The sequence below is a fragment of the Chlorocebus sabaeus genome, chromosome 4, assembly GCF_047675955.1.
Source record: "Chlorocebus sabaeus isolate Y175 chromosome 4, mChlSab1.0.hap1, whole genome shotgun sequence".
NCBI classification, from domain to species: Eukaryota; Metazoa; Chordata; class Mammalia; order Primates; family Cercopithecidae; genus Chlorocebus; species Chlorocebus sabaeus.
The window spans coordinates 93,942,717-93,994,382 of record NC_132907.1 but is presented as its reverse complement, the minus strand read 5'-3'; the positions used below and the strand labels follow the sequence as shown (position 1 = coordinate 93,994,382).

Sequence of the window (51,666 nt, the reverse complement as noted above, 5' to 3'; positions counted from 1 at the left end):
CTGGCTCCTCCCAACATCGCACGGGCTGTCCTCGTGCTGGAACGAGGCACCGCGAGGAGGAAGCAGCTGCCGCTGATGGCTGCACACACTGCCGTCTGGTCTCTGCAATGTCACAGGTGTGGTCTTCAGATTTGCTTTGATGTAGCGAACCTAACACGTGAAAGTAACTAGAAAGTTGTTTTCTCCCTTCCCCTTAAAAAGATGATCTTAGTACACTATGAAGCAATCACTTTTTAAACAATCCAACACAGAAATAGTCCGTTACACATTTTAATCAGACATAACTTCTCTTTTAACGAACACACAGGTTATTTGGTGAAGATTTTCCATTGAAACACCCTGTAATTGGTGCAAGGTTCGCAGAATAATTTTGTCCTTATGAAATCAACATCTGCCAGTTCACACATACACACACACATATGCACACATATGAAATATATATGAGAATTATATATCCTTATCGGTGACTGTTAACAAAGGAGGAAAAAGCACATCTACCAAATGAGCTAACCGGACTACTAGAGAAGTGCCGCCTCTTCAGTTTTGTTTTCGGAATGTCCAGGTCAATTGTGATGCCTTCTAATTTATTCCAAAGTCAAGTCTGAAGCAAGCGAAATTAGAAAGTACAATCTCGATGCCTCCCTGCAAAAGTCCTTCCTTTTTAAGTCACTGCAACTTCATATACAATCTTCACTACAGACAAGGATTACAGTTGCCGCCCCTCCTCTGCCCTGCAGCAAGGCCTCCTCTCCCTGAGGAACCTGGACCTGCTTCCGAAACCGAGGATCTTCCAGCGCTCCACTCCTTACCCCGAAGGGTCGTCTCTGCCTTGCTGGCTCAAAGTTTTATAGTTACTGTGACCCCCAAGAAAGCAGCAGGACAAGTAATGCTTTACTCTGATGTCGCTACAAACTCAGCACACACACCAACCAGCACAATGACCCTTTTTTGCAGCTTTAAACCACTTTGGTTGAGGAATGTTCCACCGTGAGCTCACCTTTCGGTACATCTGTGGAGTTACCAAATGGCACAGCACCATGTAACTACTCCAAACCTAACACAATCCATTTCAAAAGGTGGTGACGTCACAGCGACACTCACACTCGCTGATGGAAGGCAGCCATGCCACACAAACAGGAACTAATATCAACCCTATAGGAAGATCATCTTCCGGCCAGGCGCGGTGGCCCACGCCTGTAACCCCAGCACTTTGGGAGGCTGAGGCAGGTGGATCACCTGAGGTCAGAAGTTTGAGGCCATCCTGGCCAACATGGTAAACCCTGTCTCTACTAAACATGGAAAAATTAGCCAGGCATGGTGGCGGGCGCCTATCGTGCCAGCTACTCGGGAGAATAAGGCAGATGAATCACTCAAACCCAGGAGGCGGAGCTTGCAGTGAGGCGAGATCGCACCACTGCACTGCAGCCTGGACGACAGAACGAGATTGTCTCAAAAAAAAAAAAAGAGGCCAGGCACGGTGGCTCAAGCCTGTAATCCCAGCACTTTGGGAGGCCGAGACGGGCGGATCACGAGGTCAGGAGATCGAGACCATCCTGGCTAACACAGTGAAACCCTGTCTCTACTAAAAAAATACAAAAAACTAGCCGGGCGAGGTGGCGGGCGCCTGTAGTCCCAGCTACTCGGGAGGCTGAGGCAGGAGAATGGTGTGAACCTGGGAGGCGGAGCTTGCAGTGAGTGGAGATCCGGCCACTGCACTCCAGCCTGGGCAAGAGAGCGAGACTCCGCCTCAAAAAAAAAAAAAAAAAAAAAAAAAAAGAGAAAAAAAAGAAAGCTTGTCTTCCTAACTCTGCAGGACTGGGTCAGCGGGTCAGTGTCCACACCGGCTTGAAGGCTCTGAACATATCTATCTCACTATAGAAGTAAGCTAGGCGGCCGGGCGCGGTGGCTCAAGCCTGTAATCCTAGCACTTTGGGAGGCCGAGACAGGCGGATCACGAGGTCACAAGATCAAGACCATCCCGGCTAACACGGTGAAACTCCGTCTCTACTAAAAAAAATACAAAAAAACTAGCTGGGCGTGGTGGCGGCGCCTGTAGTCCCAGCTACTCGGGAGGCTGAGGCAGGAGAATGGCGTGAACCCGGGAGGTGGAGCTTGCAGTGAGCGGAGATCTGGCCACTGCACTCCAGCCTGGGCAAGAGAGCGAGACTCCGTCTCAAAAAAAAAAAAAAAAAAAGGAAGCTAGGCTGACAGCACCCTGGACATTAGAAACAGGATGAGGATTAACAATTCGCCTCAAAAATCATTCACCTACAAAGTAGCTGACTGTATTTTCTTCATTTGAAGACAAACACGGAGTGGTTCCCACGGGACACCCAGCACACTGGACTGCTGCAGGTGTGGAGCCTGCACCACTCTTTAGGCAGGGGTCTGACGCATCAGGAAGTACAAACAACGAGAGGAAGAGTTTCGTTCAGATTTACCGAAAAAATGACTTTTTAGGGGCCGGGTGCAGTGGCCCATGCCTGTAATCCCAGCACTTCGGGAGGCCGAGGGCGGTGGATCACCTGAGGTCAGGAGTTCGAGACCAGCCTGGCCAATATGGTGAAACCCCATCTCTACTAACACCACAAAAATTAGCTGGGTGTGGTGGCGCGCGCCTGTAATCCCAGCTACTCAGGAGGCTGAGGCAGGAAAATTGCTTGAACCCAGGAGGCGGAGGCTGTAGTGAGCCGAGATCACACCACTGCATACCGCCTGGGTGACAGAGAGAGATTCCCTCTCAAAAAAATAAAAAAAATAAAAATGAGTTTCTCAGATAAAGCGATGGTGGTAGAGCAGAAAGACACGCTAGCAGCCACTGAAGAGTAGCATCTGTGCACCTTTACAGGGCGTGGGTGCTGAGAGCAGAGCCTGCGGAAGGCCCGTGTCTGTTGCAGGCAGCACATGTCAGCTCTGAGCCCGCCTCTGCCGTGCTCACGGGGTTCCAAGGATTTCAAACAATGCACGAGTGCAAAGCGTGTACAGCTCAGGGTGTAGTAACATGCGCTCCAGGAATAGTGGCTCTCACACTGCCATGTGGGTTCTATAAGCTTAGGATTTTTAACAGTTTGTCCTATTCCTGTACAGACAGGCAGGCGGGGAGAACACAGCCCTTGAAAGCAGATGGACAATGCTGCTCCCGCTTCTGCCTGGCCACAAACTATCAAGTAACTGCACACAGGTTACTTTCGGTTCTGGAGAAAAGGTGCCTGGGCTCAGACTGGCTCCAACACTACTACCTGCGTGACCTCAGGCAGGTCAGCTCTTCCACACCTCCGTAAAGTGAGGTGCGTGGGGACGAATTCACACAGCAGGCCCAAGGCTGTGTCCTACCAGGGCCTGTGTGCAAGGCTGGCCCTTGACTGACATCTGGGAACTCGGATTCTGGGAGAGTTCCCAGCACCATTAACTCCTACAAGTGGCTCTGTGCCCGCAGTGCTTGTGAACCTGGCACAGACCACACCAAGCCCACCCTCCTTCTGGACAAGTCGGGACTTTCCACACAGGCCAGGCAGGGGGAACCATGTGACCAGCCCTTAGCAAAAGCCCGCGTGCTGAGTCTCCAGTGAGCTTGTTCTTACAGTCAGGTGTGTCCTATATGACTCCAGGGAGTGGACCCTGGGGCACCCTGCACGTGGCTCCTCTGAGCACCACCCACACACCCTCTCCCTTTGCTGATTCTGCTTTGTGCTGAGTACAGCCCTGTGCTGAGTCCTATGAGATCTCCCAGCAGGTTATGCAACCGGGGGCTGGCCTTGGGGCACCCCTGCAAAGAATAATAGTAATACCTACTTCACAGGATTAGACTGGGGATCCCATGAGTGAAGAGGTTACAGGCTCAGTTCCCAGCAGCTATGTGTGACACGGGGCGGTAATACCTGTCTACCACGTTGGTTGCAGTAAACAATGAGATAATATATATAAAAATATTTTGTAAAGAGCAAAGAATTACACAAATAAAAAGTGGCATTATTACTCATAAATGGCAAGTATTTTTGAGTATATATCATTGCTAATAAATATCTGCTTGCTGAATACAGACACAAGCCAAATTCCAAACACATTAGGTACCAACTGGATACAAGAAACACTTGGTGTTTCCTTCCCCTTTATGGGAGAGAGATCTTTAAAATAAAAAACCTTGATAATATATTACTACTTTCTATTATCATCTGTTATGCAGTTCTACACATTATCTGACAAATTCTTAATGTAATCTGGTGAGAGAAAAATAATTTGAGGAGAAAGTATTTAGGGAGTGATGAAACACAGAAAAGTACTTGTGGTAAGGACCAGTATTGTATTTGACTTTTTAAAAAACCATTTTTACCCTGGAGCTAAAATACGAGGTTACACTGTTCTGCTTGATACAATACGGGCAGCTTACAAATGCTTCAGAGAAGCCACATCCCCAGCAGCTGCAGAGCGTCAGGAGGAAACCCTCTGTCTCTGAGGCTTCGGGCACTTCTGCTCCGAGGGTGGCGGGAGTGGAGGTCGCTGCTGAAGGGTGGCGGTGTGGCCATGGCACAGGCAGCAAGGGACAGACGACGCCAGAGGCCCAGAAGGCTCATGACTGCCTGGCCTCGCGTCACTAAAAGCAGTTTTATTTCATCCTTGTCTTACTTTTCTAGTATGGCTTCCTCTACTCTCTTAAACTTCTTCAGTTCCACAACTAGTTCCCAGTATCTGAGATAGAGCCACATGAGTCTGCCATTCTGGCGTTTGTTGGTGTTCCAGACTTCACCACAGTATGTATCGTGCTGAAATATGTCGGTGAGACCGGCTGCCATCTCTAGGTCAGCGGCAACGGGGTCGACGGACGCTCGCACCAGTAAGCTCTTCTCTAGCTCCAGCCGCTTGCTGCGAGGAAGAAACAGACTGCAGTAGATATTCTGTCTTTCCGTGAGAACAGCTTCAAACTCTTTCAGCAAAAGCCTGGCTCTCCGTTGCCAGTTTTCTTCCTTTTGCAGGCAGCTCAAATACGCATTTCTCAAAGGCTGCACCTGCCTTTTTTCTTGCATCACCTGGGCCCGTTCCTGTTCTAGAAGCTTCTTCTCTTCTACCAACTTGCGCCCCTGAGAGATAAGGGCTTCTCGATAACTAGCTGTTCTGTTCTGTTCCTTTTCGAGTTCCAAGGACAGCTGAGCAACAGCACGCCGATTTTCTGAGATCATGGCATGGTACTTGGCTTCCAGATCCTGTTGAAAAGCAGTAGTTCTCTGACGGCAGGCTTCTCTCTCTTTTTCTATTTCTTTCTGGGATTCCCTAGACCAAATCCAACCTGACGTGAATGGAGAAAAATACACAAAATGAAAAAGTTAGGGCTGAAGTTCTATAATTTTCACTTAAATCATAAGGCAGCTAAGGATAGCATTTCAATAAAAGCTTAAGACCTCAGCCGTACCAAGAAGATCACTTCTGTACAAAAACGTGTAACAGGCCAAGGTCTTATCTTAAAATCAGGTAAGGGCTGGGTGACCAAAAGATCCTAACCCTAACCCTTTCCGTCGTCTAATTGTTTGTTGCTAAGAAGATCTACCACTGCTTTTTTCTCCTCTCAAACCCACCACCATTTGCCTGCTCTGGCTCTAGTACAACTGGCAAAGTTTAAAATATTTGGGGTCGGCTTCAACTACCGTTGGCCGGGTTCTTATAAAAGTTGTATTTAGCCTTGCCTGGTGGCAACGAGTAAACGGCCTGAGTTTGAGACACTGCTTACGTTCTGATAAGGACACATAAAAATAAAGTAGGTTAAAAAGTTTAGCCTCAAGACACAGTGGGCTTCTTTCCTCAAACTGGAGACTGCCGGAATCTCACAAAAACGGGACGGGGGCTGCTGGGAGGCTGGAGTGGGCATTGCCCGGCCCTGCCCCTCACACCAAGGAGCAGCAGGACGGGGACTGCTGGGAGGCTGGAGTGGGCACTGCCCGGCTCTGCCCCTCACACCAAGGAGCAGCAGGACGGGGACTGCTGGGAGGCTGGAGTGGGCATTGCCCGGCCCTGCCCCTCATACCAAGGAGCAGCAGGACGGGGACTGCTGGGAGGCTGGAGTGGGCATTGCCCGGCCCTGCCCCTCACACCAAGGAGCAGCAGGACGGGGACTGCTGGGAGGCTGGAGTGGGCACTGCCCGGCTCTGCCCCTCACACCAAGGAGCAGCAGGGCGGCCTGTGCTGCTGCAGAGAAATCCAGTGCCTCTAAGACCTGATGACCCACAGAGCCTGCCGGCCAGCGGGCACCTGGCTCCAGATGGAGTCACCGACTCTTTGCCTGTCCCACAAGTAAGAGTTGGGTGTGTTTCAACAATAAAAAAATGACCGTGCGATAATAGTTCCATCCACATTCCGAACTGATGCTATTGCTCAATAATTTCATACATGTTAGAGCAACTACTGCTAAGTCTCAGTTGTTCCAAATAGCGATGCGTTCTGCTTAGACGTTCTAAAAGCAGCACGGAATTGCGTCCTCTGGAAAACAGGATTGTATGGCAAATTTTCAAAGCCCAAGGCCCCAAAAGCCACTGAAAGCAGCAGTGTGGGTTCCCTTGTGCGCTTCTATCCTGCAACCCATCCCCCACGAACCACTCTGTGGAACTCCCTCGTCCATAGCCCCTTCTAGAACCACTGGAGTTTCCATCCACTTTCATGGTTCTCTCCTCCTTTCACCGCTTCCCCCAACCCAGGTGGTGTCCTTGACATTCAGTTCTTTTCTCCCAGGTCATTAATGGTCACCTTTTTCTCCTGGGTCATTAATGGCCTTTGTGGGAGCAATTCCATGACAGCAAGATTTCCATTAGCCTGAAAGCCAGTCTCCCTTGGATATGCTGTTGACACCTCACCACGTAAGCACAAAACCAAACTCATCCTTCCTCAACCAAAAATAGCTGCTAGTCCTACTTCAGATGACAACTCAAACTCATGTCATCTTTATCTCCTCCCTTTGACAAGAGCTCACAGGCAGAGGCCTGACCAGGAAAGAAGCTGCTACAATGTCACTTGATGAGCACTGAGGGGTTTGCAAAGGTATGTGAGGAGAGAGAAGGGAAGGCTCGTCTGGTTTTGGTGAAGTCAAGGAAGGCTTCATAAAAAGGTGAATGAACAAAGTCTGGAAGGCTGAGCAGGAGCTGCAAGGAAGTTACCAGAAATGAAATGAGCAGGGCAGGCGAGAGCCTGGGAGAGCGGGAGGTTCCAGGAGCCAGATGTGCCTGGGGGTGGGGCTTATGTCAAGGAGAAGCTGGCGCTGCCTTTGGAAAGTCACAGGTGCCAAATGAGAGGCGCCCCCAGGAGACCCGGACAAGGAGCACGGGATGTGCTCTGCAGCCATGAGGAGTCAAAGGAATTAAAGTGACTTAAGAGCATCCAGGAGGTGTGGAGGGCTGGAGGTGTGGAGGGCTGGAGGTGGGGCTGGGAGGGATGGGGCTGGGAGGGGTGGGGTCGAATCAAGAGGAGACAGGCAGCTGCTCCCTGATACAGTCTGGGGGCGATCTCAGTCAAGTCACATCATTGACAAGTAAAACCACTGGAAAACTAACACAGACAATGATGCATACAGTTAATCATCAGACCGCACCACACAGGCTGTGGTTATTGGGAAGTTTGGGGCTGGACGGGGAGCTAGGCAGGGGAGGCTACAGGCAGCTGAAAATGTGGCACGACAGGCTGGGCGTCAGGAAAACCTGAATTCCGAGTCTGACCCGACAGACGCCTCATGACTCTGGGCACATGCGACTTTTCAAAGCCTCAGTTTCAGGTGGGACTCCTGCTTCTGGGAAGACGGAGTAGATGTCCTCCCTATTCTTCTAAGGAAACTAAGAAGACACAGTAGACGTCCTCCCTATTCTTCTTCTAATTGAACTAAAAATCCTGGACTTCATCGATAAAACAAGATGACTCTGAAAGGTAGAGAGAAGGGAGACTGGCTTGGGTCCCTGGGACCTCAGGAACAACATGGGGGCAAGTCCTCTAGATTTTCATTTTGCTTCATAGATCCTAGACTTGGAGCTGAAGACACAGGTAATTGGAAATCTCAACGGGTGCAGACAAAAAAAACTCCAACAGAACCTGCTATCTCGGCCCAAAGGACCATGATAGGGGCCTGGTAAGAGAGAAAACATTCCGACAGTAATCACTCTACATCAGCCAAGTAATACAGAAAAAACTGCGGCCCCACCTCCACCCACACAGGCAAAGGCAGGATGGGAGCTGGGGCTCCCGCTCCCACCCAGTGGCAAACACAGGGTGGGGTCGGGGGGAGCCACATGGGGAGCAGCGCTGAGGCCTTCCCAGCCAGGGGCACCAGTAGAGGCCAGGGGGCTGGAACTCCCACCCTTTCCTCGGGGGCCCACGGGGGCCAGAGGCTGAGTGGGAGCCTGGACTTCTATCCCAACCCGGCGGTAAGGAGGCTGCGTGGCCCTTCCCCGGCCAAGATGCTGTTCAAGAACGCTAGCTAAAACTGAAGGTTTAAATAAAAACCAGTGTTTCATCACGCAATACCCAAAATGCCCACGTTCCAGCAGAAAATCACTCATAGTACCAAAGGTTAGGACGGGTCCTGCTAAATGAACAAAGATGACCAACAGATGCCAATAGCAGGATGAGAGACGGCAGTAGTATCTGACGAGGACTTCAGAGCAGCCGCCATGACAGAGAGTCTACGAAAACAAACAGAAGACATAAAGAAGAACCAAATGAAAATTCTAGAACTGAAAAACAGAACAACTGGAAGAAAAACTGGAATGATGGACTAGACATGGAGAAGCAAGAGCAGCGCGCCCCGGGCAGAGGCTCAGGACTCCCCCATGAACACAGGAGCAATCCTCTGCAGCCTAGCCACAAACATAATTCCACAATATGTAAAAGGAATTCTACAGCATGGCCACGGGGGGATTGCTCCAGAGACAAAAGGCTGGTTCAATATTCAAAAATCAATGTAATCTAACACATTACTGGCGGGGCGCTGTGCACTTTGGGAGGCCAAGGCAGGTGGATCACGAGGTCAGGAGATCGAGACCATCCTGGTTAACACGGTGAAACCCTGTCTCTATTAAAAATACAAAAAAATTAGCTAGGCGTGGTGGCGGGCGCCTGTAGTCCCAGCTGCTGGGGAGGCTGAGGCAGAAGAATGGCGCGAACCCGGGAGGTGGAGCTTGCAGTGAGCCGAGATTGCGCCACTGCACTCCAGCCTGGGTGACAGAGCGAGCCTCTGTCTCAAAACAAAACAAAACAAAACAAAACAAACAACACGTTAGTAAGCTGATGAAGAAAAATCACATGAGCACATCAATTTAAACCAAAAAAAAGGACTAAATTCAACACCTATTCATGAAAAACAGGAATACAGGGGAGTTTCCTTGACTTGATAAACAGCATCCACAGAAAACCTGCGGCTGACACTGTACTTAGCTGGGAGAGGCTGAGTGTGTCCTCTCTCTGGTCAGGGACCGTCCGACAGAGTCCCAGAAGTTCCAGCTACCGCTGGAAGGCAAGACAAGCAATCAAAGGCAAACAGGCTGGAAAGAAGAAATACAACTAAAGTCTTATCCCTTATAACAAAATTAACTCAAATGGGTAAGTGCTTAAATGTAAAATGTAAAACTAAAACTCTAGGGAGAAAAAAACTTCAGGATCTAGGGCTAGGCAGAATTCTTAGACTTTCCACAAAGAGTAGAGTTCGTAAAAGGAAACGATGAGAAGCTGCCCCTCATCAAAAGTACAACTTTTACACAGCAAACGCCCCATGAAGAGAATGAACAGACAGGCTACAGACTGGAAAAGGATACTTGCAAGCCACGTATGCAACTAAGGACTAGAATCTAAGACATATTAACAACTCTCAAAACTCAACATTAAAAAACAAATAGTCTATTAGAAAATGGCTGAAAGACAAGAATACTCATTCCATCAGGATATGCTGATGGCAATGAGCACGTGAGGAGGTGCTCGACGTTGCACACTTGAGCCACGATGAGAAAAGATGCTCAACACTGCACAGCAGAGCCATGGCGAGACAGCACCACACACCCACAGGATGGGCAGACGGGACAGCAGTGTGGGCACCAAATGCCAACCAGGAGGTGGAGAACCCGATCAGCTCTGCATTGCTGGTGAGAACCTAAAACGGTGCAGCCACCTGTGAAACATTTCAGCCCTTTCTTAAAAAACTAAACGTGCAACTTCCATAACACCCATTAATTTCACTTCTGGCCCTTTATCCCAGAGAAATGAAAACTTACATTGACACAAAAACCTACACAAGAATGTTTATGAGAGCTTTATTCATAACAGCTGAAAACCGGAAAGGACCCAGATGTCTTTCAGTGGTTAAACACACTGTGGTACGCCCATGTCATCAAACACCACTCAGCAATGAAAGTATCTATGAACTACTGATACAGCAACAATCTGCACGGACCTCAGGGGGTTACGCTGAGTGAAAAAAGTCAACCCAAAAGGTTATACACTGTTTGATTTCATTTATATAACATTCTTGAAATGACGAAGTTCTGGAGATGAAGAACAGATCAGTGGTTGCTGGGGGCCGTGGAGGGAGGGCGGAACACAGGGCCGCACGAGGGGCCCGGGAGTGGGGTATCTTGACGGCATCCTGGCAGATGTCTTGGCTGTGACACTGCACTGTCATGTTGCAGATGCTTCCATTGGGGAAGGCTGGGTAGAGGGTGTGTGGGCTGTCTGTATTACTGACGACAACTGCATGTGACTTACATGACCCCAGAATAAAATAATAAATTAAAAGAAACTGAGTTGGGCCCCGTGAACTCAACCAGTCCCTTTCAGCTCTAAGACCATGTGTTTTCTAGGTCAGGAGAAGAAATGGGAGGTACAGGAACGCTAGAGGGGAGAAAGCATGGAGAGAGGGGAAAAGCACGGAGAGAGAGATGGGGAAAGGGGAATCAGAAAGACCAAGAGAAAAGGGGGGAAAGCAGAATGACAGAGGAGGTGTGAAGAGAGAGAAGCCCACTGGAGCGCTGAAATACTGAATAGTCTCCCAGGGGAGCTACTCAGGGTAAGAATTTCTCCAGGGACTGCTCTTTCAGGCAAGCACAATTACACATATTTCTATGTTATGTTAAGTAAAAATCTAGTAAATGGCCTGGGCACAGTGGCTCACACCTGTAATCCCAGCACTTTGGGAGGCTGAGGCAGGCAAATCACAAGGTCAGGAGATGGAGACCATCCTGGCCAACATGGTGAAACCCTGTCTCTACTAAAAATACAAAAATTAGCCAGGCGTGGTGGTGGGTGCCTGTAATCCCAGCTACTCAGGAGGCTGAGGCAGGAGAATCACTTGAACCTGGGAGTCGGAGGTTGCGGTGAGCCGAGATTGCGCCACTGCACTCCAGCCTAAGCGACAGAGCAACACTCCGTCTCAAAAAAAAAAAAACGCCGGGCGCGGTGGCTCATGCCTGTAATCCCAGCACTTTGAGAGGCCGAGGCGGGTGGATCACGAGGTCAGGAGAACGAGACCATCCTGGCTAACACGGTAAAACCCCGTCTCTACTAAAAATACAAAAAATTAGCCGGGCGTGGTGGCGGCGCCTGTAGTCCCAGCTACTCGGGAGGCTGAGGCAGGAGAATGGTGTGAACCCGGGAGGCGGAGCTTGCAGTGAGCCGAGATCGCGCCACTGCACTCCAGCCTGGGTGACAAAGCGAGACTCCGTCTCAAAAAAAAAAAAAAAAAAAAAAAAATCTAGTAAATGTAGTAAGTGATCAGGACAAAACTGGCTTCTCATCAATAAATCAATCAATGGCGCTTACGAAGTATTCATATGTCTGCCTCTTCTTCTAGACTACACTAGGGGCTGGTTAATGCTCCTGTGTGCAACAGAACCTCAAACACATCATAACACACCTTTGGAGAATCATTACAAGAATGCCAAATTAACAATTATCTCTCACCACACTACCTCAGCAAAAAACCAAAAAGAAAAAATAAAATATTCTTCAACCCTTTTCATGGACAGAAAGCATCATTTCAAAAGTCCAAGAAGGGGAGGTAAGAATTTCAAAAGCGAAAGTTATCATGAAAGGCTATAAAAGCTGGAGATGAGTCTGAAAAACAAATGGAAAATGAGTCACTTCAGGGCCTCTCCCAGCCTCAAAGCCAATTAATTATTACATTAGTAAGAGTAATTTTCAGCCTTCCAATCCACTCACCCTAGCCACAGGCAACAGTAGCCTCTCCAAATGTTAAGTGTTTTTTTTTCCCAAGCCTGCAGGCGGGTGAGCTTTTCACATGGCAGCCCCTTAGCACTGGCTGTGGACCTGCCCTGTCTTTCACCAAGAAGCAAGCACTGTGCAGATCACTGAGTCATAAAAACCACCTGCTCTTACCAGCCTCCTCTTCCTCTACAGCAAAACTCCTGACCTGAGACATCGAAGCAGATAAAAAGCCTCTACGTAAAATGTATCACTACAGCTAGAGGGCAGTTTTGCCTTTCTTCCGTTCAATTACTCAGTCTCTCATGTTCCTAAGTGCCAGCCCAGAACCATGGAACGTGAAGAAACACAGAACGCACTCCTCTGCATCAGTGAATTGATTGTGTGGTGGGGATATAAGTCTGCATGTGACTGACAGGTCCCCAACATGATGCCAAGTCAATCTAAACTAGAGAGAATTTCTGGCCAGGCCAAGCAGAGATTTCCTGAATGAAGTCTCCGAAGATTGATTTCCTAAACATTAAACATCACTGGTTTTCCAAAACTGGTTTTCTTTTTTTTTTTTTTAAACCCTGTTGCCCAGGCTGGAGGGCAAGTGGTGCTATCTCTATTCACTGCAGCCTCGACCTCCCAGCTCCACTGATCTCCCCACCTCAGCCTCCTGAGGAGCTGGGACTACAGGTGTGCATGGCCACGACTGGCTAATTTTTGTATTTTTGTAGAGATGGGGTTTTGCTGTGTGGCTCATGCTGGTCATGCGATCTACCTACCTGGGCCTCGCAGAGTGCTGGGATTACAGGTGTGAGCTACCACGCCCAGTCCACTGGTTTCCTTTACACCCATTTTTTCCCCCATCAGTCCTTATGAGGGCACCTGAAACAAGGAACTGTCCCCCCTGAATTGAGAGCTGCAAAGCCTTGAGAGGGAACTAAGTTATTAAAACCCACCCCACACAAAATGCTTCTAAACGCCTTGGCTGACTTAATCCTCACAATGTGCTGAGGTTAAGTATGATTATCCATCTCCTGTGAACAGGAAAACTGAGGCTCAGAGGTTAAATGATTGGCCCACGGTTCACTGCATGGGATAAAACTCGGCTGTCCCTGGCAGGTCCCAAAGTCACGGCCTTCAGGCTCCCACATCATGCTGCCTCCCTCACCAGGGCTCCACACTCTCAGCCTGGAAAATATGAATTTTAAGAAAACCATGACTTACGAAAAGCAGCCAGTCCCAGCATTGGAACCAACAGGGCATAATTCCATCTGCTTCCATCACCACCATCCGCCCTGGAATTAGGCCGGATATTCCAGTTTGGGGGATCATTGAGGTTATTCATGAAGATATACCTTGAAGTAAAGAATAAAAACGTTAACTACTTTTATTTGAGAAATCTTTTCAGTTTTAACTATGTGCTGCACAGCACTGAGGCCCTACGGGATTCAAAGAAGGAAAAAACAAGACCAGGGTCAGGCGTGGTGGCGGGCACCTGTAGTCCCAGCTACTCGGGAGGCTGAGGCAGGAGAATCACTTGAACCCGGGAGGTGGAAGTTGCAGTGAGCCAAGGTCACACCACTGCACTCCAGCCTGGCGACAGAACGAGACTCCGTCTCAAAAACAAACAAAAAAACCAAGAACTTAGATGAAAGTGACTCACAATCTGGTTGGGGAAAGTGGAGAAAACAGACATGTCTTAAGCATCTGAAGTGCAGGTAGAATCAGGTGAGTTCTCTAGTACAAATATGTTTAAATGTATGGCTGCTGCGATGGTTAATTTTGTATGTCAACTTGACGTACCAGGAGGTGCTCAGATACATGGTTAAGCATTATTTCTGGGTGTGTCTCTAAGGGAGTTTTTGGATGAGATTAGCATTTGAACCTTTAAACCAATTTCTTACATCTCTCCCCTCTATTGGTTGTTTCTCTGGAGAACCCTCATACAGTTGTATCAAAGATACAGAATCAATTCGAAAAAAGTGGGCTCACACCAGACACTTTCATATGAGCTAGGGTTTGAAGAGTGAGCAGCATTCTGACAGGCAGAGAAAGAAGGAAAGGGTCTTCTGATCAGAAGGAAGACTGTGAGGAAGGCAGGGAGGGGTGATGTGGTGGGGAAGGTGCAAACAGTGCTAGAAGCTTCTCAGGCCTCCTGGTGTGGTGGTGATGAATGCAGAGATGACAGAGCTCTCTGCTTCGGGCTCAGCATGCACCCTCTATAGCAAGGCTAGGGGGCTAACGTTAATAAGAATTTACTAATTTACTGAGTACCTACACGAGGTTGCACGTTTTCACAAAGTAGAGTCACTTTAAATTTGTTTACATGTGACCTCCACAAATACACACGATTACAAAATAGTCAAGGGATGTATAACAAACAAGAAATCCAATCCAATTTCTGAAAACTTTTCATGGGATTTTCAACAAATATTTAACATCTAAAGATAGAAAATTATGATAAGCAATAAAGATATGACAAAAATATGTCTTGGAGCTTAATACTAATGGGTAATTATAGAATTAAAAAATTAAGGCCAGGCGCGGTGGCTCACGCCTGTAATCGCAGCACTTTGGGAGGCTGAGGCAGGTGGATCACCTGAGGTCAGGAGTTTGAAACCAGCCTGGCCAATATGGTGAAACCCCATCTCTACTAAAAATACAAAAATTAGCTGGGTGTGGTGGCGGTGGCCTGTAGTCCCAGCTACTTGGGAGGCTGAGGCGGGAGAATCTCTCTCTCTCTTTTTTTTTTTAAGATGGAGTCTTGCTCTGTCAGGCTGGAGGGCAGTGGCGTGATCTTCGCTGTCCGCGGGAAAATCTCTTGAAACCTGTAGGCGGAGGTTGCAGTGAGCTGAGATCGCACAATTGCACTCCAGCCTGGGCAACAAGAGCGAAACTCCATCTCAGACAAAACAAAACAAAATTAGATAGATAACTAACCCAGCACCAAAACTGCATAACTAAAAAAAAGTCTAGGAGGTACTATGTCCATTCCCTGCAAGCCAATAAAGGCCACGTCTGGGGCACACATCCAAGAAAATAATCCTAAAGATGAAGTTATGGTCACAACTATGTTCTGTACGGTGTTATTTATTAAGAGCAAAAATGGGAAACAACCCAAATATCAATAAAATGGGACTGAACCATTGCAAATTTGCTAAAATAACTCAACATTGTTAAACATTTTGCACAAGAGAAAGATTTTAATAATTTAAAGTGAAAAGACAGGAAACAAAATTACTAATGATTATTGGTTTATTTTTCATGCCACTTCATTCCACAAAAAGATTTCAGATATCTTACAAAAAGACATACTAGAAATATTAAAATGCTCTCTGAACCTGAAGCAAAATCAGGGTAAGCTAGCAGAAAGGCGTATAAGCCAAAGGGATCTACGCATCTTTAAAAGCTGACCACGGTCCTGCGCGGTGGCTCCGCCCCTAATCCCCGCACTTGGGGAGGCCGAGGAGGGAGGATCGCTTGAGGCCAAGAGTTCGAGACCAGCCCGGGCAACACAGCAAGATCCCGCCACTACAAAAAAATTAAAAATTAGCCGGAAGCCAGAAGCTAGGGACATGGCTGAGGATCGCTCCCGCCCCTCGGAGGCCGGAGACCGAGGGTCACTCCCGCTCAGTAGAGGCCGGAGGCCCCGGGTCGCTCCCGCCCACCTCCGCGGACGAGCGCAGCCCCTCCGACCCCATTCCCTGTGGTCTGGACGTTCAGGCCCCCTCTGTCTGGGCGATCCCGCAGAACCACCCATGGCGCTTTAAAAATGTTAGTGCCCAACACCTCCCCGAAATAGGGCCCGCTCTACCTCGCTCGGGGAGCCCAGGACCTCCGCGTCCCTCGCAACGCCTCCGTCCGCGGGTCCGCTTTGCGCAGGCGCGGCGCCCCCACTCAGCCCCCCGCCCGGGCGTGGCGTGGTGCGCAGGCGCGATGTTCCCCACTACCGCCCCGCTCGACCCCGGCGTGGTGCGCAGGCGCGATATCCCCCTAGCGCGACCCCGGCGTGGTGCGCAGGCGCAGTCTGCGCAGGGACTGGCGGGACTGCGTGGCGGCGTCAACAGTTATGTCGGGGGTCCGGAGGCTGTCGCGGCTGCTGAGCACTCGGCGCCTGGCGCTGGCCAAGGCGGTCAGTCGGTACCGCGGACCGGGGCGGGACAGGCGGGGGCCGAGGCGGCGGTAGGAGCGGGACGGTCCCCAGCGGGTGCGAGCGGAGCGGGCGCCGGGTCCCCGCGCCCCCGCGCCCCTGTCCCGGGATCGGGAAGGGGCTGGGAGAGCCCTGGGCCGGTGCGAGGGGGAGCCGCGGGGCGGACTCGGGGGACCGGGGAGCTTGGTCCTTAGCAGGTAGTCCGCGTCCCGGTGAAGGTCACGACCCCGCGGGCTTGCTGGTCGTCGCCTCTGCCGCCTTGGTCCGGGCCTGGGTCCGGGGACCCCGCGGGCTGAGGTGGCCCCTCGCCTCAGTGCCTGGCGGGTGGACTCGGGGAGGAGTCGTCTCTGCCCAAGGTCACCCGGGCGGATAGCGGCCCGTGGCCGTCCTGGCTGGGCTGGGCCTCTGCCGCCCTCTGTGCGGGTTGTCCCGAGGGGCCGCCCGCAGCCCGTGGGTGGGGCGGGCGGGGCGGGTGAAACCGCCCGGGTGGGTGCGAGGAGTGGCCGGGCTCGGCCGGGTGGGCGTCCGGTGGGAAGCGCTGCGCGCCCGAGCTTAGGCTTGCAGTTCCGCTTTCCAGAAAAGCGCAAATCTGTGCGTGTCCACTTCGCGACCTTGTAAGTTAAGGGTGTCAAGTTTGGGTCGTGTTTGGTGGCCCTTGTGCCACTGAAAATGTGCCAGTGTTTAAAAGCAGCTGTGCCCGTTTTTAAAAATCAGAGGGAGAGCTCAGCGCACTGACCGGGCGAGGACGCGGGACCGGTGCTTGCCTGTGCGCTGAGTGCCTCGAGGGCCGGGCTCGGCTTAGTCCAGGATGACGGTCAGGGTTATACTTCCCTGAGCCCTCACTCTCTGAGTTTGTCTGAATGTGCCCTCCACGATTGCATCTTCAGAATCGGCCTTCTAGGGTTTTAGTTCATCAAGCTGAACTGGATAGGTTTCGTTGCTTGGTTCTTTTGAATGAACTTACCCACCCACCTCCTTAATTACGAAGTAATTTTAAATTGCAGAGTAAAAATGCCAATAGGAACCAAGGCATTCAGCAATATTGATTTGAATTATGCCTATAAATGTGCAGTTTTCTCCTTTTTGAAATAGTTATTAAAAACCTCGTTGAATTAAATGTGAAGATTAGTCATACAGCCATCCTGTCGCATCAGAAAGCAGGTAAACGTTCTAGTGTGTGGCTGTGGCTGGTGCTGACTGAGCAGAGATCCCTGCCGCTTCTTGGGCTTTTAAGAGCTGCTTGGAGGGCGTCCACAGGCAGGAAGTAAAGCCCATGGTCAGTGGGGCTTTTTAGGGGAAATGTTAGCTTGTGATTGGAGAAAAGCTAGGGCTGGTGCCTTTGTCCTTAACCCAGATGGTGCCCAGTGTTCCTTCTGCAGCCTCAGACCCCGCCAGCGGCGGAGGCACCTCAGACAAGATGGCAAGATAGCAAAATTGAACCAAAATTTAGTCTTGGGTTTTGTAAAAGTCTTTTTATCTATGAAGTTAGCGTTTCCTACAGAAATTCTGCCTGCAAGCAGTATATTTATCGGCATTTCAGATAGGCTTTTATTCTTGAAGAATTGGAGTTTACAAAGGAACAGCATAATCAAATTAGCAGAAAAAAAATTCATGATAGCCAACTGAGAAATGTGTTTGGAAAATAGATGCTGAGGATAATTTCAGTAAAGTCCAGAGAGAATTTTTTAATCTCATTTTGGCCAGTTCTGTGGTGTTTTTGATCATTCTATATTTACAGCTGATTTCAAGTGACGAACTTTTCAGACTTATTTTGCTTTTGGTTTCTTTTTGTGTTTCGGTGCACTGACACAGCTTGCAAACTGTTCGAAAGCAGTTTAATCAGAGGAAAAGTAAAACCAAGAAACTTAAATAGTTACTGGGTTAATTGCTTACTTCAGGTGAAGTTTTTCAAATCCGTGAGCTTGAACATCAAATATATTGATCTAAGACAAATTGATTTCATTTCTTTGAATGGTTTGTTCTGCATATGTTTAATGGTGTTCTAGAAATACATTATTTAGGCCATTATAGTAGTAAATATTTGCTTTGCTTCTTGGGATAATTGTAACAACAGTGGCATTCCATTCTGCATTCTTCATGATGTTTTTGCTGATTTATTTGAAAAATTGTGACTTGGTTTTGATATGAAACCTGGATATTAATATTAGTTGGGAGTCTCAGAGATTTTTCCCAAGGGTCTTTAGATAGGGGCCAAGTCCAGGATCCAGAGCCAGCTGACCTACTTGAATCATCTCTGAGGTTCTGTCTTTCCGTGGGGTTAGTGGGGATTCTGTGGGTAATGTTTGAAACCTTTGGTGGTGCTCTTGTGAACCAGGGCTCACAGCCTGTGCACAGTAGCCATGTGTGAACTGTATTTTTTTTTTTTTTCCCCGAGAGGGATTCTCTGTGGCCCAGCCTGGAGTGCAGTGGCGCTATCTTGGCTCACTGCAAGCTCTGCCTCCCGGGTTCACGCCATTCTCCTGCCTCAGCCTCCCCGGTAGCTGGAACTACTGCCATCATGCCCAGCTAATTTTTTTTGTATTTTTATTAGAGATGGGATTTCACTGTGTTAGCCAGGATGGTCTCAGGATCTCCTGACCTCGTGATCTGCCTGCCTCAACCTCCCAAAGGGCTGGGATTACAGGTGTGAGCCACTGTACCTGGCCTAACTGTATTTTAAGTATTCGTTTTTAAAATAATAAACACTAAAGTTCTAGTGAGAATAATTACACGTAGTTGTAAAAGAATCCGTGAGTATACCACCGCCCGCAGTTCATTTTCCGTGAAAGCAATTCCTGTTTCTGATACCGACTCCTGGTATTTGTAAGACCGCTGTTTCTTTAGCGGATGTGCAGGTGCATTTTTATCTGTTTTAGACTTCTTGCCTGGAGAGGGGATTTAGTTCACTTAAACTACCCTACTTCCGCTTCTTCCTGATACGGTCATGCGTGTTTAGGTTCTTCGCTGGCTGCTTTTGTGATTGTATGGGTTGTACGTGCAGTTTAGTTTCTTGCTCATGATTTATAGTTGCATTTGATTAGATGAGGACCCCTCACTTTGGTAGATTTCGGGATTAATGTCTCTGCACTTCTTACTTTTCCCCCTCCACCTCCTAATTCAGTCGTCTGAAATTCCATATTGTTAAGCAAGGTCTAATATTCCTTTTATATGTTCCCTATTTTTTTCTTAGAGGAAATGTTTGATAGTTTCTCCTAAAAAAATTAATAATTGGCACACAAGACTAGTCTTGTGTCAAAACTAGTTTTCAGTTTTATCTAAAGACTGAAATTGTCTTAAAGTTGGGCTTTCAAATTCAAAACTCTGCCCCAGATTAGATTTAGACGCAGAGGGTGAGTGTCCTTGTCCCCACGGGGATGGCGTGATAATTTGTTCACGGTTGTGTTATGGGAGCTGCCCCTTCTAAGCTGGCTTTGTGTGTGTGTGGCCGGGGCGGGCAGTGGGCATTCCACGTCAGCATCCTAGAAAGAACAAATAAACTTTAGTGATCTCACTGTTTCTAATTACAGTTGGTGTAGTTGTTATTGGTGCTGTTACCTGTGTTAATAGGGCAGTTTACAAAAGTTTCAAGAAAGTTTGTATTAAAATTATTTCAAAGACTTCTTTCTTAAAATATGATTTTACTTTGTCAAAAATTATACTAAGGTGGAAGAATATTTGTTCTTTCTCATCCATTTTCTGAAAAAAGAAAAATTGAATTAGCTTATGTCGATAAAAACAGACTAGAAATTGGAGAAATGGAGAATAATTTTTTATCCCACATAACAAGTAATTTCTGAATTGCAAGTATTTCTAAATACTTGAAGACATCCCTCACATCCCCTCTTCTGATTGCTGAGTGTATTATTTCCTGAAGCTTTTTTTTTTTTTTTCTTTTCTCTCTCTTTTTTTTTTTTGGAGACGTTGTCTCGCTCTGTCGCCCAGGCTGGAGTGCAGTGGCAGAGTCTAGGCTCACTGCAACCTCTGCCTCCTGGGTTCAAGCGATTCTCCTGCCTCAGCCTCCCAAGTAGCTGGGATTACAGGTGCCCACCACCATGCCCGGCTAATTTTTAGTAGAGACAGGGTTTCGCCATGTTGGCCAGACTGGTCTTGAACTCCTGACTTCAAGTGTTCCACACACCTTGGCCTCCCAAAATGCTGGGATTACAGGCAGGAGCCACCGTGCCCAGCCCCTAAAACTATTCTTTATGATATTTCTGAGACTATTCAGTGGTCTTCTAAAATGCACCCAGCAGAATGGAAAATGTATCCTCTAAATGACTGGCCAACCTTAGCATATGGACAGTGTCACCTCTCACACACACAGCCGCTAAAAACTAAACACTAAAACCAGGTTTCTAAGATGGAAAATTTAGGCAGCAAGATGTGTCAAATTGTAGACATTGGCCAGGAAAAAGCCAGGAGCAGCCAGGCAGGGGAGAGTGTGCATCCAACATCCTCCTGTATGATGAAGAGATGACACCTTGTCCCTCTGGGCTGTCAGCTTTTACTGCTCCAGAATACAGATCTCCTGATTCAGTGTCCAGTGCCTTTTGGACTGACCGCAAGCCCTCATGGACGACTGGAACTGTAATGTGGAAAGGGCTATGATGGAGCCAGTTAAAATGCTTCATTATTTGCAAAATACCACATACAGTAATACGATATAGATGTCTTCCCCTTCTCCACTAAGTAGCATAAATTAAGACTTTACAGAGGAAGTGTGCCTTTTTCATGTGGTATCTGAGTCAGTGAGTATCCTGTTTGGAAACAGGCTTCATCCTGGTTTTCTGGAGTGCCGAGTCAGGGCGGAAAGGAGGACCGGGGGCTCCGTCCTTCCTCACCCCTTGGGCTGCCCTTCAGGGTTAAGTAGAGAGTCCCAGCCGAGCTCCCTGGATGCACAGGAGCACCTGGGTACATAAGAAGGGGAACAGTTTGCAAGGGGAAGTTTAAATTACTGTCCCCCATAGCATCTGTTCCTTCAGGACACTAACCCTCTGCATCTGTGTCTTCTGTGTCACCAGTGGCCAGCAGTGTTGCAAACAGGAACCCGAGGTTTTCACTTCACTGTTGATGGGAACAAGAGGGCATCTGCTAAAGTTTCAGATTCCGTAAGTTCATGCTTTTTGTTCCATTATAAATGATTTTTTGGCTTAGGGGGTAAGGATCTGTACCAGTTTCTTTTCATATGAGTCATAGACATAAGAGAAAAATTCCTCATAGGTATCCAACGCATGCTGAAATTATTTTCAGTGTTACAATAATCAATTGCAAGTACAAACACAAACATGGATGTTAGCATTTTTACTTATATCTCTTAATGTATCTATAAACTAGATCTAAATTTAGATCAAGTAAAACAATAAATTAAAATAAAATGAACAGTATCTGCTGTGATAGATGATAAAATTCCTACTGAAATTAGGACTGTGGGGCCACTCAGGTGTGGGTTCCTTGGTATTTAGTGTGCCTGTTCTCTCTCTGTTGGAAAACTGAAACTTGCTGAGAAGTTCTTTTCTCGTAAGCTCACAATAGCGACTGAATACTCCTTAGCACCTTCTCAGGCATAAGCATAGGCATGGCCCTGAAGTAGAGTTGTGGTCCTCAGTCTGATCCCATGGGACAGACCCTCTACCATTCATAGAATCTGATTGTCAGTCCCTTCTCCACGTGCGAATGTGCCCACTTCTCCCTGCACTGTTCAGGGCTCAGCCCCAGGACAGGATGGAGGCCCTGTGTGCCTAGCAGTTGGTCCTTTTGTCTTTGTCAAGCTCCTTCACTGTAACAAGAGTCTTTGTGTTTGGCATAGTGGAGCACGTGATTGACAGGTGCATTTTTCTCTTCCAGATTTCTGCTCAGTATCCAGTAGTGGATCATGAATTTGATGCAGTGGTGGTAGGCGCTGGAGGGGCAGGCTTGCGAGCTGCATTTGGCCTTTCTGAGGCAGGGTTTAATACAGCATGTGTTACAAAGCTGTTTCCTACCAGGTCACACACTGTTGCAGCGCAGGTAAGAGAAAGGTGCCCCACCGTGCTCCACTCTGCGCAGGTCCCGCCCAGCCTTGCGCTTTCTACCTGGGCAGCCTCCTGCCTCCTCCCCATGCTCCAGCCACATGACCTCTTGCTGTGCCTTGCTCACTCAGCTCACCCTCTCAGCGGTCTTTCCCTGGAGCCTCTTCCCTGGAGACTTGGAAGGGCTGGAGCCTTGTTGTCACTCCTAGCTGGGACTCCAGTCACACTCGGGTTTTCTTTGACCATCTCGCCTACTTCCCTCCCCACCCACCCCCACTGCCCCAACACCTTAAGAAAAGGAGATCATCTAAAGGGGAAGAATCAGAATTTAGGGTGGGGAAGGAAAGGGCAGGGGTTTTATTTGTCCCCGTACTGCTGTCTTCTGGGACTCTCTGAGGAGTAAGACGGTGGTGGGCACACACAGCCAAAGGAAGCAGGGGTACAGGGGAGTGCGACTCTGAGTGTGGAGCTTATTACTTGGCAGGAAGCACTTCTGGTCTTTAAATCACGCCCGTAAATGCCATTGGAAAGATTTGTTAATAACATTATCTGGAAAGATTTGTTGAGTACCTTTTCTGTGCCAGATATGTTAGGTAATAAGCATATTACAGGTAGCCTGTCACTCACGGCTCCAGTCAGCCCTTCCTGGAGTTCCCTCTGTCTCCACCACACAGCTGAGGAGACTGAGGCTAAGGGATTGAATCACCGGGCGAGTCGGGGGAGGGTCGTGACCCGGAATCTGTCGGGCCTCGCTGCTCCTCTGCTGAGGTCAGCCCTCACTGGGAGTCACCGCGTGAGGAGTTGGCTTTCTCTGAATCCCCCAGTGGGTGGATTTGGGCCTGGAAGACAAAGCTGGGGCTCCTGTTTGTGGCTTGTAAGGAGTGGTTGGTGTTTCCAGGGAGGAATCAACGCTGCTCTGGGGAACATGGAGGAGGACAACTGGAGGTGGCATTTCTACGACACCGTGAAGGGCTCCGACTGGCTGGGGGACCAGGATGCCATCCACTACATGACAGAGCAGGCTCCCGCCGCCGTGGTCGAGGTGATGGGCGGGGGGCTCTGGGCGCCCTCGTGGTCTGTTTCTAGCCAAAAAGAGTCCTGGAAAGAATGTAAGCAATTGAGGCGGATGTGGCCGGCCGAAAGAATGGTGATGAGCAAAGCTCACAAGAGGAGTCTTTTTCCATCACGAACTGTGCATTACACGTAATAAGAAGACCTCTCTTTGATGAAGTGTTGACATTTTCATAAAATAGGTTACTTTGGGTTTGCAGATTTGTGTTAAAGTTGTTCAGTGTAGATGAGCTATGAATATCTTGACTCCTTTAAGGTAATAAGGTTTTTGTTTGTTTTTATCTTTCACAGCTGGAAAATTATGGCATGCCATTTAGCAGAACTGAAGATGGGAAGATTTATCAGCGTGCATTTGGTGGACAGAGCCTCAAGTTTGGAAAGGGCGGGCAGGCCCATCGGTGCTGCTGTGTGGCTGATCGGACCGGCCACTCACTATTGCACACCTTATATGGAAGGGTAAGGCCGCCCCTGGTCCACCTGAGACAGGACATGTAGTGCTGGGGCTTATGGTGACAGCGGGGAATGGGTTAGCGTGCCCAGTGAGTCCGCCAGAGATTATGTAAAAAGCAACAGAGAACAACGGTGTAGGACACATGCAGCGACTGTTGATGTGAAAGGACCAGGCATGTGCTGTGAGAAGCTGTCCCTAAGGCAATATGTTATTTCTTGTATCTATTTTGGAAAGTTGAATTGATAATCTTATATACCAGATTTTTAACTTGGGGTATGTGACACTCAACATGTCAGAACCAAGCAAGCAGGCCAGGCACAGAGGAGGCCAAGGAGGAGGATCACTTGAGACCAGAAGTTTGAGACCAGCCTGGACAACATAGCGAGACCCTGTCTCTACAGAAAGTTTAAAAATTAGCTGGGCATGGTGGTACATGCTTGTAATCCCAGTTAGGAGGCTGAGGCGGGAGGATTACTTGAGACCAGGAGGTTGAGGCTACAATGAGCCATGTTCATACCACTGCACTCCAGCCTGGGCAACAGGAGACCCTGTCTCAAAAAAAGAAAAAGAATAGGCTGGGCACGGTGGCTCATGCCGTAATCCCAGCACTTTGGCAGGCCGAGGCAGGCGGATCACAAGGTCAGGAGTTTGAGACCATCTTGCCTAACATTGAAACCCCGTCTGTACTAAAAATACAAAAAAATTAGCCGGGCATGGTGGTGGGCGCCTATAGTCCCAGCTACTTGGGAGGCTTAGGCAGGAGAATGGCTGAGGCAGGAGAATGGCGTGAACCTGGGAGTCGGAGCTTGCAGTGAGCTGAGATCACACCACTGCACTCCAGCCTGGACGACAGAGTGAGACTACATCTCAAAAAAAAAGAAAAAGAAAAAAAGCATTTTAAGGCTCTTTTACCACCTCTGAGTTCCTGAATGGGTTGGTTTTGTTTGTTTGTTTTGTTTTGCTTTGTTTTTGAGACGGAGTCTCACTCTGTCACCCAGGCTAGAGTGCAGTGGCGCAATCTCTGCTCACTGCAACCTCCCCCTCCCGGGTTCAAGTGATTCTCCTGCCTCAGCCTCCTGAGTAGCTGGGACTACAGGTGCACGCCACCATGCCTGGCTAATTTTTTGTATTTTAGTAGAGACAGGGTTTCCCATGTTGCCCAGGCTGGTCCCGAACTCCTGAGCTCAGGCAGTCCACCCGCCTCAGCCTCCCAAAGTGCGGGGATTAGAGGCATGAGCCACCACCCCCAGCCATGGATTGTTTTAATATTAATTGTTATCACTGGACAAAGACTTGAGGTGACAATAGTTACTAGGTAATCAAGGTCAACTTTGGCATGACCAAATAATATTCTGAACAGTATTGATTCAGAGCATTCAGTATTCTGAACAGTATTGATTCAGAGTATTCAGTATTCTGAACTTTGTTGTTTTCTGATGAATGGGGACAGACCATTAATTTGCAAGTTGTTAGAACACCAGTGCCTTCTCTGTGGCTGAGTGCATGGACGAGTGTGTGGTGGGAGGAGAAAGCAGCTCTGTCCGGAGCAGGAGCTGTCATGTGGGGAGCTGGCCCAGGCTTACAAGGGCAACTCGCACTGGCTGAGGGAACAGCAGGTCCAGGCGGGCAGCGCTGTCCAGTGCCTACCTTTCTGCAGTGCTGGAATCTGCTTGTCTGCAACCATCCGTGTTGGGAGCTGCCAGCCACTGTGGCTGTTGCTAATGTGGCAGGTGTAGCTGAAGAGCTGAACGTTTGATTTATTTTAATTAATTTAGTGGTTGTGTGTTGCCAGCAGCTCCCACGTGGGCTGTGACCCCATGGTCTGTGGACCTCACTCTGGCACCAAACTCTGAGCGGAGCTGCCTGTGGCCACCGGACAGTGTGGAGTGCCTCTTCGGGTTGTGTAGAAATAGGAAACGTGTCACCAAAGTAGGAGCTGTTGCTGCTGCGTTCTCTAGCGCACCTGCCTTGTCTGTGCTGCTCCGTGTGGAACGCCTCTCGGGCTCTGACAGCGTCCTTGACTCTGTTGCTGATCTCCTTGGATTTACCTGGTCCATTTGGATCAGGTTCTTTCACCTATTCACATGAGCAAATACCACCTTAAAACCTTAAAGGTTGGCTTAACACTTCCTGCCCTTTGTTTTCCTTTCTTTTAGTCTCTGCGATATGACACCAGCTATTTTGTGGAGTATTTTGCCTTGGATCTCCTGATGGAGGATGGGGAGTGCCGTGGTGTCATCGCACTGTGCATAGAGGATGGGTCCATCCATCGCATAAGAGCAAAGAACACTGTTGTTGCCACAGGGTAGGACTCTAATTTCTACTTTATTTCATTTACAGAAATGAATAACTGTCATTTAGAGTTTCTTTATTTTAATGAAAATAGAGGCATTGTAGAATAACGGTTCAGACACAGGCCTTGATATAACCTTGTGAGGGTGATGGCCTCTCCCAGCCGTGGTTGCTCACCTGTGAAGGGTAAGGACGGGAGCACCTGCCTCAGGCAGTGAGAAAGCATGGTCCTCAGTAGACGGGGGTGGCTGCCATCAGGTTCACAGCTTACCTCTCCCGATTTTAGATGAGGAAACTGCGGCCCGAAGAGTCCCATGGGGGTTTCTGGCAAAATCCCTCTTGTTTTAGTGGGTACTGTGTTAATACTGATTCCTGGGATGGGTAAGTCCTTCTTCTCCACATAACGAAAATAAGTAACTTTAATTTTATACACTGTCAGTTACTTTAACCATTTTCAAAGTAAAAGCTGTCAGTATAGTGAAGGAAAAAATCAGCAAAACTACAGGTTGGGAAAAAATATTTTCCAAACCATATATCTAATATTATCTTTCTATCTAAAATAGCAAAAAAACAACCCTACTGAAAAACAACCTACTAAACCCTACTAAAAAACAACCCTACTAAAAATGGGCAAAGGACTTGAATAGATATTTTTCCAGAGAAGACAAACAAATGGCCAATTGATGTATGAAAAAATGCTCAACATCACTAAGCACCAGAGAAATGCAAATTAAAACCCCAATGAGACATCATCTCATCTCACTCCAGGTAGAATGGCTGTTACCAAGAGGACAAAAGAGAGCAAGTGTTAGTGAGGATGTGGAGAAAAGGGAACCCTGTGTGCTGTTGGGGGGAATGTAAATTAGTACAACTATTGTGGAAAACTCTGGAGGTTCGTCAGAATTCACAGGACTACCATGTGCTCCAGCAACCCCATTTCTGGGTGTATATTCAAAGGGCATGAAATCAGAAGCTCAAAGAGACACCTGGACCCCCATGTTCATTGCAGCGTTGTTCACAGTTCCCAAGATGTGGAAAAAACCTAAATATGTGTTGGTGTTTAAGGAAAATGTGGTGTGTATACGCAGCTGAATATTACTCAGCTATGAAAACGAAGGGAATCCCATCATTTGTGACAAGAGGGATGAACCCAAAGTCATTACGTTAAGTGAAACAAGCCAGGCACAGAATGACAGATACCGCATGCCACTTCTATGTGGAATCTAAAAAAGTCAAAACTCATAGAAACAGAGTAGGACAGTGGTTGCCAGGGGCTGGAGGAATGCAGACTGCAGCGATGCTGATGAAAGGTGTGACTTCTCGTTACCAGGTGAGGTTCAGAAGGTCTAATATACAACATGGTGGCTATAGTGAATATTATACAGCACGGTGGCTACAGTTAACATTATACAGCATGGTGGCTATAGTGAATGTTATACAGCACGGTGGCTATAATGAATATTACACAGCACGGTGGCTACAGTTAACATTATACAGCATGGTGGCTATAGTGAATATTATACAGCACGGTGGCTATAGTGAATATTATACAGCACGGTGGCTATAGTGAATATTATACAACATGGTGGCTATAGTGAATATTATACAGTACGGTGGCTATAGTGAATATTATACAGCACGGTGGCTATAGTGAATATTATACAACATGGTGGCTATAGTGAATATTATACAGTACGGTGGCTATAGTGAATATTATACAGCACGGTGGTTACAGTTAACATTATACAGCACGGTGGCTATAGTGAATATTATACAGCATGGTGGCTATAGTGAATATTATACAGCACAGTGAGTATCATTAATATTATAACTTGAAATTTGCAAACAGTAGACCTTAGGCGTCTGTATCTCCAAAAAAAAGGATAATTATATGAGGTGATACGAAGGGGGTGGCCTGCCCCTCCACACCTGTGGGCGTTTCTCGTTAGGTGGAACGAGAGACTTGAGAAAATAAATGAGACACAGAGACAAAGTATAGAGAAAGAAAAAGTGGGCCCAGGGGACCGGCGCTCAGCTTACAGAGGACCCACGTCAGCACTGGTCTCTGAGTTCCCTTTGTATTTATTGATAATTATTTTTACCATCTTAAAGATAAGGGAGTGGCAGGACAATAGGATCATTTTAGGGAGAAAATTAGCAGTAAGACATATGGATAAAGATCTCTGTGACATGGGTAAGTTCAAAGGAAAATGCTGTGCCTTGATATGCATATGCAAACATCTCCACAAACCTTTTAGCAGCATTGCCCCAGCAAGTCCCACCTTATGCCGTAAGGCAGTTTTCTCCTGTCTCAGTAAACAGAGCATACAATCGGGTCTCACACAGAGATGTTCCATTGCCCAGGGACGGGCAGGATTTTTAACCAGCAAGCTGCCTTCAGGCACTTGTTTAACAAAGACACATCCTACACAGCCCAAAATCCATTAAACCTTGAGTCACCACAGCATGTGTCTCTTGCAAGGACAAGGTTGGGCGTAGGGTCACAGATTAACAGCATCTCAAATACAGAACCAAATGGAGTCTCTTATGTCTACTTCTTTCTATATAGACACAGTAACAGGCTGATCTCTCTTTCTTTTCCCCACAGTGATAGATGTGTATTAATTTGATTGTGTCATCAGTTCACAAAATATATCAAATCATCACGTTGTACACCTTAAATATATACGGTTTTGTTTTTTTTTTTAATTCATCAATCATAAGTAAATCGGGGGAAAAAAACAAAATCCATAAAAATTTTAAAATTTTCATTATAAAAGTAGTATATGCTTATTGGGGAAATCTTTTGAACAGCACAAAGCTAAAACAGGGCCAGGCGTGCAGTAGCTCATGCCTGTAATCCCAGCACTTTGGGAGGCCGAAGTGGGAGGATCACTTGAGGTCAGGAGTTCGAGACCAGCTGGGCCAATATGGCGAAACCCCATCTCTACTAAAAATACAAAAATTAAATGGACGTGGTGGTGCACACCTGTAATCCCAGCTACCCGGGAGGCTGAGGCGGAAGGGTCACTTGAACCTGGGAGCTGGAGGTTGCCGTGAGCTGAGATCGTGCCACTGTACTCCAGCCTGGGCGACAGAGTTAGACCCTGTCTCAAATCAATAAAATAAAATACAAATGGAAGTCCCTTCTCTAATCCCAGGCTTCTATCCTACATGCACAGGGTAGCAGCACCACTGGTGTGGCCCCCAGTGATGTGTGTGGGGTGTGCGTGAGTAGGGGGTTTTGTGCACTGAGAAGACGGTGCCCAGGGGCTGCTGTGTCCATTCTGTGATCCCACCAGACAGGAGGTACGGACGTGGGCCACTGTGTGCAGTCACTGCTGTCTGTTGTTTCCAGAGGCTACGGGCGCACCTACTTCAGCTGCACGTCTGCCCACACCAGCACCGGCGATGGCACGGCCATGATCACCAGGGCAGGCCTTCCTTGCCAGGACCTAGAGTTCGTTCAGTTCCACCCCACAGGTAGGGCAGGACACCTTGCCCGGCAGGTGTTCAGCTCATGTGTGTCTTGTAAGCGTGTGATGCCTACTCATCGCTCCTCCATGGTTTTATGTAATAACATGGTGTTGAAGATAAGCTTCCTCAGCTCTCAGATCCTAACTTCAATGTCGTTTCCTTAAGGAGACTTTTCCCACACTTCCCTTTCCCTAAGGCAGTTTGGGCCAGCGTTTTATGCATTTCTGAAGAGCCCTAAACCCTGCCTTGGTGATACTTGTGCCAGCAGTAAAGCAGGGATTGAGGCCAGGCGCGGTGGCTCACGCCTGTAATCCCAGCACTTTGGGAGGCCAAGGCAGGCAGATCACCTGAGGTCAGGAGTTCAAGACCAGCCCAGCCAACATGGTGAAACCTCATCTCTACTGAAAATACAAAAATCAGCATGGCGTGGTGGCATGTACCTGTAATCCCAGCTACTTGGGAGGCCAAGGCAAGGGGAGTACTTGAATCTGGGAGGCAGAGGTTGCAGTGAGCCGAGATCGCACCCCTGCACTCCAGCCTGGGCAACAGAGTAGACTCTGTCTCAAAAAAAAAAAAAAAAAAAAAGTTAGGCAGGGATTGTTCAGTGTCCCTCTTCGCATCGAGGTCGTCAGCTCCTCGAGCAGGCCGGTCTTCTCATTCGCTGGGGTGGCCCACGCCCAGCACGTGGCAGGGTCTCCATCAGGGTTTACTGAGGGAGCATTCTGAGAGCCGGGAGAATACCGTGGAACCCAGAAGCAGCACAGGCAGATTTCGGCTTTGTAGGAGAGCATGGAGCTTCCGCGATAATGGGGTGTAAAGTTAGGGCACAGCCGTGACAGAACCTCATGTGACGTTCGGACGTTGGGGCTCAGCCCACATGACCACTGAGGGAGCTTGTTCTGGGGAAGATGCGCTCATCTCGGGGACGTCTGACGGTTGAGCTTACAAATGTGCAATTTGGAGACATTAACACAGAAATGACAGTTGAAGTCTTGAGTTTGGGGGAGGTTCTTCAGAATGAGTCAGAGAGAGACACACACATCTGCCTCTTGTTTGACTCGTCCTGGACTTCTCTGGGTTGCTTTTCTGACCTATGGACAATGGAGACCCCTGAAGTGGTGCTAAAGAACCAGACCTCTGCCTTCTCTTTCTCTGTCAGTGTCAGCTTTCTGATCCCTGGAAGGGATGAAAATAAGAAATGAATTTGTTGTAGGTTTTTTTTTTTTTTTTAATTTGTTTAGAGACGGGGTCTTGCTCTATTGCCCAGGCTGGAGTGCAGTGGAGCAGTCTTGGCTCACTGCAGCCTTTGTCTCCCAGGCTCAAAGGATCCTTCCACCTCAGCGTCCCAAACGGCTGGGACTACAGGCATGCGTTACCATGGCCAGCTAATTTTTGAGGGTTGTTTTGTTTTTGGTAGAGACGGGGTGTCACCGTTTTGCCCAGGCTGGTCTCAAACTCCAGGGCTTAGGCGATCCTCCTGCCTCGGCTCCTCAGAGTGCTGGGATTATAGCCATGAGCCACTGCACCTGGTCTGTTGTATTTTTTTATTACTTTTTTTAATCAATAAAATGTCACTGAGTCCCTGAATTCCCTCTGTAATTTGCTTAGAGCTCCACTTCTCATGCTTTGTCTTCAATATGTGAGAAGTAATCCACAGAAAAAAGAGCATTGAAACTTAGAAAATCAAAAGACAGGTGAGATGCAAGAATCACATTCTCGTTTTAAAAGCAAGATTGCCCTTTTTGTTTTTTTGTTTGTTTGTTTGTTTGTTTGTTTTGTTTTGTTTTGTTTTGTTTTTGAGACGGAGTCTCGCTCTGTCGCCCAGGCTGGAGTGCAGTGGCCGGATCTCTGCTCACTGCAAGCTCCGCCTCCCGGGTTCACGCCATTCTCCTGCCTCAGCCTCCCGAGTAGCTGGGACTACAGGCGCCCGCCACCTCGCCCGGCTAGTTTTTTGTATTTTTTTTTAGTAGAGACGGGGTTTCACCGGGTTAGCCAGGATGGTCTCGATCTCCTGACCTCGTGATCCGCCCGTCTCGGCCCCCCAAAGTGCTGGGATTACAGGCTTGAGCCACCGCGCCCGGCCCACCCTTTTTGTATACTAATAAAAATTGTAGCTTTTGAAATACATTTAGTTTCGGGTTTTTGATCTCCTTTGTTAAAATTAGAGAGCTAGGCATACCCTGTTTCTCATCGCATTGAGGAGTCACAGAGCCGCTGTTTGGAGCACAGACCGCCGGACTGCCCAGGTTTGGGTTTGAGCTGTGTCCTCAACTGCATGACTGGATGTTACCAAGCGGTAATTTGCTGTCACTGAGAAAGTGGGTAGTACTACCCGGAGTTGTTGTAAGACTTAAATGAGTTATGTGGAAAGCAGCTAGAACTGCCCCAGCAAGTGCAGTGTGAATATTAAGTAAAATAATCATTATTACTGTCCTTGCCACTGTTTGGGTAATTTAGATATGAATTCTCCAAGCTCGTATTCTTAACTAGTTACCACAGTATCATAGTGCAAAAGAATGTTCAAAAATTAAAACAAAATTTGAGGCATCCAGCGTACACTGGGCTGTAATCAGAGTATCGGCCAGAGGTCTGTGGGCTGGCCTTTCTCCTCGCTGGGGACACTGCTCTGCCCCAACCTCTGCTTCAGCTGTCAGCCTCATCAGTGCTTTTTGTTATCCAGACTTTCTACTGTATCTTAACTGTTCTTTCTATTCAGTTTTGCATATAATGCCTTCTGCATATCTTTTTCCTCTCTCCCCCAAAAAATATCTTGAAAAAAATAATGCATTTGAAATAGAGACCTAGCAGTTGTTAGGTTATAAATGTTTGTGGTTTTTTGCAGGCATATATGGTGCCGGTTGTCTCATTACGGAAGGATGTCGTGGAGAGGGAGGCATTCTCATTAACAGTCAAGGCGAAAGGTTTATGGAGCGATACGCCCCTGTGGCGAAGGACCTGGCGTCTAGAGATGTGGTGTCTCGGTCGATGACTCTGGAGATCCGCGAAGGAAGGTCCGTGTGATTTACCACCAGCGTTGTCTGAGTGGGCACACGGGCCGGGGTTGCATCTGTGAGTTCCAGCACTGCTCACCCTCACCTTCGTGTGCAGGCACACGTGCACAGCCACCTCTCTCAGCTGCTGACAGGCGTCTGTTAGTCTGTGGTATTTTCTTAAAGACCTACATTTTGAAAATTTTAGCCAGTTTCTTTCTCAGATCTGTGGAACGGAGTTTCTCTTAGTGTGTGTGAGTATGTGACAGAGTACGGGAGAGAGAGACGCACGCAACCTGAAGTCAGCACGTGAGCCTTGGGTGTCGTGTTTGATGCCCACAGGTGTTTTTCGGTAGCTTTCAAAGGGGGTGGGTTATTTGGCTTTCAGTAAAACAAGTTGCAGCTCTTTCATTTCTGACCCTGTTCTTTAATGTAATATCTGCTGGTATGGCTTTTGGAGGTTTTACATTTTTATATTTAAAAAAACAGAGAAGTCAGGCTGGGCTCGGTGGCTCACACCTGTAATCCCAGCACTTTGGGAGGCCGAGGCGGGCGGATGATGAGATCAGGAGATGGAGATCATCTTGGCTAACATGGTGAAACCCTGTCTCTATTAAAAATACAAAAAATTAGCCAGGCGTGATGCCGGGCGCCTGTAGTCTCAGCTACTAGGGAGACTGAGGCAGGAGAATGGCATGAACCCGGGAGGCAGAGCTTGTAGTGAGCCGAGATGGCACCACTGCACTCTAGCCTTGGCGACAGAGCGAGACTCTCTCAAGGAAAAAAACAAACAAACAAAAACAGAGAAGTCAAATGTTTTTCTGGAATATGATGGCCGTCTGTACCCGTTGGTTCCACATGTGTGGTTTCAACCAGCTATGTATTGAAAGTAAAATTGCAACCTTACAAATATGCAGACTTTTTTTCCCCGTCATTGTTCCCTAAACAACACAGTTTAACAACTATTTACGTAGCATTTACATTATATTAGGTACTGTGAGTAATCCTGGAGTTGTTGTAAAGCTTAAATGTAAAACTTGAAATGAGGATGATGTAAAGTATAGAGGAGGATGTGCATAGGTTACATACAAATACTCTTCCATTTTATATTAGGGACTTGAGCATCCACGGATTTTAGTATCCATGGGGGTCCTGGACCCAACCTGCCACGGATACGCAGGGACGACTGTGTTTGGCATAGAGCCCTTTCTAATGCACTTACCAAGGACAGCCGCAGCAGGCTGTGATCCCTGAGATGAGTGTGAGTTTTTGTTCTGGGTCTCAGCTGTGTCCCAGCACCTAGGATGGTCCCTGGCACACAGTAGATGCTTAGGAAAGATTTGATGAGAGGGCGACCATAAATGAGGGGAAATTTTCCTCAGTATCAAAACATGTTGAAACTCACATGCTTCCAAGATGACGTATTCTGACGTCTCCTGCCGTTGCAGTTCTCTGCCTTATGTGACGGTGTTTGTTCTGTCTTCCCAGAGGCCGTTCTCTGCCTTATGTGACGGTGTTTGTTCGTCTTCCCAGAGGCTGTTCTCTGCCTTATGTGATGGTGTTTGTTCTGTCTTCCCAGAGGCTGTTCTCTGCCTTATGTGACGGTGTTTGTTCTGTCTTCCCAGAGGCTGTGGCCCTGAGAAAGATCACGTCTACCTGCAGCTGCACCACCTGCCTCCGGAGCAGCTGGCCACGCGCCTGCCCGGCATTTCAGAGACAGCCATGATCTTCGCCGGTGTGGACGTGACGAAGGAGCCGATCCCTGTCCTCCCCACCGTGCATTATAACATGGGCGGCATTCCCACCAACTACAAGGGGCAGGTGATGGTGCTGGCTCCCCTCCCGCAGCTGGATAGAAGGCTGGGACAACGGGACCCACCTTGTAGTTGTCTCTTTAGATCTTAGATGAAAAGACAGATGTTTTCTTCAAGAAAGTTCTGTCTTGTTTTCTAGATTGTACTTTAAATTTCTATTACTGGAAGATGGAGGGGGCTTAATTTATTCCTCCTTAGTAAATTGTCATAGATGCATCATTTGCAGCTTTTTCCATTTTATAGTTACTTTCCTATATGATCTCATGTTATTTCTAATGATCTTGTACATCGAGGGATCATTCTAATTCCTACCTTTGAGTGGTTTGCGGTTCACACAGAGCTTGTCATTCACTTAGGCTCCTTGTTGGGCAAGGTGGGCGGCAGCTGTTACTTTCCCTGCATAGATGAAGAGGTGAACAGGGAGTAGAAGAGTCTGGAACATCAGTGTCACCTGCTGATGTTCCTCCACCTGCCGTGCTCCTGGGTCTGAGCCGGAGTGCAAGTGGTGAGGGCCTCGGGAACATGGGACACGGGGACAGTCACAGATGCCGGCATTGGGGGTCATCTGCGGGTGGTGAGGGCCTCGGGAACGTGGGATACGGGGACAGTCGCAGACGCTGACATTAGGGGTCCTCTGACCTGCTTGTAACAGCATGTGCTCAGGGCAGAGGGAAACGGGGGGACGTTCGGAAGCTTCCCTCTGAAGAAGAGGAGCTATGGTCCTTACCTCCCTCTTAGATATGGTCTTTCCTTCCCTTTTTTTCTTGGAGATTCAGTCTCGCTCTGTTGCTTAGGCTGGAGCACAATGGCGCAATCTCGGCTCACTGCAACCTCCGCCTCCCAGGTTCAAGCGATTCTTCTGCCTCAGCCTCCCGAGTAGCTGGGATTACAGGCACCCGCCATCATGCCTGGCTAATTTTTGTATTTTTAGTTGAGACGGGGTTTCACCATGTTAGCCAGACAGGTCTCAAACCCCTGACCTCAGGTGATCCACCCGCCTCAACCTCCCAAAGTGCTGGGATTACAGGCGTGAGCCACCGCGCCTGGCCTACTTCTTTCTCTTTCTCTGGTCTGCAGCACAGACACCCTGTTGGGGGAGGTGGGCTGGTGGAGGTATGGGCACCTTGACATTTCACCTGAAATCTTCCTTTCCACAGGTCCTGAGGCACGTGAATGGCCAGGATCAGATTGTGCCCGGGCTATACGCCTGTGGGGAGGCCGCCTGTGCCTCGGTACATGGTGCCAACCGGCTCGGGGCAAACTCTCTCTTGGACCTGGTCGTCTTTGGTCGGGCATGTGCCCTGAGCATCGAAGAGTCATGCAGGCCTGGTAAGTGTTTCCTTCAGGAGCCAGACTGTCTGAGAAGGCGCAGGAGGTTACAGTCGTTTTTCCTTTTTTTGAGACAGGTCAGCCCAGGCTGGAGTGCCATGGCACAGTCATAGCCGCCTCAACCTCCCGGGCTCGAGCAGTCCTCAACACCTCCACCTGCAGAGTCCCAAGTAGCTGGAACTACAGATGTGCACCACCACACCTGGCTAATTTAAAAAAAAATTTTTTTTTTTTGTAGAGACAGGGTCTCACAATATTGCCCAGGCTGGTCTTGAACTCCTAGACCCAAGCAGTCCTTCTGCCTCAGCTTCCCAAAGTATTGGGATTACAGACATGAGCCACGGCACCCAGCCAGGTTACAAAGCCTCGATTTGTTACTGGAAATTTGCTTAGTGGTCATATAGAGGTAGTCTGGGTTTTTTCCCCTAGAAGTGATTAAACTGAGAAATCCGGAGGTTATATGGTGGTAATGTTGAGACTAGATAGAGGCTGGTTGGGGATCTTAACAGTTAAGGTGACATTTTTGGGGTTACTTTTTTTTTTTTTTTTTTAATTATTTTGTAGTCATTATGTTCTGCTTAGAAAAAGCACAATTAGGGGCCGGGCGCAGTGGCTCAAGCCTGTAATCCCAGCACTTTGGGAGGCTGAGACGGGCGGATCACGAGGTCGAGAGATTGAGACCATCCTGGCTAACACGGTGAAACCCTGTCTCTACTAAAAAAAAATACAAAAAACTAGCCGGGCGAGGTGGCGGGCGCCTGTAGTCCCAGCTACTCGGGAGGCTGAGGCAGGAGAATGGTGTAAACCCGGGAGGCGGAGCTTGCAGTGAGCTGAGATCCGGCCACTGCGCTCCAGCCTGGGTGACAGAGCGAGACTCCGTCTCAAAAAGAAAAAAGAAAAAGCACTATTAGGAAGTTGTTATTTTTAGGGGAAGTTCATTACATATTACTTGCCTGATAAAAATCACTTATTTGCAATGAAATTTTTTAAATAGTTGGTGTGAATGAATATGTAACATGGAAAAATAATTTAGGCCATTCTAAAAACAAAGTACAGCTAGCCTCTATTAGAGGAGAAGGGATGACTTACAGTGAACAGGATTCCCACTCTACGGACATTGGGTTTCACTTGCTGGTTTTCTTTTCATGATAGCGTCAAATAATGTGTAGGAGAAGAAATACCGTGTGTGGGAGTGTGAGTCTCATGTGCACTAAGAATGGGACAGTTAGCATCGCTCCCACCTCCAGAGATCTTCACGGTGGTTATCCAGCCTCGTGTGCTCAGAACAGTGTGAGGTGGATGAAGCACCGGTGGATGTTTGTGTGGCAAGGATGGTGGGACCCCAGGCCCACATTCTTCCCGTTACCTTTCTCTGGTGTTAACTGTTTGGCATCATTTCTGCTGTGTTTATAGAACAGGTGGTTTTTGTGTGGATTCAAGTGAAATAAAAACTAGGACTGCCGTAACTTATAAACATGCCCCCTTTTATATCTGTAGTTAGAAAATTACAGAGAGTACTAAAAGGGTAGCTTACTTCAGCCACTCTGTCTCTGGATCTGACCACAGCTCGGGAGGCCAGCACATGCAGAGCTGGAGTCTTACCCCAAGTCGCTGCTGATCCTGGGCGAAGGCGGAGTTCAGGTCCATCGCTCCTGACGCCACAGGGTGTGCTTGTCTCACTCCACAGCCCTGCACTTTGTAGCAGTGAGGACTGACACCACTTCTTTCAGAGCAATGTAGAAATTTTGAGCTTCTGTTTCTTTGAAAATGCAAAAAAGAACATTTTGTAAGAATACCCTATACTTTACATCTGAGAAACCGCTCACGCATGCAGCATCTCACGCAGAATGCTGTGGAGTCAGACTCAAAAGGCTGCACACCTGTGGCTCTCTTGATACGACATTCTGGAAAAGGCACATCTAGGGAAGAAAAGGGATTGGTGGTTGCCAGAGGCTGTTTCCTGATACGGACACAGCTCTCTGTGTACCAAAATTTGAAAAACTACACTAAAAATGGTGAGTTTATTTTACTGTATCTTTGTGCTTTAATTTTTAAAAATGAAAAGGAAAGAAAAAATGCTTGTAGCATCACTACTTCTCCCCCCCCCCCCCCAAAAAATACATATTTTTAGAGATAGTCTCCCTCTGTCGCCCAGGCTGGAGTGCAGTGGTACGGTCAGGTGCACGCCACCACACATGGCTAATTTTTAAAAATATTTTGTAGGGACAGGGTCTCCCTGTGTTGCCCAAGATGGTCTTGAACTCCTGGCGTCAAGTGATCCTCCTGTCTCGGCCTCCCAAAGTGGTTACATGCGTCTATACATGTGTTAAAGTTGGTAGAACTGAGGCTGGGTGCAGTGGCTCATGCCTATAATCCCACCACTTTGGGAGGCCGAGGCAGGCAGATTGCTTGAGCTCAGGAGTTCAAGACCAGCTTGGGCAAGGTGGTAAAGCCCCGTCTCTGCAAAAAATACAAAAATTAGCTGGGCGTGGTGGCTCACACCAGTGTAGTCCCAGCTACTTGGGAGGCTGAGGTGGGAGGATTGCTGGAGCCTGGAAGGCGGAGGTTGCAGTGAGCCGAGATCACACCACTGCATCCAGCCTGAGCAACAGAGGGAGGACACACTGTCTCAAAAAAAAAAAAGAGAAAAGAAATTGTAGAACTGTCCACTGAAAGAAAAAAGTCAATTTTACTGAATGATCCATTTTTAAAGCGTTATAATCAAAAGGAAAAGAAACACCAGCAATCCTAGAAGCATTTGAGCCCTCAAGAGCCCCACGCCCTGGTCCCCTGGGGAGGTGGTGGGCAGGGCGGGGCCTGTTTGACTCCTGCATTTCATACCTCCTACCTTCTGCATGTGTTACCTGTTGAAGAAAATATATATAATGTTATAAAAAGAACTTTAAAACTTTTTTCAAGACATCTTGGAAACACAAGAGTTGCAAATCTCGGCTGTGCGCAGTGGCTCACACTTGTGATCCCAGCACTTTGGGAGGCCGAGGCAGGTGGCTCACCTGAGGTCACGAGTTTGAGACCAGCCTGGTCAACATGGTGAAACCCCATCTCTACTGAAAATACAAAAATTAGCCAGGTATGGTGGCACACTCCTCTAGTCCCAGCTACTCCAGAGGCTGAGGCATAAGGATTGCTTGAACCAGGAGGTGGAGGTTGCAGTGAGCCGAGATGGTGCCAGTGCACTCCAGCCTGGGCTACAGAGCAAAATTCCATCTCAAAAAAAAAAAAATTGCAAATCTTGAAGTGTAGGTGAGAGCACACAAGAGTCCAAATCAGCAGGTGACTTTCAAGCACACAGCAGCCACCTTCCTTCCCCTGATGCGAAGGACGGTGGGGTGGCCGGCGCCTTGGGACCACCATCTGGAAGGTGTTTGTTTTTTCCCTTAGTGAAGTGACGTTTGTATACACTTAATGTATATAAATTTGTATACATTTAATTTTTTTTTTTAAAACAGGGTCTCGCTCTTGCCCAGACTGGAGTGCAGTGGCGCAATCTCGGCTCACTGCAACCTCTACCTTTCGGGTTCAAGCAGTTCTCATGCCTCAGCCTCCCGAGTAGCTGGGATTATAGGCGCACACCACCGTACCCCGATAATTTTTGTGTTTTTAGTAGAAACGAGGTTTTGCCACGTTGGCCAGGCTGCACTTGAACTCCTGACCTCAAGTGATCCACCTATCTCGGCCTCCTAAAGTGCTAGGATTACAGGCGAGAGCCACCGCACCCGGCCTTCATTTAATTTTTTAATTTCAGAGATGATTTCTAGTTTATTCACTCTAAGTTAATGGATATCTACTGTGTGCCAACAATTTTGCCTTTATGTATGTTCTTTAAAACTGGCCCCAGCTCAACAGATGGCCTCAGATGTACGGTGGGCTGGCAGTGTGTTAGCTGAGGAGACTTTCGCAGTTTCCAAGCTCCTTGAGCGGCTGTGCTACGTATTTTTGTGTCATTCTAAATCCATTTGGTTTTTTTAAATAGTTTTGAAAAGTTAAATTCTAACTTTTTTTTGTTTTAGGAGATAAAGTCCCTCCAATTAAACCAAATGCTGGGGAAGAATCTGTCATGAATCTTGACAAATTGAGATTTGCTGACGGAAGCATAAGAACGTCGGAACTTCGACTCAGCATGCAGAAGGTAAGAGCCTGGACTCACTCTGGAGTGAGCAGGCTGGCTGCATACCTGGCCCTGCACTGGTTTTGTTTTTTTAAAAATAGATTTAGGGGGATGCAGGTGCAGTTTGTGTGGATGTACCGTGAGGTGGTGGAGTCTGGGCTTTTCACGTCACCCAAGTCGTGTATGTTGTACCCAGCAGGTAATTGCTCATCCCCACCCCTCCCGCTTTTTGGAGCCCCCAGTCTCTGTTAGTCCACTCCGTGTGGCCACGTGTACTCACCCTTCAGCTTCCACTTCCAAGTGAGAATGTGACACTTGACCTTGAGTCACTTCACTTAGGATAGTGACCTCCTGTTCCATCCACGTGGCTGCAGAAGACATGATTGCGTTATTTTTTTATGGCTGAGTATTTCATGGTGTTTATGTACCACATTTTCTTTGTCCGGTCATCCGTTGGTGGGCACTTAGGTTGATTCCATGACTTTGCTATTGTGACTAGTGCTGCGATAAACATACGAGGCTCCACCAGTATCGAGGTAAACAGCAGTAGGACGTACTCCTCACCGTATCAAGAATATGAAAGAGACCAGGAGGCCTGAACTATACAGAAGTGCACTTTTCCACATAGAAGGTCAGCAGGCTAGGGCAGAATTAGTGACTGTTTAGCATCCAGGACAGCCTTCTCTGGTTCACTCGTGTGTGCTTGGGCGTGACCTCCGTGCCCTGACCGTCACGGGCTGTCATGGATGAGTCACAGCGTGGAGGAGAGGGAGCAGCAGGACTGCCGGAGAAGCTCAGTCCCCAGCAGGGCAGCTTTCTCTTAGCAGGTTTCCTGGAGTTCAACACAATACTGGTGCTTACATCTCAGGCCCACATATTGATCATGTCATCATGCCTGGCTTCCAGCAGCTTGGAAATGTCTTTAAGCCGGGCCTGTTGCTGCCCCTGAATATACTCAGAAGAGAGGGAGAGTGGGCGGTGGGTGGAAACTGATGTGTGCGGCCTGTGCTGCTGGGAGTCGGTCCAATAGGACCGTCTGTGACGATGGAAATGTTCCGAGTGTTTGCCGTCCAGTGTGGCAGCCATTAGCCACAGAGGGCTGTGGAGAACTTGATATATAGTCAGTCTAAGAAACTGAATTCCTCTAATAACAAGGATTCTTGTCCATGAATGAGATCTCTTGTCTACTATTTGCAAGAATTTCTGCGTATTTTCTAAAAAGAAGTCCATTGCTTTAGTCCTGTTCTGAAAGGCGTTTGGTGTTAAGACACAAGAGAACAGGTTCCCTGCTGACATTTCAGAGGCCTGTGCCCTTCAGCCCTGAAGTGAGGCTGGGCTGGAGGGAGGCTTTGTGGAACGGTGCCCTTCAGCCCTGAAGTGAGGCTGGGCTTGAGGGAGGCTTTGTGGGACGGTGCCCTTCGGTCCTGAAGTGAGGCTGGGCTGGAGGGAGGCTTTGTGGGACGGTGCCCTTCGGCCCTGAAGTGAGGCTGGGCTGGAGGGAGGCTTTGTGGAACGGTGCCCTTCGGTCCTGAAGTGAGACTGGGCTTGAGGGAGGCTTTGTGGGACGGTGAGAAGAACAGTGTGACTAAGGCACAGAAGGCTGAGTGATGCCCTGCAGTACTTTTGTAGGGTTGGAGGCCAGCTGTGAGAGAAGGAACCATTGCATTAGAGAATGGGAACATGCCTTAGGATACAGAAATGGCAAATCCGTGAGACAGTTTGAAGTGAGAATACTAGAAACATTCTCACCAAACAAGGTGTGTCTTGGTGCCTGCTGTATCGCAGGCTCCGTGAGATGCTGGAGTCAGCACTGAACAAACAGAGCTTCCTGTGCTTGTAGAAATGCGTTTTGTTGGGGGAAGGGATTTTTCTGCTGACTCTGGCTATTAATAGTAAGAATCAAAAAAAGAAATGAGGTAAATTGTTGGGAACAGGCCCCTAAACTGGCCATAAACAAAATCTCTGCAGCACCATGATATACTCATGATGGCCATGACGCCCACGCTGGAAGGTTGTGGGTTTTCCGGAATGAGGGCAAGGAACACCTGGCCCACCCAGGGCGGAAAACCGCATAAGTGTTTCTTAAACCACAAACAGTAGCATGAGCAATGTGTGCCTTAAGGACGTGTGCCTGCTGCAGATAACTAGCCAGAGCCGTCCCTTTGTTTCCCGTAAGGAATACTTTTAGTAAATCTTATAACTGGCTTGCTGTCAGTAAATATGTGGGTAAATCTCTGTTCGAGGCTCTCAGCTCTGAAGGCTGTGAGACCCCTGATTTCCCACTCCACATGCTATTTTCTGTGTGTGTGTCTTTAATTCCTCTAGTGCTGCTGGGTTAGGGTCTCCACGATCGAGTTGGTCTCGGCAGTAAATATTGAAAAGGAATAGATAAAATTGCTATTATTTACAGACATAATTTCCAAAAAATTCCCAGAGAATAAACTGAAAAATTAACAGAAACAAAACAAGAATGCAGTAAGGTGTCTGGATAAGAGATTTGTATCTAAAAATCAGTAGCTTTGTGATGTGCCAGCAGTAATCTGCTCAGACATCAGTAAATATCTCATTCACATTTCAAACAAAAAATTAAAAATGCCTTGAAATAATGTAACCAGAAATACAAGAAAGGATATGAAAACGTGGCTGCTAAAGGACATGAAAAAATATAATACTAGATTCTGAGATGCAACTTTTTTCATTTGTTCTTCCTGAAAAACCATTAGGTTGATGTGCATTTCAGTGTCATGATTATGTATGAGTCTAAGGAAAATCAGATGAAATGTCCAAATTAAACCATGAAGGTGCATTGGTAGAGGAGGAAACAATTAGGGTCAGGGGAGCAAAGCAGAGTTAGAGGGAGAAGCAAGGAGGAGGAGGGATCACGGAGGTGGTGTCTGTCTGTCCCACAGGAAGCAAAAGCTGACGCCCGGTTGCCAGCACACCTACAGTAAACTTCGGGTCCACTGCATGGCACGTTTCTCGCCACAGTAAAACTATGAAAGAAGTCAGTGTACAAGAAGCGTCTACAAAATAGGCAGAAGACAGTAGCCAGATGGGCCAAGGGCCCCAGCCACCCACGCCCCTCCCTCTCACTGAAGACCTTCAGCTCCAACCCCACTATCACCAGGGCTCTGCTCAGCTCCTCCTAGTTTGTGTCACCACAGGGCTGCTTTCTTGTGTCACGTTCACCACCAGACCCCACGTCAGGAGTCCCGCCAGGGGTGTGGGGAGGCAGCATTGCCTGGTTGGCCGCGGAGCCATGTGGAACATGGTGCCTCACAGGCAGTCTGCTTGGAGTCCTGGAGCCTGGCTGTATCCCACTGGAAAGGATGTGTCTGGGTCTAAGATGTGTATGTAACAGAAACATGTATTCAGAGCTTTAGTCAAAACTTCATTTTTAAGTTCAGAGTAATAAACTCATCTGAATTTCCTAATTTTTCTATTTAATTTACATAACTCAGCTGAAATGCAAAACAACAGTTAAGTCTAAAAGTTAAGCAGTTCTTGGTGTGGCTGCTTCTATGGATTAAAAGTTTACCAATAATATTTTGTGCCACAGTCAATGCAAAATCATGCTGCCGTGTTCCGTGTGGGAAGCGTGTTGCAAGAAGGTTGTGGGAAAATCAGCAAGCTCTACGGAGACCTGAAGCACCTGAAGACGTTTGACCGGGGTGAGCAGACAGCACAGCGGGCTCTGTGCAGTGTTGGGCCCTGCCTTCTGCAGGGTGGGCTGGTGTCTGTCCCGTCAGTGCTGACTTAGTTCCATGCTTGCTGTCCGGATGGGTCCTGGCCCACAGCCATGAAGCCATAACCAGTGGCTCCACGGACTAGCAGGCCCAGGCGGACAGCTCAGAAGGCCCCTGTGACGGGTCCCGCCTGCCCCTGGTGGAACTTTTTGTGTCCCCAGGAATGGTCTGGAACACAGACCTGGTGGAGACCCTGGAGCTGCAGAACCTGATGCTGTGTGCGCTGCAGACCATCTACGGAGCAGAGGCGCGGAAGGAGTCACGGGGCGCCCACGCCAGGGAAGACTACAAGGTGCGCCTTCTCGCCACACCCACCTGCACCTGCCTTTTCCTCCCACCTGGTGGGACTCAGCCCCACCCCTGCATTTTCTCTGCATTTTATTTCATTTCCCCAACAGTAAATCCAAAAAATGCCTTTTTCCCCCTGTTAACTTTGATCCCTGGGTTCCCGCCATCCTCTGGATCACTGTGACCTTTTCCTTGCTTTGGGTCAGCGTCCACTGATGGCAGCAGTGGCATCTCCAAGCCAATGTGCTTTGCTGTTAGAAGGCCAAGGTTAGAAGTGCAGCCAGAGTGGCATGACCAGGAAATAAATGCCAGTTTATTAAATAACGAGTAAGCCACCGTTTCAGACCTGCCCTGTGGAGGAAATGCCAGTTTATTAAATAACAAGTAAGCCACCATTTCAGACCTGCCCTAAGGAGGAAATGCCAGTTTATTAAATAACGAGTAAGCCACCGTTTCAGACCTGCCCTGTGGAGGAAATGCCAGTTTATTAAATAACGAGTAAGCCACCGTTTCAGACCTGCCCTGTGGTTTGGAAAAGGTATTATAGAGCCTGCCCTGTGGTCACTTGTTCTTCAGGTGAACTGATTTTTGTGCAGAGCACACGTGTTGGATTCTGCCTGGTAAGAGTTTTTCACATATGATAGCACGGAAAGGGAAGCTTGGGGTACAAATGCAAGTTCAGGATAAACCACATCAGCAAAAGGACAAAGGCTGCACGAGGCAGGCACACAGGCTGGTTCAGGACCGTGTGTGGGCGGCTGCTGGCGGCCTTTCCAGTCAGCTGAACGCGGTGAGTGGGAAATCATTTTTATTCACCATGAAATTTTACCGATTTACCCTCCACTGGAATATGCTGATGGCTGTGATCACTGCTCAGAACTTGCTCTTGCCTCTTTGTACATATTAAGAGTCTTTCCTGCGAAGTATATGAATCCGTGTTTGCCAGAATACAGAATAAAAATAAATTTATTATTTTTTATTTTTTTGAGATAGAGTCTCGCTGTCCCCCAGGCTGAAGTGCAGTGGCGTGATCTCAGCTCACTGCAAGCTCTGCCTCCCGGGTTCAAGTGATTCTCCTGCCTCAGCCTCCCAAGCAGCTGGGATTACAGATGCATGCCACCATGCCTGGCTAATTTTGTATTTTCAGTAGAGTTGGGGTTTCACCATGTTGGCCGGGCTGGTCTTGAACTCCTGACCTCAAGTGAACCACACACCTCGGCCTCCCAAAGTGCTGGGATTACAGGCGTGAGCCACTGTGCCTGGCCAGTAGCATAAATTCAGTTGGTAACAACAAGTTTTAATTAGAATAGAAGCCAGGTGCAGTGGCTCACACCTGTAATCCCAGCATTTGGGAGGCTGAGGCAGGCAGATCACTTGAGCCCGGAGTTCTAGACCAGCCTGGGCAACATGGCGAAACCTGTCTCTACACAAAAATAAAAAATTAGCCAGGCGTGGTGGTACGCACAGGAGGCTGAGGCAGGATGATTGATTGAGCCGGGGAAGTCAAGGCTCCAGCGAGCTGTGATCACACCACTGCACTCCAGCCTGGGTGACATAGCGAGAGCCTGTCTCAAAAGAAAAACAAGTTTTTTTTAAATAAAAACAGGCTGAAAGAGAAGATGGAGGTAGTAGGTAGTCCCCCAGCGCGTGCAGCAGAAAGACAAAGTATTTGGTGAACTCTCAGGTACATAAAGGGTGTCTGAGGGAACGTGCGGACACGGATTCCTCTGGACTCACTGCTGGCTGCACACCCCCTGGCCAGCCATGTGGCCTCCGTGGGTTCTGAACATGTTGATGGTGCCGGGGCTGATGTGGAAATGGAATGAGTTCTAGGGCATCTGTCTCTTAGATCATTTTAATGTTTGCTGTGTTTTTTCTGTATTGCTCTGTTAGAGTAATAAGATACGTGATGGTGTTTCTGGCCTCAGGTGCGGATTGATGAGTACGATTACTCCAAGCCCATCCAGGGGCAACAGAAGAAGCCCTTTGAGGAGCACTGGAGGAAGCACACCCTGTCCTACGTGGACGTCAGCACTGGGAAGGTCAGTGTGGAGCTGGTTCTCACCACAGCCCAAAATGCGCACGGCCCCGCCCAGGTTCGCGGGCTGACCTTGCTGATGGTGAACCGGGAGGAGCAGGCCGGATTTAAATCAACTCCTGACAGATTTGAGGCACCACTGAAACAGGCACTCTGACAGCAGTCAGGCTTCTGGCTGGAAACTGAATCCAGCGCCTGCAGGTGGCTCAGAGGAGCCTTGAGGAAGGGCTGCTCCGTGGTGTGGGCCAGATGGAAGTCCCTGGGCAGGAGCAAGTGTCCAAGGCCTGGTGGCGGGGAGGAGATGAGGATTGTGGACTTAGGGAGAAAGTCAGCGTCTGTGGGGTGGGGACACACAGCCACTACCAGAAACCAGTCCCAAGCCAAGGGAGCCCAGAAGAGACCCCTCCCCTCTCCTCCCTTGAGCTGGCCCAACTGGAAGCATCTGCACGGGAGCCGAGGGGATGTGGTGCAGCCCTTAGCATCCCCTGGGCACTGAGCAAGCAGAGAAGGGAAGGGCAGAAATTGAGGAGGGGTTGGGGTGAGCAGAGGGTTTGTGGTGAGCAGCGTCCTGGGAACAGCCAGCCAAGGGTGTGGTAGGGGGGTTGCAGCCTTGTTCCACACAAGCACAGTTCACCTGTGTGGCATTTCCGCTGGGCATTAAGATTCAGAAATAATGAAGATAGAAAGCTTTTACCCTTAAGCTTTTCGTAGCTTGTAAGAGATAGTCGTATAATCACTTACCTGTGTCTGTGGAAGTTACCTTTGGACTCTCACTATCATCTAGTGTGTCTGTAATTCAGGCAGTAGGTCATTTTCAGAATTTGTCATGAAGGCCATTTCCTGATCGTATATAGAAATCACACCTCACTCGCCTAGCACAAGTCTGTTTTTAATGTTTCCAGGTTCGGGTTTTTTGTTTTTCTGAGACAGTCTCATCTCTGTTGCCCAGGCTGAAATGTGGTGGCTCGATCTTGTCTCACTGCAGCCTCAACCTCCCCCTGGCTCAGGTGATCCTCCCACCTCAGCCTCCCAGGCACACGCCACCATGCCTGGCTAATTTTTGTATGTTTTGTAGAGACGGGATTTCACCACATTGCCTAGGCTAGTCTTGAACTCAAGTGATCCACCTGTCTTGACCTCCCCAACAGGCATGAACCAACACGCTCAGCCAGTTTTAGTGATTTTTCAAGAAATACATATTCATTTCAGAAAGTACAAAGAGATTGAAATAAGAGCTCACTAACCAGAGACGACCCATTATGGTTTAAATTTCTTTGTATATGTGCCTACCTTTTCGTGTGTGTGCATTTTTAATACACAACTTGAGTATTCCTTCTCTGAAATCCTTGGGACCAGAAGTGTTTCGGATTTCAGGCTTGTTCAGACTTTGGAATATATCTGCATGATACTTACTGTCTGAGTGTCCCCAGTCGGAAGATCTGACTCCATAGCACATTTCTTTTGAATGTCATGTTGGTGCTCAGAAAGCTTCAGGTTTTGGAGAATTTCAGATTTTTGGATTAGGGATGTTCAACCTATGTAAATATTTACTTTGAACTGGAAGTAGGTAGTTTAAACATACAGTGTCTCGGTATAGACAAGGGTTCTCCCACTTTTCATGACGGGAGCATTTTTGTAAAGCACTGAGAATCTGGCACAGGGTCATTTCGTTGCTCTGTTCCACTCTACGGATCTGCCGCCATTTACAGTCCCCTGTTGCGCATGTAGATCATTTTTGAATTTGTTATTGGAAAAGACTGCGGCAAATACCTTTAAGTTCCCATGCCATTAATCTACTTTTATAGTTAAAATTTTTCAAAAGGAATACATGAGATGGCTTTTTGTACATTTTTATGCTTACCACTGATTCTTCTTTTCAAGGTCACTCTGGAATATAGACCCGTAATCGACAAAACTTTGAACGAGGCTGACTGTGCCACCGTCCCCCCAGCCATTCGCTCCTACTGATGAGACAAGATGCAGTGATAACAGAATCAGCTTTTGTAATTATGTATAATAGCTCATGCATGTGTCCATGTCATAACTGCCTTTATATGCTTCTGCACTCCGGGGAAAAAGGAGTACATTGAAGGGAGATTGGCACCCAGTGGCTGGTAGCTTACCAGGAACCCAGTGGCCAGGGAACGTGGCACTTACCTTTGTCCCTTGCTTCATTCTTGTGAGATGATAAAACTGGGCACAGCTCTTAAATAAAATACAAATGAACAAACTTTCTTTTATTTCCAAATCCATTTAAAATATTTTACTATTATGACTTTAGTCATATTTGTTGACCTAAAAATCAAATGTAATAATCTTTGTATTCTGTTACATCAAAATCCAGATATTTTGTTGTGGTTTCTTTTTTTTCTTTTTTCTTTTCTTTTTTTGAGACAGGATCAGTGCAGTGGTGCAGTCTCAGTTTACTGCAGCCTCAAACTCCTGGGCAGCTCAAGTGATCTTCCCAACCCAGCCTTCTGAGTAGTTGGGGCTACAGGTGTGCACCACCATGCCCAGCTAATTTATTTTTTAATTGTAGGGACAGGGTCTCACTATGTTGCCTAGGCTGTTCTCAAACTCCTGGGCTCAGGTGATCCTTCCTCCTTGGCCTCCCAAAGTGCTGGAATTATAGGTGTGAACCACCATGCCTGGCCTTATTGTAGTTTATTTCTAAGTTCAAATTAATGTTGGTGCCTGAGAGCGAATGGAGAAAACTAGTATTTCCTCCCTTTTCTTGGCAGATGGTTTACTAGGTCAGTGTGTCCTCGATTATTTAAATCAGGGGTCCCCAATCCCCAGGCCACAAATTGGTACCACTTCCATGGCCTGTTGGGAACCGGGCCGCACAGTAGGGGGTGAGCAGCTGGCCAGTGAACATTACTGTGTGAGCTCCGCCCCCTGCCAGAGCATTACTGTGTGAGCTCTGCCTCCTCTCAGATCATTAGTGTGAGCTCCGCCCCCCGTCAGATCATTAATGTGTGAGCTCCGCCCCCTGTCAGATCATTACTGTGAGCTCCGCCCCCATCAGATCATTACTGTGTGAGCTCCGCCCCCTGTCAGATCATTACTGTGTGAGCCCCGCCCCCTGTCAGATCATTACTGTGTGAGCCCCGCCCCTGTCAGATCATTACTGTGTGAACTCCGCCTCCTGTCAGATCAGTGGTGGCATTAGATTCTTATAGGAATGGAACCCTGTTGTGAACTGCGCATGCGAAGGATCTAGGTTATGCGCTGCTTATGAGAATTTAATGCTCATGATCTGAGGTGGAACCGTTTCATCTCCAGACCATCCCCACCATCCCCACACTTGTCCATGGAAAAAGTGTGTTCCGTGAAACCAGTCCCTGGTGCCAAAACAGTTAGGGACCGCCAGTTTAAATAGCCAAATACTAAAAGAACTGGCGTAGAAGTAAATGGGCTGCTGCTTTATTTTAAGACTGTTCTTTTTAGAGAACAATGACAATTATTTCCAAGTTCGTCATTAGAAAATAATATTAGGTTGGTGCAAAAGTAATTGCAGTTTTTGCCATTACTTTCAATGGTAAAAGCCACATTACTTTTGCACCAACTTAATATGATAAATTTGTTCCTTAAAGTGTATTTTTGGTAAGAAAAACCTTTTGTTTTTCCTTCTATTAATTTTTTGTTTTTTTCTTGGTAGAGACAGAGTTTTGCCATGCTGCCCAGGCTGGAGTGCAGTGGTGTGATCTCAGCTCACTACAACCTCCACCGCCCGGGCTCCAGCAATCCTCCCACCTCAGCTTCTCAAGGAGCTGAGACTACAGGTGTGAGCCACTCTGCCTGGCTAATTTTTATATTTTTTACAGAGATGGGGTTTCACCATCTTGCCCAGGCTGATCTCAAACTCCTGGGCTCAAGCAGTCCTCCTGCCTCAGCCTCCCAGAGTATTGGGATTATAGGTGTGAGCCACTGCCAGAAAAACTTTCCTAAGGCAAGGCAGGTTTTACATTATATTTAGATTTTTTTTTTTTAATGATATCTTTTTTGGCCGTGCACAGCTAGAGAACAACACATCACGCAGAGGAAACAGTTGTGCTTATGTGATGGGGCCTCAGCACTAGGAAGGAGTGGACTGTTGGCACATGCAGCAGCTTGAATAAATCTGAAAGTCACTATAGTCACTATGCTGCGTAAGAGAAGCCAAATAAAAAAGTGCATGCTGTGTACAGAGGGTGTCGAGAATGCCTCCTGTGTGACGGAAGGCAGATCTGTGGTTCCCTGCAGACTGGCAGGAGCAGATTCTTAAGGCACAGGAAGAAGCTTGCAGCAGGTAGAATGTGTTCATTACCTTCTGTGCATTACACCAAAAAAAAGCTGGTAATAAAAATGCTAACCAAAAATTGGTGAAACTAGGATGAAATTTCTTACCTGTGTGATTGGTAAACGTGCAGGTTTGCCATCATGTTTTGTTTATGAAGCTGTGGGGTACAAGGATTCTCATACCTCACTGTGGAATGCAGAACGTTGCAGCCTCGTGGAAGAGGATTTGGCAGCGTCTAACGAAAGTATGTGGCATTTGCCCTTTGACTCAGCAATTCTAGAATCTGCCTCAAAAAAACTGGCAAAGAAATGAAAGGACTTTACGCACAGAGTTCTTTTGACAGCCTGAATGTGTTTGCAACCAAGTTCTTCACTGTGGCATTTGTAAAACCGGAAACAATCAAAATGTCCATCAGTAGGGGATTAGGAACATTAATTTGTACAGTGGGGAACTCAGTACCAGAAGGAGGAATGAGGAAGGCCTATTGATAAGGGGCAGAGTACATATAATATAATGCAAATATGTATTTGCTTTTTCTTAAAACAGTACAAAGATGAAAAACTAAAGTGGTTGCTGTGGAGGACAGGGGTCAGTGGTGGAAGTGAGACCGAAATATACTCTGAAGTAATACCTGGACCTTGAAATTTTAAATGTTTTACATATTACCAAACTAAGTTTTTAAGATAGTCCCTAAAATTGAAAGAATAGTATCTGAAATGAATGAATCTAAATTCCTTGGATTGCATTCTACAGGCACCAACTCTGAGATCAAAATTTGGAAGGTGGCCCTGAGCAGTAGCTGAAGGGAAGCAGGAGGTGGGACAGGAAAGAGGTGGTGTTGTGGGGCGTCCGGGAGCCAGGTCCCACAAGGGCAGCTGGGCCCGTGCTCACTGTGGGAGCTGGTGTGTTCCTTCACCAGCCAACACTCCACAGGTTCAGGATGGTCAATTCCGGGCACCCCCAGCCTACTCCAGGACGTACTCCTGCCACCAGAGAAAGCTCCTAGGCAGCGTCCCGGGTGCTTGTGGTGTCAGAATCCAGTTGGAATCTGAGGAGTGACCTGGGGCTGGCTGGGCTAGGCAGCATCACGGGTTTCTGCAACCCAAGTGCACATCAGGCTGGTGACAGTCACACAGCCTGTTCATGTGTCGTCAGAACATCGCTAGAACACAGCACTTCAAGTGTGCACATTTAGTGAGCCACAGTCTAAAGATAAATAGAGCCACTGAAATCCTAAATTTCAATCAATCATTGTTACTTGTCTTACTGGTATTAATCCTTTGAAATTATGTGGGGTGGGAGTTAAAGCTAATAACTAATTATGTTAATGCTAAAACAGATTTTTCTGGCCAGGTGCAGTGGCTCACGCCTGTAATCCCGGCACTTTGGGAGGCCGAGGCGGGCAGATCACTTGAGGCCAGGAGTTCAAGACCAGC

The 51,666-nt window shown here is 47.9% G+C and overlaps 2 protein-coding genes across 2 annotated transcripts; one reads left to right on the top strand and one right to left on the bottom strand.

The window, feature by feature from the left end:
* Positions 1–4,280: 4,280 nt before the first annotated feature.
* CCDC127 (coiled-coil domain containing 127) lies at positions 4,281–16,111 on the bottom strand. The gene is made up of 3 exons (XM_073014883.1): positions 15,980–16,111; positions 13,390–13,520; positions 4,281–5,281 (listed from the first exon to the last, which is right to left on the bottom strand). Exons 2-3 carry the CDS (start codon positions 13,508–13,510, stop codon positions 4,620–4,622), a joined length of 783 nt encoding a protein of 260 aa, XP_072870984.1. The 5' UTR covers positions 13,511–13,520; positions 15,980–16,111; the 3' UTR covers positions 4,281–4,619.
* A 30-nt stretch (positions 16,112–16,141) lies between these two features.
* On the top strand, positions 16,142–48,178 carry SDHA (succinate dehydrogenase complex flavoprotein subunit A). Its single transcript, XM_073014882.1, has 15 exons — positions 16,142–16,297; positions 21,337–21,423; positions 22,160–22,321; positions 23,222–23,365; positions 23,686–23,850; positions 26,002–26,150; positions 29,496–29,620; positions 32,457–32,625; positions 34,230–34,425; positions 35,576–35,747; positions 39,779–39,897; positions 43,436–43,547; positions 43,784–43,914; positions 45,839–45,952; positions 47,830–48,178. Exons 1-15 carry the CDS (start codon positions 16,235–16,237, stop codon positions 47,914–47,916), a joined length of 1,995 nt encoding a protein of 664 aa, XP_072870983.1. The 5' UTR covers positions 16,142–16,234; the 3' UTR covers positions 47,917–48,178.
* Positions 48,179–51,666: the final 3,488 nt, after the last annotated feature.

Bases quoted from the DNA above. Each gene is read 5' to 3' on its own strand.
- CCDC127 (XM_073014883.1), bottom strand. From the start codon at position 13,510: ATGAATAACCTCAATGATCCCCCAAACTGGAATATCCGGCCTAATTCC. The intron at 5,282-13,389 runs GTAAGTCATGGT...CATTCACGTCAG, and splicing joins GCTGGGACTGGCTGCTTTTC to GTTGGATTTGGTCTAGGGAA.
- SDHA (XM_073014882.1), top strand. From the start codon at position 16,235: ATGTCGGGGGTCCGGAGGCTGTCGCGGCTGCTGAGCACTCGGCGCCTG. The intron at 16,298-21,336 runs GTCAGTCGGTAC...CTGTGTCACCAG, and splicing joins GCCTGGCGCTGGCCAAGGCG to TGGCCAGCAGTGTTGCAAAC. The intron at 29,621-32,456 runs GTAGGGCAGGAC...GGTTTTTTGCAG, and splicing joins CGTTCAGTTCCACCCCACAG to GCATATATGGTGCCGGTTGT.